At 41.3% G+C, this 72,089-nt stretch overlaps 2 pseudogenes; both read left to right on the plus strand.

The window, feature by feature from the left end:
• The first annotated feature begins 17,617 nt into the window (after window positions 1-17,617).
• LOC123860229 (E3 ubiquitin-protein ligase TRIM32-like) lies at window positions 17,618-35,170 on the plus strand (annotated as a pseudogene).
• Window positions 35,171-45,923: 10,753 nt separating this feature from the next.
• On the plus strand, window positions 45,924-46,159 carry LOC123858217 (transmembrane protein 258-like; annotated as a pseudogene).
• The last annotated feature ends 25,930 nt before the right edge of the window (window positions 46,160-72,089 follow it).

Here is a 72,089-nt window from a genome sequence, read left to right on the forward strand (position 1 = left end):
GTGGACCCACACAGTTCAAACCCATGTTGTTCAAGGGTCAACTGTACTTAGCTTATGAAATTAAAAATCCAAGATACCATATCATTTCAGCCCATTTCTAACTACTATTTTCCTGCCTGAACAAAGAAAAGATTAGGACACCATGTGACATCTCTTTAGAAACCTTATATTATTGGAGAATAAAAATGTTGACTTAACAATACCATACTTGCTGTTCCCTCTGCCGGGAGCTCTCTTGTCCCCTCCATTCATAAACTTCTATCCCTCGTTTCATTCAGATGTTTGCTCAAAGAGCAACCTTATCACTCTCCAATTGCTCACTCTTTCGCTTTTTACACAGTTGTCATTACCATCTATCTAGTTGTTTCTTGTGTGTTTTCCTCACTGAGTGTTGGCTACACAGAGCACACCTTTGGTTTGTTCATTGTCAGATCCCCAACACCGAGAAGAGGACCTAGCACAGAGCAGCTACTCGATAAATACATGTTGGTCAACTGCACTGATTTAACAGCCCTATTCACTGGTAAAAATCTTCTTTGTTCTACCATCATCAAGTTAGGTATTGTTAGAATTCTGCCTACCGACTGTGTATTGTCTTCCTCATCTTACACCTTCTACACAGTAGGTGCTCGGCAAATATTTTGTTTGTTTGTTTGTTGTTTTTTCTTAAGTAGGCTCCATGCCCAGCATAGAGCCTAACACGGGGCTTGAACTCAAGACTTTGAGATCAAGACCCGAGCTGAGATCAAGAGTTGGATGCTTAACAGACCGAGCCACTCAGGCGCTACTCAGAAAATGGGGTTTTTTTTAATATATTTTTTAAGATTTTATTTATTTATCAGAGAGAGAGAGACAGAGGCAGGCAGAGGGAGAAGCAGGCTCCTTGCTGAGCAAGGAGCCCGATGTGGGACTCCATCCCAGGACCCTGAGATCATGACCTGAGCCGAAGACAGACGCCTAACCTACTGAGCCACCCAGGCATCCCTGGAAAATGTTTTATTAATGCATGTTTCTTCATCAAAAAGTACTCCTTCAGTTAAATATTATATAAAAAAGTAAGACATAATGATATGTGTCTATTTGATTACAAGACTATTAAATGCGCTTTTGAAAAAGACTATAAGGAAGCCAAACAAAATGATAACAGGATTATAGATAACTGGGTGTTATTGTTTCTCTTTTTCCATATTGTTCTATTAGGTGTCATTACATTTTGGGGGAGAGGTGAGTAGGAAGCGTCCGCTCTTATCCTTTCTTTTCCCAAAACATAACACACAACTTTATGAGAAAGCGGTACTTTTACTTACTACTAAAGATTATGAAACAAAATGAGAAAAAATAACTCTAAAAACTCTTGATTCATATAGGCAAAGTGCTCTCAACAACATTGACAAGGTGTTTCATATAGATTTTATTTTAATTTTCAAATGTATACCAGATATATGTGTATATATATGTATATGTGCCCATATACACACACACACACACAATTACACTCAGTATGATGTACAGCATTGAGTTTTATTTGCATTTCTTTGATTGTTGGTGAGTGGACATCTGTACAATATTCTTCTTTGTGAATTTCATTTGTGTGTGTGTCTTCTTTATTGATGCTTTTATTCAATTTTACTTTTGGAGGGCAGAAACATGTTTACATATTTTGATACAGTAAATCCATGCTAAGGAATGTGTTCTAAGAATGTGCTATTACTCTTAAAATTATATATATATATATATATATACACCAAAAAGTAAATTCACTGAGTTTTATAATATAACCAGTACATTAAAGAAGTAATGGGGAATATGCTATGATTTAACCATTGCCTCTGTCCTCAAAATGAGTGCAGTTTGCTTTGAGGAGAAAGGCAGAAAACACCAGGGAGAATAAGACAATATTCCATGACACCATAAAATGGAAATCTCCACTTTGGCCAGGTCATATATATGACAGGAGTTTTAATGACCAGGGAGGAATGTGAGGTGTAGCATTTAGACAAAGCTCTATGGAAGACGGAGCCCTTGAGCTGGGACTTTAGGAACTGGGGCAGTTTATAGCCACTGGATTATACTCTGGGGAGTCAGATTCCAGGAGATGGGACAGTGACAAATGACCTCACTGAAGCACAGAAACTGGTGGGGAGGAGCAGGCGAAGTGTGGTTTCCTAGGCCGGGAACCGGGAGAGTCTTTAAAACAGCGGAGACTCTTCTACTCGCTGAGCTGGGTGCTGGCAACGCCACGGGAACTTTTACTCAAGAGGAGCAGGACGACGAAAGCACTTCTCTATAAAGGTTGACCTGACAGTAATAATTGGTCCGAATCTTACAAACTTGGAGAACAGAAAGAAAACTTTAAAAGTGAGCTTCCTATATGTACAAACTCAGCATTTTTTTAAATGGGAACAGTTTTCTTTGAATTTACACTGATAGTCTGAATTTCATTTTTAAAATAACCTCTTTCCTCTGGTGTCCTTTTCTTAATTTATAAGTAAAGCTTTTAAGAAAGCTTTCTATTCAAATTTTTAACCTACATCAGCCTGTGTGGCCCACCTGAAAATCTATGTATACCCTCTAGGGGCTCGTGGCTGGTCAGTCCATAGAGCATGCGGCTCTTGATCTCAGGGTGGTGAATCCAAGCCCTATGTTGGGCATGGAGCCCACTTAAAAAGAAAAGAATTTGAGTAAATGGTAACATATCCTCGTTAAAGTAAATGGTATATTAAAAAAAAATTCTAGTACACCTCCTTCCATGTTTCTCTCCTCGCTCATGTAACTATGGGGGCAAATCTATGCATATGTAGGCAAAGTGTTATTATTTCACACAAATGGCAATACATTTTATGTATACACATATCTCTGCTTTCTTTTCTCTTTCCACGATACTGTAATAAATCAGTATGTCTCTATTTGTTATTTTTTTCCTAATTCATTCTTTATTAGTGCTGTATATTATTCCATCACATGCTGTAATTTATTTAACCATTATCCTACTAATCTTTTTAACTGCAAGCAATGCTACGATAACAAATGTTACACAAATGTAAATCATACATTTTTTTATTTTAATGGGTATTGCTAGTTTGTTTTCCAAAAAGGCTATAATACTCTATGTTTGGACAGACCCCTTTCTCTCCATTCCCACCAGTAATGACTATTATTGCTCACTTGAACTTGTCAGCATAGTTCATGGACATTGATTTTCCTGGCTACTCACGAATTTGAGCCTGCTTTCATATGTTTTTGGCCATTTGGAGCTCCTTTTCTATAGATTTTCTACTTACACCTTTTGCTCATTACTATTTATATCCTTTGCTCATCATGTCCTTTTTGTAATGCAGTCTACTGGCTTTTTAAAGTGTTTGTAAATCTCTTTTATTGCAAAATATAACACAAGCATCTAAAATATAAATGTACAACTTAATCATTTTATAAAATGAAAACTCTGTAACAGCCATCCAGGTCAGGAAACAAAACACTGCACCCCACATCCAAAGCTCTTTGTCTGTCTTCCTCTTCCCAATCACAAACTCCTCCTTCCTGCACCCCCCCACCACCAAATAACCAATATTTTGACTTACTCGTCATTACTGCCCAGCTTTTCCTTATAATTTTAGCAGCCAAATATTCAACCTAAATATTATAGTTTAGTTATGACTGTTTTGAAACTTTATATAAATGAAACCATACAATACATGTTCTTTTGTCTCTGATCTCTTCCACTCAACATTACATTTGCAGGACTCCAAGTTGTTGCACGTGGCCCTATTCATTTCCATTACTATAACATATTCCCTTTTATGAATATACCACAATTTACTGATCCATTCTACTGTTGAAGGAATTCCAGTTTAAAGCTATTATACAAGTAAAGGTGCCATGAAAATATACATATCAACTGGGGAAATGTGCATTCAATTCTTTTGATTACATGTCTAACGGTGGAATTGCTGGGTCATAGAGAAAGTATATCCTTAAGTGTAATAATTCCTGCCAAGGAGTCTTCCAAAGAGGTTCTCAGCAGGGCACATCCTCAGCTTGTGTTCATTCATCCCCACCCAAACTCAGTGTTGCCAGACTCCCATCTCCCATCTCCCCACCTCTTGTGGGTGTGTAGAAACAATCTCATCACTGTGGTTTTAATTCACAAGTACCTTTCCACAAAGGACCACTGGATTCTCTCTTTTGTGAAATGCTTTTTTAACTGCTCTTGCCCATTTTGATGCTAGGTTGTCTTCCTGATTTTGTTGATTTGTTTATCCTTATACATTCTAGACATGAGTGCTTCATCAACTGAAAAGTTCACTTTAAAATCAGCTTTTTTTAAAATAAAAGGCATCCAAATTGGCAAAGAAGAAGTCAAACTCTCACTCTTTGCAGATGCTATGATACTTTATGTAGAAAACCCAAAAGACTCCACCCCAAAACCACTAGAACTCATGCAGGAATTCAGTAAAGTGGCCGGATATAAAATCAATGCACAGAAATCAGTTGCATTTCTATACACCAACAACAAGACAGAAGAAAGAGAAATTAAGGAGTCAATCCCATTTACAATTGCACCCAAAACCATAAGATACCTAGGAATAAATCTAACCAAAGAGGCAAAGAATCTGTACTCAGAAAACTATAGAATACTCATGAAAGAAATTGAGGAAGACACAAAGAAATGGAAAAATGTTCCATGCCCATGGATTGGAAGAACAAATATTGTGAAGATGTCAATGCTACCTAGAGCAATCTACACATTCAATGCAATCCCCAACAACATACCATCAACTTTTTTCAAAGAAATGGAACAAATAATCCTAAAATTTGTATGGAACCAGAAAAAGACCCCGCATAGCCAGAGGAATGTTGAAAAAGAAAAGCAAAGCTGGTGGCATCACAATTCCGGACTTCCAGCTCTATTACAAAGCTGTCCTCATCAAGACAGTATGGTACTGGCACAAAAACAGACACATAGATCAATGGAACAGAATAGAGAGCCCAGAAATGGACCCTCAACTCTATGGTCAACTAATCTTCGACAAGGCAGGAGAGAATGTCTGGTGGAAAAAAGACAGTCTCTTCAACAAATGGTGTTGGGAAAATTGGACAGCCACATGCAGAAGAATGAAACTGGACCATTTCCTTACACCACACACAAAAATAGACTCAAAATGGATGAAAGACCTCAATGTGAGACAGGAATCCATCAAAATCCTTGAGGAGAACACAGGCAGCAACCTCTTTGACCTCAGCCATACCAACTTATTCCTAGACACATCGCCAAAGGCAAGGGAAGCAAGGGCAAAAATGAACTATTGGGACTTCATCAAGATAAAAAGCTTTTGCACACAAAGGAAACAGTCAACAAAACCAAAAGACAACTGACAGAATGGGAGAAGATATTTGCAAATGACATATCAGATAAAGGGCTAGTATCCAAAATCTGTAAAGAACTTATCAAACTCAACACCAAAAGGACAAATAATCCAATCAAGAAATGGGCAGAAGACATGAACAGACATTTCTGCAAAGAAGACATCCACATGGCCAACAGACACATGAAAAAGTGCTCAACATCACTCGGTGTCAGGGAAATACAAATCAAAACCTCAATGAAATACCAGCCAGAATGGCTAAAATTAACAAGTCAGGAATTGACAGATGTTGGCGAGGATGTGGAGAAAGGGGAACCCTCCTACACTGTTGGTGGGAATGCAAGCTGGTGCAGCCACTCTGGAAAACCGTATGGAAGTTCCTCAAAAAATTGAAAATAGAGCTACCCTACGACCCAGCAACTGCACTACTGGGTATTTACCCCAAAGATACAGATGTAGTGATCCGAAGGGGTACATTCACCCCAATGTTTACAGCAGCAGATATATAAAATATATTTATAGCCACAATAGCCAAACTATGGGAAGAGCCTAGATGTCCATTGACAGATGAATGGATAAAGAAGATGTGATATATATATACAATGGAATATTATGCAGCCATCAAAAAAGTGAAATCTTGCCATTTGCAACGACGTGGATGGAACTAGAGGGTATTAAGCTAAGCAAAATAAGTCAATCGGAGAAAAACATGTATCATATGATCTCACTGATATGAGGAATTTGAGAAACAAGACAGGATCATGGGGGAAGGGAGGGAAAAATGAAACAAGACGAAACCAGAGGGGGAGACAAACCATAAGAGACTCTTAATCTCAGGTAACAAACTGAGGGTTGCTGGAGGGGAGGGGAGTGGAAGGGATGGGGTGGCTGGGTGATGGACATTGGGGAGAGTATGTGCTATGGTGAGCGCTGTGAATTGTGTAAGACTGATGAATCACAGACTTGTACCCCTGAAACAAATAATATATTATATGTTAATTTAAAAAATCAGCTTTCTTTAGAAAGCAATATAGTATGATTTTAATTGGAAATTAAATTTTGTCAGTCCAAGCACCAAAATAAATAACTAAAGGGATAGGAAATCAAAATGTAGAAATAAAGCAATTCAAATACTAAGAGAAAATTAGGTAGGTTCCTTTTTAATGTGGATATAGGGACAACCTTTCAATGATTCAGAATCCAAAAGCAGCAATAAGAACGATTCATAAATTTCATTTCATAAAAAAATTTTAAACTTTTCTGTAATGACAATAACAACAACAAAACCTCATGAGGAAATTCAAAAGACAGATGACAATCTGGGACAGAGTATTTGTAGGTTCCATCACAGATCAAGAGCTCATGTCTCTGATTTACAAAGCACTTTAAGTATTAAAGAGGAAAAAAATTAACAAAAACTTTTTTGAAACAAAGACATAAAATAGCAGTTTACAGAAAAAAATAAGGAAATGGTAGTTAAAAGTAATAAAAGATGCTCAATTTAAGTAAAATGTACCCTGAGACACCATGTCTAACCTGTCAGATGGTTAAAAATTTTAAAAATTGACAGCATACTCTCTTGGTGAGCCTATGGGAAAATAGACCTGCTATTAAATTGAGGGCAGGGGTGCAAAATGATACAAACCCTATGAAAGGGAATTTTGCAATATCTGGCAAAACTATATACTCTTCAGTCAGCAATTCTGCTTCTATAAATTCACCCTGAAAGATAACATCCCAAATATAAAACAAGAAATGTCCGAGGTCACCCATCATATTATTTTTAGTGCACAGTATTAGGAAAAAACTAAATGACCATCCTTAGAAGAGTGGATGAAAATTATAGTGCAGTCACACGATGAAATTCTACACAGCCTGCAAAGGAATGCAGAAGATTTCTATGAACAAATATGGAGCAATTTAGGACATAATTTCAAATGAAGAAGGCAAGGTATAAAAAAATGCATATAATAGGATACATTTTTATGAGAAAGAAAGGGAAATAAGACTACATATAAGCATAAGCTTATTTTCTTTCTTTTTTTTTTTTTATTTTTTTTTTTATTTGACAGAGAGAGACACAGCGAAAGAGGGAACATAAGCAGGGGGAGTGGGAGAGAGAAGCAGGCTTCCCGCGGAGCAGGGAGCCCAATGCTGGGCTTGATCCCAGGACCCTAGGATCATGACCTGAGCTGAAGGCAGACGCTTAATGACTGAGCCACCCAGGCGCCCCAAGCTTATTTTCTTTAAAAAAAAACACAGGAAAGATAAAGCAAAAATAAGAATAATTTTCTATAGTAGGCAGGTAAGAGAGGAACAAAGGCAACATGGATAGAAGTAAGACTCCTCCGAAGACATGTTTTTATATTTAAACAAAATTTAAATTAGAAAAAAAATGGATTAAAACAAAACCCTAGAATTAAATACAAATGGAAACACATCGATCACATTGTATATCAAATTGATCACATAATCACACAGATAAAAGAATTAATTCAAATAACTTTTGATCACAGTACTCTGACTATATACTCTTCTTTTTGTTTTAAGATTTTATTTATTTGACAGAGAGAGACACGGTGAGAGAGGGAACACAAGCAGGGGGAGCGGGAGAGGGAGAAGCAGGCCTCCTGCCGAGCAGGGAGCCTGATCTGCCTGATCTGACTATATACTCTTAATGAAATATTTATATTCAGGACAAAAATTTGCAAAAACAATATTGAACCTAACCTAGTAGTTTTGTCATTAGCAGGGGAATAAGTGTTGTAATTCTGAAAGTATTTTCTACATATCAAAGGACAGAGCAAATGAATAAATACCTGCTATTATTGGGAATGGGGAATTTCACTGTGGGAGAGGAGAGATACCAGTATTTAATGGGAGAAAACTCTGTGATATTAGAGAAAACCACTATATGGTGTATGTGTATATGTGTGTGTGTGTGTGTGTGCACATATATGGAATATTTCCCAGCTCTATCCATTGAAACAGCCTAGAAACAATGATGCCTCTTTAGCAATAAGTATACCCAGTGTCCAGATCTTTCTTTTTTTTCAAGGTTTGTTTATTTATTTATTTATTTATTTATTTGTCAGAGAGAGAGAGAGCAAGAGAGAGAGAATACAAGCAGGGGGAGTGGGAGAGGGAGAAGCAGGCTTCCCGCTGAGCAGAGAGCCCCACGTGGGGCTTGATCCCAGGACCCTGGGATCATGACCTGAGCCGAAGGCAGACACTTAACCGACTGAGCCATCCAGGAATCCCCAGGTCTTTGTTTCTATATACACATCCACTCTAAAAGAAACCAGGGCAGGGGCACCTGGGTGGCTCAGTCATTAAGTGTCTGCCTTAGGCACAGGTCATGGTTCCAGGGTCCTGGGATCGAGCCCCACATCGGGCTCCCTGCTCGGCGGGAAGCCTGCTTCTCCCTCTCCCACTCCCCTTGCTGTGTTCCCTGTCTCGCAGTGTCTCTCTCTCTGTCAAATAAATAAATAAAATCTTAAAAAAAGAAAGAAACCAAGGCTCCTTGAAGAAATGGCTGGTTCCAGATCTGGGCAGAGAAAGCATGTGAGCCTGGAGCATCAGGCTGCGTCAGACAACAAAGAAAGACTCAAATATGACAAGGGCATTTCAATAGACAGAGGATCCAGCTCAAAGGGGTTCTCACTGCACAAACTTGGGAGTACTTGAACATCAGAAAATAATGATCGTGATGGACTATAACACATTGAATTTAAGCAGAAAAATCCATAGATTATAATAATCATAGAAATACTCCCAAAGAAATGAAGGGGAAAGAGAGAGAGCTCTTCTGTGCAGAAGAATTCTATTAACAAATGTAAAAGTAATGACAATTAGAAAAGCCCCATTTGCACCCCCTGTCATAATCACTGATTCAGGCAATAATCATTAATGGATGAAAAAACCACTAGGTTAATATCATAGGGGTATAGGTTATTCCAAAGTCTAAAAAGCCCCTACAGATTATCTTTATGATGGGGGATTGGCAGTGACAACATTAAGGGAACAAACTCAGCCTTAGCAGGAGAGCATGACACTGGATGCTTCCTGGTGTGGTACACCTGTCAAGAATTCTTGCCAGAAATGTTTAACCCTGAATTTAGTCATGAAGAAGCAACGAAACAAATAAAAAAATCCAGAATATGGGATGTTCTACAGGACAACTAGGACAACTAGTCTAGACTCTTCAAAAAAATTCAATGTAATGAAAAACCACAGGAGAGTAAATTGTTCTAATTAAAAGATACTGGTCATGTGTGTATTTCACATTATTTGAGAATGTTAGAATCTGTTACAGAGATGAGAAAGCAAATAAGGTGGGTAAAGAAATTAAGCGTAGAAGCAAGTGGTTTGAGACATGGGCAGAATTCCTAAGATGTTCTAAGGATAGCCCAACTAGATAAAATACAACCTAAATGTGCCAAATGTAGAAAGAAAGAAATGGGAAAATCCAGAAGGTACTAGATATTCATTCTCTATAAAACATACAGAAGGAATATATTGGGCATTCCATATTCATGATGTCTTAAAATCAACTATTCACTGATGATATTCATCTTGTAGCCCCTCATCAGGCAAATTGGGCAGCCTTAGCTCTGGCACCCTGTGCCTTTCCCACTGAACAAGTGTGTGTCTAGGCCCCCAAAATCTCCCACTGCTGGGCCCATTGGCTCAGACCCCATCCCTGGCCCATAGAACCACAACATCAGCCAGGAAGGCAAAGCCACAGAGAGACAGGACATATGCGCGGTCTGTGTCCCTTGCTGCTTACTATATGTTTTTGGTTTTGTTTTAAGATTTTATTTATTTAGTTAGTTAGTTAGCTAGTTATTTGTCAGAGAGAGAGAGTGTGCACGCACAAGCAGGAGGACCAAGCAGTGGAACCGTCATGTAGAGGGAGAAGCAGACTCCCTGCTGAGCAAGGAGCCTGATGCAGGGATCGATCGCAGGACCCCGGGATCATGACCTGAGCCTAAGGCAGACTCTTAACCGACTAAGCCACCCAGGCACCCCCTGCTATATGTTTTAATTGATTAAACCATATGACTCAAGTATCTCAATTTGGCTGTGAGCATTTACGTTGTGTGAGCAGGGAGAGCTTGGCTGGTGGTGTAAGTGGACGACCCTATCACACTGAGTAAATTTCCCACACACCCGTGACTCAAGGGCAAGTACAGCCAACTGTAACATGGAAATTGGAAAAATAACAGCTTTAAAAGACATATCGGGGGCACCTGGCTGGCTTAGTCCAGAGAACATGTGACTCTTCATCTCAGAGTCGTGAGTTTGAGCCCTATGTTGGGCATAGAGATTACTTAAATAAAGACATTTTGAAGACAAGCAGAGCATTTGAAATATGGACCATATATCAGATTGTATTACTGAATGAATGTTTCTTGGGTGCAATAATGATATCGGGATTTGTAGGCCTTATCCCTGGCAGATGAATGCTCATGTATTTAGGAGCATGGAAGACAGGGAGGGAAAGCAAATGTGGCAGAATCTTAACTGGTGAATCTGGATAAAGGGTGTACTGGTGCTTGTCTTTTCATAAAACTCTTGTGTAATTTACAATTTTCAAAATTAATTTTTAAAAACTGTCATGAATTAAGCTCAAGGTCTATTCATGTACTTCCAGCATTCTACCCATTGGTTCGGTCCAGTTAGGTGGACAGCACACATTTCTCTCCCTTCCTCCTTTCTTGTCCTTCATAGAAAGTGAAAGTAAGGCAATGTCTATGTTGTTGAGATTATTCTAAATATAATCTTTATGTAAAAATTCATAGCTTTGTTTTCTTACTAACTCTTCATCAGAAATTTCCCATGGTTTGGAATATCAATTTATTTCTTTGCCAAAGTTAAGCCTTATTATTTTGATGTTACTTGGTCATCATCATGTCTGTCGAAGTGATTGTTTTCTTTACAAAAGCATCAAATCTTGAAGTCCTTCACTGAATATGGCTAGCTGACTTTTAGTTAGTAAACGTAAAGTGAAAAATGTGTCCACAGACTACTTGAAGTGTTCATGCAAGAGGCCTAGAGACTAGAGTACTGTCCAAATTCTTTTATTTTATTGCAATATTGTGGCATTAACTACAGTATCAGTAAATGAAAATATTTAAAAATTAGGAACTTAGTATTTAGTCCCGAGACTGGGTTGGTATAGTGGTAGTTACACTGAGGGAACACCTGATAAGCGTCCTACTGTAAGAGTGACCATACACTTTCACGCAAGCCAAGCCAAAGGTTGTTAAACCCTAGCAGGAGGACATTGTATGAAAATGCAATGCTAACAGCTCAGGGCACATCCTTTGTTCCACCCCAGCTGTATCTCAGCTGAGAAACCTACAGAGGAATCAGATAGCCATGGAAATGAGATCAAGTGCACAATAGCTGTGAAGATAAGAAAAGTTCAGAGGAGGCAGACATCAGAGAGAAGGAGTGATGATTCTTCTGGCATTTTCTAGCTTTGGAGAGATGGGAGAGATGACTATAGGGGAGGCTGTTTATAGGTTCAAACAGAAATTCACTATAGGAAGACAGTCTTTAGTAACCTCAAGTGATTCAGGAGATGCTAACAATGGGAGAGTTTTCAAGTTTTCATCTGGTTTAAATTTAATGACTTTATTTTTTTAAAAGGTGCTTACTTGCAAGGGCACCTGGGTGGCTCAGTCCGTTAAGTGTCCAACTCTTGATTTCGGCTCAGGTCATGATCTCAGGGTCGTGGGATTGAGCCTCAGGGTCATGGGATTGAGGCCCGTGTAGGGCTTTGCTCTGCACTCAGTGCAGTCTCACTGAGATTCTCTTTCCTTCTCCCTCTGTCCCTCCCCTCACTCGTCTGTGCACGTGCATGCACTCTCTCTAATAAATAGAACAAAAGTCAAACGGAAGAGCAAGATAAGCTGTGAAAAGTCCGTTTCTTTTCTTCTTCCACCTGCCCAACTACACAGTACTTCCCAGAGGAATGCCTGCATCTAAGAGGTGGAAAGATAAAAGTATGTATACATTTTTGTGAGTCCTTATCAAAGTTGAAGAAATTGTCCATATAAATCCTGTCCCTCTTCTTCTCCCTAAGACTCCCTCTCCCTCCCTAGGACTCTCTCCTGAAGGCCACTTCTTCCTCCCCTTCCCCACTCCCAACACCTACTCTAGACAGTGTATCTTACCCAAAGAGAAGTGCTCCCGGCTCTCTAGTGTACTAGAGCCAAGAATAATATTGACGTGGGGCACCTGGGTGGCTCAGTCAATTAAACATCTGCCTTCTGCCTTCTGCCTTCAGCTCAGGTCATGAAGCCAGGGTCCTGGGATTGAGCACCACATTGGGCTCCTGCTCAGCAGGGAGTCTGCTTCTCCCTCTGCCTTGGTTCATGTGCTCTCTCTCCCAAATAAATAAATATTTTTTTAAAAATGTTGAGGTCCACTGAGTTAAATTCACCAAGGTGCCATTGTTTGTTGAAGTAAGAAAGGGGTCATGAATAATGTACACAACACATAATGACATACAAAATTACTCATTTCTTCATCTGGGCCCAAATCAACTTGTTCATGTAAAGAGAATAAGACTGAAAACTGTAAACCCTATAAAAAGGCCTGGAAGAGCTGAGAACAGTTACTCTCTTGTTAAGAGCCTCCCGAACCTTTGGGCCATCAAAAAGCAAGTATTCGTGATATTTTCCCCATTCCTTGTTCTGTATGCATCTGCTGTTGCCATTCACAAATGTTAGTTAGATGTTGCTAATCCATATCTATGTTTTAAAATTGCAACCCGATCGGGTCGAGGCTCAGCAGCATGGGTGATTAAAGAATTCACCCGAGGCAGAACAAAAGAGATAGAAGTTTATTGAATATCTTGCAAAGGAGCTGCGGGAAGGACAGCAAACGAGAGATTGTCTGCCATGAGCAGTGGGGGGGGGCTGCAGTTAAGGGGCAAGGTGAGGAGGTATGAGAACCTATGGCATTTTCCTTTTTTGGTAGCTGTGCCTGGCTGTAGGTAACCCATTGGCCAGCTACAGTTTATGGCTGTTTTGACCTGGGTCGCCTAAGGGGTCTATGTGCATTCCGCCCAGGGTCACTGGGGCCTTCCACCTTACTCAGGTGTCCATTGCTCAAGCTGGTGGCCTTAAAGGAACCTCTATGTTAACAAGCAAACCTCTTGTTATTGGAACATCTTTGGTACAAATAGATAATCAAAATTGTCCAGCTCTTTCTGTACCACCATACAGTGCACATAAATGTCCTGGCTGATGCTCTCAGGAGCACCAAAAATGCCAGAAAGGTTCGTATTAGGTCGTGCTCCAACGTCACCGTCCAGATTTCAGCTGTGATCATGAAGCATGGTTCCATGGGCGAATTTAAAATCACTGATGATCACAGAGCTGGGAAAATTGCTGTGAACATCACAGGCAGGCTAAACAAGTGTGGAAGGATCAGCCCCAGGTTGGATGTGCAATCGAAAATTCTAGAAAAATGGCAGGATAACCTGTTCCTGTCCCATTACTTTGGTTTCATGTACCGAGCATCTCAGCTAATATCATGGACTGTGAAGAATACAAAAATACGCAGGAGGGAAAATCCTGGGATTCTTTTTCTAGGGATGTGAAAATACATATGTGAAAATAAAATGCTTCCATGGAAAAGAAGCAAAATTGTTCAGTATAAACAACACCTCCCACCCTGATCACCACACTTGCTCACAGCACATCTTTTACAAAAATGCCTGTGCAAAGAGAAGTCAACCAAGCTGCCATATTCCAGGCACTTGGGCAAAATGTTTTGAGGAATATAGAAAATAATATTTTCCCAGGCTCATACTCCCCTTGACATTAAAAACTTTCAATATTTCAAGGAAATTATATCTCATCTCTTCCTCATCTATTTTCCCCCTGAAATCCATTGTCTTATTAAACTGCAATGCCCAGTGGATCTTCATTAGTGTTCTAAGGCTGCATGGTCCACTAAGATAGACACTAGCTTATCTTATACATGGCTATTTAAATGTAAACTAAAGTTATTTATTTATTATTTGTTAAATAATAAATAGTTAAAATAATAAATAATTAAAATCAATTACGTGGCTATTTAAATTTAAATTAATTAAAATTTCAGAATATTTAAAATTCCGTTCCTCCATCATGCTGGGCAGATTAAAAGTGCAGAAGCCATATGTGTCCAGTGGCTGCATATTCCACAACACAGATGTCCATCATCGCGGAAGGCACTATGAAACAGCACTACTCAAAAGGCACTCTTTATTTTTCCTTCTTCTTTTAATCAGGAAGTTACAGCTTGGCCTAAACTAAGTGAATTTTCAAAAAAGCTAGAGGTTACCAGCTAGTTTAAACTGCATATTCAGTCCCAAAATCTAAAGGAACATAATTCCAAACATCAGTTACCAAAGCAAATGAAAAAAATAAACCAACACATGACTTATCCATCCTTTTCTGCTGGTTGAACACCAAGTCATTTTTTTTTAAGATTCAGATGTCCTAGGGGCACCTGGCTGGCTCAGTCAGTAAAGCATGCAACTCTTGATCTCAGGGCTGTGAGTTCAAGCCCCACCTTGGGTGTAGAAATGACTTAAAAATAAAACCTTAAAAAAAAAAAATTCATCTGCCCTAGAAAGCCTTTCCTGACTCAGTTCAATCCCCCGGGATCTTCAAGGAAATGACCACTATCTCTCTCACTGATTCCTATATATGGGTCCAGCAAGGATCCCAAATTTAAAAAAGAAAAATTTATTCTACGTAACTGTCTCTACCTTTGTTTCTAAGATCTTTAAAAACAGGCACCTGATCCCATTGGTCATTATAACCCCAGCCCACATTACCCAGTAGGGGCATAATAAAAAAAGTAAACCAAAAACTGACTACATTGGTGCCTGGGTGGCACAGCTGGTTAACCGTCTGTCTGACTCTTGGTGTCAGCTCAGGTCATGATCTCAGGGTCATGAGATTGAGCCCCACATGGGGCTCTGCAATCAGCATGGAATCTGCTTCAGATTCTCTTTCCCTCTCCCTCTGCCCCTCCTGCTCTTGCTCTCTTTCTCTCTCCACAGTAAATAAATATTTTTTAAAAAAATAAATAATGAATAAATAAATAAAATTTATAAACTGACTACATCAGTTACTGAGCACCTGTGTGTGCCAGATTCCAGAGCCCTGCCTCGTTACAGTAATCCAGTCCCACCCTCCACAAGCTCATTATCGGGCATTGATTTCCTTAATCTGATTTAAAGTGTTATATGAACCCATTTAGTCAGACTCTGCTCTGCCAGAGGAAGAAAGAGCATTCCAAAAATTAAAGTTGTTAAAATTAATAAGTCCAAAAATAACCAAAGTCTGACAAACTGTCACGGCCATGAGGAGCCTTAGAGACATGACAACTAAGTATAACGTGGAATCCTGGAACAGAATAACAGAATAAGGATGTCAAATAAAAAATAAGGAAATCTGAATGAAGTACTGAATTTAGTGAATGATAATGTATCGATACCAACTCACTCACTGTGACAAATGGACACTAATGGTAAGATGTTGACATGGGGGAAGTTGGTTATGGGGTATATATGAACCCTCTGTGCTATGTTCACAACACTGCTGTAAACCTAAATACCATTTCATTCTCACAAGGAAATATTCTGACACAGATTGAGGTTAATCCATAAAATTCATAGAGTTGGACGTTACCTCTAACAAGCTCTTGTGCTGGGGCGCCTGGGAGGCTCAGTCGTTAAGCGTCTGCCTTCAGCTCAGGTCATGAGCCCAGGGTGCTGGGATCGCACCCCGCATTGGGCTCCCTGCTCAGCGGGCACCCTGCTTCTTTCTCCCTCTCCCTCTCCCTCTGTGTGGTCTCTCTTTTTTTTTTTCTCTCTCTCTCTCTCTCTCTCCCCCCGCCCCGCCCCTCAAATAAATAAATCAATCTAAAAAAAATTTTTTTTAAATGGTCTTTGTTCTCTGAAAGGAAATTATTTTCTTGGTTTTCTTTTTTAACATTTTCTCTTTTTCAACAATTTACAAGAGGTACGGAAAATTCAATATATGAAAATATGAGGAGTGTTGAAGTAAGTAACGAATGGACAGAATTACAGTAAAGTTGGTGGAGTTGGTGAGGTCTTGGCATCATCTGGGTCATGCTTCTTACACTTGAAGGTGTGAGCAAGTCCCCTGAGAAGCTTGGGAAAAGTCCACTGTGATCCAGTGGGGCCGGGGTGGAGCCTGAGAGTCTAACAAGCTGCCTGGTAATGCTGCTGCCGCTGGTTCTCAGACCACGGATCAAGGCAAAGAGGAATTTTCAAGCCAGACTCCCACCTTCATCCGCAGGCTGGGACTTGCTTTCTCGACACACTGTCCACTGTCTGCCCCTGGGAACCCATGCCAGCTTATTGGTTGGTTCCCCCTCCCCCAGGGTACAAAGCTGAACACGCCTTGCCACACATTTGCGTGCACGCACACACATGCAGACACGCACACACATTTTCCTTTCGCTGTTTTCTTGCCTGGTGCGCCCTCAACATGAATCTGTGTTAGGTACCAGTGCTGGAATGACAACCGTCAAAGAGACCTTCCACAAAAAGCCCACCATCTAGCGAGAGATCCGTTGTTTAAATGTCCAGTTGCAATACAGTCTGCTAAGTAATGCAATCGATAAGCAGCGGTGCTAGAAGAAAATGTAAAAAAAAAAAAAATATGGCCCTTACATTTAGGAGACAGACTGCTCATCTATGTCGGACATCACTGGCACTATTCATGGTGCCGATAGTTGGGTAGCGAGCACATCTAGAATTACCTTGCATTGCCCAAGTCACGTGTGTATAGTGAATGTTACACAGTATACCATGCTGGTCTACTTTAATTGAATTCAGTAAAGATATGAATACTTTGTTTGGCTGGCATATATTAAATTATTATACAAACGGGGGATAATGTCCCTTCTCAAGGGACATTTGTGGGTCAGAGAGGTCCCCAAAGAAGTTGGCATCAAAGCTGAGACTCCATTAGCGGACGCCTGGGTGGCTCAGTCAATTAAGACACTGCCTTAAGCCTGAGTCATGATCCCTGGGTCCTGGGATCGAGTCCCACATCGGGCTCCTTGCTCAGCAGGGAGTCTGCTTCTCCCTCTCCTCCCCACTCGTGCTCTCTCTCACACACAAATAAATAAATAAAATATTTTTTTTTTAAAAAGCTGAGACTCCATTAGTTGAGAAGCCCTCTGACCTTGGCCACTGGAGGAAGAGCACTATGAAGAAAAGGATCGGCTACTGTAACGTCTGGAGTCAGACATGGGGCGACCTGCAGGAACACGTGCATTTCAGTGCTGCTGGGACATATAGTCTGACGGGAGGGTGAGTCAGTGGCCAGGCCTCGAAGCAGAGAGGACAAAACCCCAGGTCTTATCCCATCTGTCCCACATTTTTACTGATCAGCTCAGTTTATAGTTATTTCTTCTTCTACTAAATTCTATCACATCAATGAACTTTACTGCTCATCATATGTTACCTTGATTCAGGGACTTGTGCAAATGTCTCCTTTAGATGAAAACCCCTTAGAAAAAAGGACAACTGGATCTTTCTTTGTAACATTGTCACACTGTCTTTCATGGATGTGGTGCTCAGTTAATATTTCTTGGACGAATCAGTAAGACAATTAGAGAGGCAATATTTTCACAATTAAACCAGGCCATGCTCACAATATTCACCTGTTGCTCTGAGCATCTGAAATCAGACTAAGTTGATCTTGTCTTTTATTCTTTAAAACATCTCACACTTATTTCCAATGCTCAGCACAGCCTGAACATGTATTGACTGATTTTCTCAAATCCTTTCTGTGTTTTCAATAACACTGCTTTAAGGGGCACCTGGGTGGCTCAGTCGTTCAGCGTCTGCCTTCAGCTGAGGTCATGGTCCCAGGGTCCTGGGATCGAGCCCCACATCGGGCTCCCTGCTCAGCGGGAAGCCTGCTTCTCCCTCTCCCACTGCCCCTGCTGTGTTTCCTCTCTCACTGTGTCTCTCTCTGTCGAATAAATAAAATCTTTAAAAAAAAATTTTTTTTTTCAAATAATAAAAAAACAATACTGCTTTAAGCAGTAGGTCTTTCAAGTGCATAGTTACTTCCTGTTCCGCCACGTGATCTCTTGATGAGTTCTACCAGAGCATTCCGGGCAGGTTCCTAACCTTCCAGGTTGCAATGTTGTCTAAATTGCATCTTCCAGCCTGGGCCTCACCCAGCAGGGTAAGAGCACCTGGTGGGCCCAGAGAAGGTTACACGTTCCCATTGCTCCCCTTCCCTCTCCTGCAGGCTTGCCCCAGCCTCTCTCCTTCATACCTGCTCCATGAAAGGGCAGCAGAATTTATTTGCCCACCTTCCTCTTCCTGCTCCCCACAACCTTTGAAAGCTCTACACTGTGACCCCAGATGATCTGTCTCTGGGTCAGCCAAATCCCAGCTCCTAGTAGAACCAGCTTCCAGTGGAACTATGTAAAGGAATCTCAAAACCCTGCACCAGGGTCCTATTGTTCACAACTGTTCTATTAACAGGATATTTTGAAACCAAATGTGTCGCGCTGTTTTTGTAAGTGGTGCTAACTATGTACCATATGCTGTTTTAAGCACTTCTGAAATGGAACTAATTAATCTTCCCTAAAGAACTTACTCTTTGGGGTGCCTGGGTGGCTCAGTCGGTTAAGCATCCAGCTCTTGATTTCTGCTCAGGTCATGATCTCAGGGTTGTGGAATCAAGCCCCACTTTGGGCTCCGTGCTCAGCAGGGAGTCTGCTTGAGATTCTGACTCTCCCTCTCCCTCTGCTCCTCCCCACCCTGTGCACTCTCTCACACTCTCACGTGTGCTCTCTTTCTCTACAAAATAAATAAATATATCTTTAAAAAAAAAAAAGAAGAATATGCTGTTCTTACACTCTCCTTTTTACAGGGAAGGAAATAAAATCACAGAGCTGGATCTAGTTTTGAACCACCGACTATACTACCTCTTGCTTTTGCTTACAAAGTTTTTTGTTTCAAAAAATGGCTTTTATAAACATTCATCTCCTCTCTTTCCTAAAATCCCGCCAAAATGACAGTAGAGGAATTATAAAATTATAAAAAGAAGGAAGAGGAGACAACAGCAGTTAAGAAATGTCAGCCAATTGTGCAGATACAATGAGGAGAAGGTGTGGTAACTGACTTAGCAGGCCAGTTCATCCTGGGGAACTCCTCATGGAAGGCAAGGAGAAGATGCCATTCAAAACAGGAAACTGTATGAAATTCTGGATGCAGAACACCCAGACCCTAGGTCTGCCTCACATCATCCCACAGCAGGTAGCTCCTTCCCACTCTCCCCTCCAAAACCAGAGCCAGGGGAGGGCAGGACTAGGCTGTACCCACATGGCGTGCCTGGTGCAGGTCCACATGTGGGCCTTTGGGTTCTAGCCTTTTGCTCTGCTCACAGATACCAGCAGCCATGCTTATGGCCACCTCTCCCTCCACCCCCTCATCAAGTAGAGATTAGAGTATAATAATTATTCTCCAGTGAAATTCCAAGAGAACATATGTCCAGATAGTGACATTTGGGAGTACACAAATGAAAGGATTGCCCCCTATTTCTTAGCAGTGTAGCTCATGAGGCTACAAGCCCTTACAATATAGCAGGGCTTCCCACCAGCTCTTAGCTATGAAGGGACAGCTGAAGATCACCATACATTTGAAGAAATCCTTGTACATGGAAATGACAACAGCAGTTAGAAATCTGAAAGAAGGCCCACCTGGGTGGCTCAGTCGGTTAAGCATCTGCCTTCGGTTCAGGTCATGATCCCAGGGTCCTAGGATTGAGCCCCGCATCAGGCTCTCTGTTCAGCAGGGAACCTGCTTCTCCCTCTCCCTCTGCCTGCTCCTCTACCTACTTGTGATCTCTCTCTGTGTCAAATAAATAAATAAATAAAATCTTTTTTAAAAATCTGAAATAAAACAGGTGGCACACCCAAATCTGGAAATTTAAGGATAATTTAATGGAGGGACAGCTGACAAAAATAAGCAGTGCTCAGGGTGGATAAATATGAAGGATGGGCTGCCCAAATCTGGAGAATGTAGTTGTACAGAGAGTCTATTCGCCCAGAACTGTGGCCTTTGGTAGGAGAATCTTGGAGGGTTTGGGGAGTGGTTGCTTGGGGGAGCCAATACTCCAAATTCATTCTCTTCTGTCCAGCTTTCCCATAGGCCAAGCCCATACAGAATCTAAAGGGCACAGGAGCCTGTTGATACAGCCTCTACGGCAAAAAGCAGAGGGATGGATTTGAGTGACCTTGAGTATAGCTTGGTGGGGCCAAGGGAAAATATTTGTCACCAAGATGGAAACAAAGAGAAGAGAGAGAGGTGAATAGGAAAGAAGCAAAGACAATGCAGAGAATAGAAGTCATAATATCCTCAAAGGAAGAAAAGAATATATATATACACACACATATATTTAAGATTTATTTCTTTATTTCAGAGAAAGAGAGAGCACAAGGAGGGGGAAAGGCAGAGGGAGAGAGGAAGCAGACTCCCTGCTGATCAGGGAGCCTGATGGATGTGGGGCTCAATCCCACAACTCTAAGGTCATAACCCGGAACTGAAACCAAGAGTTGAACACAACAGACTGAGCCAACCAGTGTCCCAAGATTATATATTAAGAAGAGAATATATATCTTAAAAGATTAAAGAAGAAAGAGACCATGGATAGCACAATATTAGAACTAAAATTTAAAAAATCCAATGGAATGTTGGAAGTTAAAATCAAATAAATATCCAGAAAGTAGAATAAGAATGAGAACATATAGAAAGTAGGAAATAAATAAGATAATTAGTGGATCGGGGCACCTGGGTGGCACAGCTGGCTAAGTAACCGATTTTGGCTCAGGTGATGATCTCAGGGTCCTGGGATTGAACCCCATGTCAGGCTCCCTGACCAATGGGGATTCTGCTTCAGGATTCTCTCCCTCTCCCATCTCCCTTCAGCTTGCTCACACTCTTTCTCTCTCTCTAAAATAAATAAATAAATCTTTTAAAAAAAAAAGAATTAATGGATCAATCCAGATGTTATAACTTAAAATCTGATAAGTTGTACTCCAGAAAAAAAAACATAAACAGAGAAAAAGGGGTAATCAAAAAAATAATGCCAGAAGAATTTCTTTAATGAGTTAGTAGCTTGAAAGGGCCCACCACATACCCACCACAATTAATTTTTTAAATTCATGCAAAGGCATATCATTGAAAATTTTGTTCCTTAAATGTAAAGGGAAGACAGAGAGGTAAACCCAGTAACAATTCAAGGAAAAGGAATGTGAATGTCATCAGATTCTCAACAACAAAGCTGTGTGTTACACAACGTCAAAATTCCAATAGGTTTCACCTGGGTGGTTCAGATGGTTAAGCGTCTGCCTTCAGCTCAGGTCATGATCCTAGGGTCCTGGGATTGAGCCCCGCATCGGGCTTCCTGCTCAGTGCAGAGCCTGCTTCTCCCTCTCCCTCTGCCATTCCCTCCACTTGTACTCTCTGGCTCTATCTGTCTGTCAGATATATAAAATAAAAATCTTTTTAAAAAAAATTCCATTAGAACTCTATAATCAGCCAAATTATAAATCAAATGTGAAGATAGAATAAAAACCTTTGCAGACATGCAAAGACCACAGAAATAGAGCTCTCAGAAAACCTAGATGACCTTGAGTCTGGTGATGACTCTTCAGATACAAGACCAAAGGCACAATCCATGAAAGAAATAATGGATAAGCTGGGCTTCATTAAAATTCTAAACATCTGCTATGCCAAAGGCAATGTCAATAGATGAAGAGACAACTCAAAGACTAGTAGAAAGTAATTGCAAAAGACAAATATGATAAAGAACTACTACTCAAAACACACAAGAAACTCCTAAACTCAACAATAAAAAACAATTTGATTTAAAAAATGGGCCAAATAATCCTTATATCAGACAAATTAGATTTTAAACCAAAGACTATAATAAGAGATGAGGAAGGACACTATATCATAATTAAAGGGTCTATCCAACAAGAAGATCTAACAATTGTGAAGATCTAACAATTGTAAATATCTATGCCCCTAACATGAGAGCAGCCAATTACATAAGCCAATTAATAACAAAATCAAAGAAACACATCGACAATAATACAATAATAGTAGGGGACTTTAACAACCCCTCACTGAAATGGACAGATCATCTAAGCAAAAAATCAACAAGGAAATAAAGGCTTTAAATGACACACTGGACCAGATGGACTTCACAGATATATTCAGAACATTCCATCCAAAAGCAACAGAATACATGTTCTTCTCTAGTGCCCATGGAACATTCTCCAGAATAGATCACATCCTGGGTCATAAATCAGGTCTCAACTGGTACCAAAAGATTGGGATCATTCCGTGCATATTTTTGGACCACAGTGCTTTGAAACTAGAACTCAATCACAAGAGGAAAGGTGGAAAGAACTCAAATACATGGAGGCTAAAGAGCATCCAGTAAAGAATGAATGGGTCAACCAGGAAATTAAAGAAGAATTTAAAAAGTGCATGGAAACAAATGAAAATGAAAACACAACAGTTCAAAATCTTAGGGATGCAGCAAAGGCAGTCCTAAGAGGAAAGTACAGAGCAATACAAGCCTTTCTCAAGAAACAAGAAAGGTGTCAAATACAGAACATAACCCTACACCTAAAGGAGCTGGAGAAAGAACAGCAAATAAAGCCTAAACCCAGCAGAAGAAGAGAAATAATAAAGATCAGAGCAGAAATCAATGAAATAGAAACCAAAAGAACAGTAGAACAGGTCAATGAAAGTAGGAGCTGGTTCTTTGAAAGAATTAATAAGATTGATAACCCCCTGGCCAGATTTATCCAAAAGAAAAGAGAAATGCCCAAATAAATAAAATCATGAATGAAAGAGGAGAGATCACAACCAACACCAAAGAAATACAAACAATTATAAGAACATATTATGAGCAACTATATGCCAGCAAATTAGACAATCTGAAAGAAATGGATGCATTCGTAGAGACGTATAAAGTACCAAAACTGAACCAGGAAGAAACAGAAAGCCTGAACAGACTCATAACCACTAAGGAAATTGAGCAGTAATCAAAAATCTCCCAAAACCAAGAGCCAGGGCCAGATGGCTTTAAAGATGGCTTTAAAGAAGAATTAATACCTATTCTTCTGAAGCTGTTTCAAAGAATAGAAATGGAAGGAAAACTTCCAAACTCATTTTATGAGGCCAGCATTACCTTGATCCCAAAACCAGACAAAGACCCCATTAAAAAGGAGAACTACAGACCAATATCCCTGATGAACATGGATGCAAAAATTCTCACCAAAATCCTAGCCAATAGGATCCAACAGTACATTAAAAGGATTATTCACCACAACCAGTGGGATTTATTCCTGGGCTGCAAGGTTGGTTCAACTTCCGCAAATCAATCAATGTGATACAATACATTAATAAAAGAAAGAACAAGAACCATATGATCCTCTCAATAGATGCAGAAAAAAGCATTTGACAAAGTACAGCATCCTTCTTGATTAAAATGTTTCAGAGTGTAGGGATAGAGGGTACATACCTCAATATCATAAAAGCCATCTATGAAAAACCCACAGCAAATATCATAGTCAATGGGGAAAAACTGAGAGCTTTTCCCCTAAGGTCAGGAACATGACAGGCATGTCCACTCTCACCATTGCTGCTCAACATAGTACTAGAAGTCCTAGCCTCAGCAATAAGACAACAAAAAGAAATAAAATGCATCCGAATCAGCAAAGAAGAAGTTAAACTCTCAGTTTTTGCCAATGATATGATATTTTATGTGGAAAACCTAAAAGACTCCACCCCAAAACTGCTAGAACTCATGCAGGAATTCAGTAAAGTGGCCGGATATAAAATCAATGCACAGAAATCAGTTGCATTTCTATACACCAACAACAAGACAGAAGAAAGAGAAATTAAGAAGTCGATCCCATTTACAATTGCACCCAAAACTATAAGATACCTAGGAATAAATCTAACCAAAGAGGCAAAGAATCTGTACTCAGAAAACTATAGAATACTCATGAAAGAAATTGAGGAAGACACAAAAAAATGGAAAAACGTTCCATGCCCATGGATTGGAAGAACAAATATTGTGAAAATGTCAATGCTACCTAGAGCAATCTACACATTTAATGCAATCCTTATCAAAATACTATCAACTTTTTTCAAAGAAATGGAACAAATAATCCTAAAGTTTGTATAGAACCAGAAAAAGACCCCGAATAGCCAGAGGAATGTTGAAAAAGAAAAGCAAAGCCGGTGGCATCCCAATTCCGGACTTCAAGCTCTATTACAAAGCTGTCATCATGAAGACAGTATGGTCCTGGCACAAAAACAGACACATAGATCAATGGAACAGACTAGAGAGCCCAGAAATGGACCCTCAACTCTACGGTCTTCGACAAAGCAAGAAAGACTGTCCAATGGAAAAAAGACAGTCTCTTCAACAAATAGTGTTGGGAAAATTGGACAGCCACATGCAGAAGAATGGAACTGGACCATTTCCTTACACCACACACAAAAATAGACTCAAAATGGTTGAAAGATCTAAATGTGAGACAGGAATCCATCAAAATCCTTGAGGAGAACCTAGGCAGCAACCTCTTTGACCTTAGCCGTACTAACTTCTTCCTAGACACATCACCAAAGGCAAGGGAAGCAAGGGCAAAAATGAAGTTTTGGGACTTCATCAAGATAAAAAGCTTTTGCACACAAAGGAAACAGTCAACAAAACCAAAAGACAACTGACAGAATGGGAGAAGATATTTGCAAATGACATATCAGATAAAGGGCTAGTATCCAAAATTTATAAAGAACTTATCAAACTCAACACCCAAAGAACAAATAATCCAATCAAGAAATGGGCAGAAGACATGAACAGACATTTCTGCAAAGAAGACATCCACATGGCCAACAGACACATGAAAAAGTGCTCAACATCACTCGGTGTCAGGGAAATACAAATCAAAACCACAATGAGATACCATCTCACACCAGTCAGAATGGCTAAAATTAACAAGTCAGGAAACGACAGATGTTGGCGGGGATGCGGAGAAAGGGGAACCCTCCTACACTGTTGGTGGGAATGCAAGCTGGTGCAGCCACTCTGGAAAACCGTATGGAAGTTCCTCAAAAAATTGAAAATAGAGCTACCCTACGACCCAGCAATTGCACTACTGGGTATTTACCCCAAATATACAAATGTAGTGATCCGAAGGGGCACCTGCACCCCAATGTTTATAGCAGCAATGTCCACAATAGCCAAACTACGGAAAGAGCCTAGATGTCCATTGACAGAAGAATGGATAAAGATGTGGTATACATAAAAAGTGGAATTTTTTATGTATGAGCCATCAAAAAAATGAAAAATAAGTCAATCAGAGAAAGACAATTATCATATGATCTCACTGATAGGAATTTCAGAAACAAGACAGAGGATCATAGGGGAAGGGAGGGAAAAATGAAACAAGACAAAACCAGAGGGAGAGACAAATCATAAGAGACTTTTAATCTCAGGAAACAAACTGAGGGTCACTGGAGGGGAGGGGGGTGGGAGGAATGGGGTGGCTGGGTGATGGACATTGGGGAGGGTATGTGCTATGGTGAGCACTGTGATTGTGTAAGACTGATGAATCACAGACCTGTACAAATAATACATTATATGTTAATAAAAAAAATTTTTTTTAAATGGGCCAAAGATTCGATTAGACACCTCACCAAAGAAGATGGCAAATAAGCATAGAAAAGTTGCTCCACATCATATGTCATCAGGGAAATGCAGGCTAAACGAGATGCCACAACACAACCTATCAGAATGACTAAAATTCAGAACACTGATGAGGATGTGGAGCAATGGGAATTCTCATCCATTGTTGGTGGGAATGCAAAATAGTACAGTCACTTTGGAAGATTTCTCACAAAAATCTGGCAGTTTGACAATTTCTTACTAAACTAAACATACTGTTTGCCTATTATCCAGCAATCGTGCTCCTTGATACTTACCCAAAGGAGTTGAAAACATCTGTCCATGAACGTGGATATTTGTAGCAGCTGTATTCATAATTGCCAAAACTTGGCAGCAACCAAGATGTCCTTCAGTAGGTGAATGGATAAACAAATGGTGGTACATCCAGACAGTGGAATATTATTCAGAACTAAAAAGAAATGAGCTATCAAGCCATGAAAAGACATAGAAGAAGCTTAAGTGCAAATTACTAAGTGAAATAAACCTATCTGAAAAGATTACATACTGTATGATTCCAACTATATGACATCTTTAAAAAGGCAAAAGTATGAGGACAGTAAAAGGATCACCGTTGCTAGAGGTTTGAGGTGGATGGCAAGGGATGAATAGGTAGAGCACAGAGAATTTTTAGGACAGTGAAAGTGCTCCATATGATATTATTTTTTTAAAAGATTTTATTTATTTATTTATTTGAGAGAGAGAGAGAGAGAGAGCACATGAGAGGGGGGAGGGTTAGAGGGAGAAGCAGACTCCCTGCATAGCAGGATGCAGGACTCGATCCTGGGACTCCAGGATCATGACCTGAGCCAAAGGCAGTCACTTAACCAAATGAGCCACCCAGGTGCCCACTCCAAATGATATTATAATGACACATACATGTCATAATATGTTATTCCCAACCCATAGAATGCATAACACCAAGAGTAAACCCTAATATAACCTATGGACTTTGGGTAATTATAATGGGCCAATGTGGGTTCATCAGCTGCAACAAATTTACCACTTTGGTGATAGAGATGGATAATGGAGAGGCTATGCATGTGTGGGGGTGGGGAAATACAAGAAATCTCAGTCCTTTCTCCTCAGTTTTGCTATAAACTTAAAACTGCTCTAAAAAATAGTCTTAATACAAAAGAGAGAGAGTTCTCATATATACCTTCTTAGGTTGCTACTGGATGGTGTGCCTCAGTAAACAAGAGAATGAACAAGAAAAAAAGGAACATGGGATCCTACCGTAATAGAAACTTATGCAGAAAACGGATTCATCAAAAAATAACATAAAAGCACGTTATTTAGAAATTTGGAGTTTCTAATTAAAAAAAAATATATCTGGAAGAGTTGAAAGAAGTGGTCTCTGAGGAGTGGAACTGGGACCACAATTTTTCAATATAACCCTCCAGGCACCATTTTAAAGCCTACTGTAGATATTTACTTTCATAAAAATTAAAATCAATAGATGATGTTTTCTTTACCACCTTGCCTATTTCTTCTATATTACCCCACTCAGAATGCCTCAGGAACACTTCCCATCCCTCCCAGAGGATTGCCATCCGGTCATTTGTTCATCAAGCTATTTCCAAATATTTTCTATCTGCCATATACTGTATTTGGGCAAAAGTATATATAAGGATGTTAGAAAATTCTCACCCATGAAGAATTTCCCATATGATTAAGAGATGAGAAATGAATGATTAAATCATAATAAGAGAGACATACTCAGTTAGATGGCACAAATTATAACTGTTACAGCAGGTAAGATATAAATCTGTGAACCGAGGCAATAAAGAAAAGCTTCAGGATAAACTGGGATCTGCAGTGGGTATTGGCATGTGGTTATGATTTGGTGAGAGAAAAACGAGTAAATATTCAAGACTAAGCTAATAGCCAAGCAAAGACAAAATCAAGAATGACTCAAAGAATTGTGAGCAAATGATGATGGAGATAAATAAATCATAAGAAGTGAGTTTAGAGGGGCACCTGGGTGGCTCAGTAGGTTAAGCGTCTGCCTTCGGCTCAGGTCATGATCTCAGGGTAGTGGGATCGAGCCCCATGTTGGGCTCCCTGCTCAACAGAGAGCCTGCTTCTCCTTCCTCCTCTGCCTGCTCATCCTATCTCTCTCATACTCTCTCAAATAAATAAATAAAATCTTAAAAAAAGAAGAAGAAGAAGAAGAAGTGAGTTTAGAAAGATGAGCCAGAACTAAACAGACAGGAGTCAGTGAACACAGGACTTCTCTTAGTGGGTAACAAGGACCCCCACCCTCAAAGGATTTTGACCCTGGTAAAATTACAGCAGTGTTTTGGGCAGACTGATCCAGGAGCTAAGCTCAAAATGGTCAGAGGGAGCAGAAAATCTTGAGGCATGCTCTCTTGAAATCACTGAAGCATAAAGTTCTAAGCGTCTGGACCAGGTGAGTTACTGGACCTCACCTTCAATGTGCTCATTCATTCTCACAACAAACATTTATGGGGCTCAGCGTGTCAGGTGGTGCACTAGCTATCGGTGCCCTGTAGACGAGTCACTGAATGTGGAGTGTAGCCTTGGGTAAGGGAGCTCCTCCCAACAGCAGGCAAATCCCAGAAAGGGACACCCAGCTGAGTGCTGTCCTCTGTCAGCGCTCCAGGAAGACAGACTTGAAGGGAAAATCTGGGCAGCACCTACCTCATCCACTACAAATGTCACCAGTTGTGAGATGGTTTCTGATATCAGACATGCTAGGATAGGAAAAAGTGTACCTCTTCAAGTCAGTTAAACACAGTATATGTGTAATCGATTCCTTTTCTGCTTACATCATTTTGAGTCAGTTTGGTGACTTGCAACAAAGAATCCTCATGGTACAGCGGAGAAAGAGGTCACAAGAAAAATGATACACCTAGTTGTGGGGTTTTTTTTTTACATTTTAATTAGTTTAAGTGTACAGTTCAGTAGTGCTAAGTATGTTCCCTTGTTGTGCAACCATCACCACCATCCATCACCAGAACATTCTCATCTTGCAAAACTGAAACTCTGTACCATTAAACAATAACTTCCCATTTCCCCCTTCCTTCAGCCCCTGGCAGCCACCATTCTACTTGCTTTCTCTATGGATTCGACTACTCTAAGTTCCTCATATAAGTAGAATCATGCTGAACTTGTCTTTTTACAACCAGCTTATTTCACTTAGCATAATGTTCTCAAGTTTCATCCATGTTGGAGCATGTGACAGGATTTCCTTCCTTGTTAAGGTTGAATAATATTCCATTGTATGGATGTATCACATTTTGTTTATCCATTCATCCACCAAAGGATATTTGGGTTGCTTCCACCTCTCAGTTATTGTGAATAGTGTTGCTATGAACATTGGTGTGCAAATATCTCTTTGAGACCATACTTTGTATTCTTTCGGATATACACCCAGAAATAAGATTGCTAAATCAAATGGTAGCTCTTTTTTTTTTTTTAAGATTTTATTTATTTATTTAAGACAGAGAGAATGAGAAAGAGAGAGCACATGAGAGGGGGGAGGGTCAGAGGCAGAAGCAGGCTCCCTGCCGAGCAGGAAGCCTGATGCGGGACTCGATCCAGGGACTCCAGGATCATGACCTGAGCCAAAGGCAGTCGCTTAACCAACTGAGCCACCCAGGCGCCCTGGTAGCTCTTTTTTAATCTTTCGAGGAACTGCCACCCTGTTTTCCATAGTGGTGGCACCATTTTACAATCTCACCAACAGTGCATAAATGTTCCAATTTATCCACATCCTCTCCAATGCTTGTTATTTTCTGTGTGTTTTTTTTTTAATATAAGTCATCCTAATTAGTATGGGGTGATATCTCATCATAGTTTTTATTTGCATTTCTCTAATGATTAATGATGTTGAGTATCATTTTATATGTTTGCTGGCCATTTGTATATTCTTTGAAAAAATATCTATTCAAGTTCTTTGCCCATTTTTTGATGGGCTATTTGATTTTTTGGTTGCTGGGTTGTAAGAGTTCTTTATATGTTCTCAATATTAACCCCTTATCAGATATATGATTTCCAAATTGTATTGTAAATTTTTCAACTTCATACTTTCTTGCTGCCTCAATGTGATAAGGCTGGTCCCTGCCACAAGTTACTTTCTTGTCCTCCCCTGTGACCTAATGATCTTAAATGCACCAGTGAAATCCCCTCATGCCTTTTGTTTGTGTACTCCATCTTGACCCCCAGTAAAGGCACTTAGCGTCCCTCAGCCCCCCACCTACTAGGTGGAACTGGCTCCCTTAACACTCCCCCCATGCGGCCTTGCATGGCATGCCTCCTGTTTCTAGGACCTGTGAATATATAAATTTTATTTTCCTGCACCTCTCCTGTGACCCTTTTAGTGGTTGAACCTGGATGACCATCTCATGAAAGAATACAAAACACATTACTTCCTTCCGTTCCACAGGCAGTCTTTCACTCTGCTAATAGTGTTCTTTGACACCCAAAAGTAAGTTTGGCATAGTTCTATTTGTCTAGTTTTGCTTTTGTTGCCTGTATTTTCATTGTCATAGCTAAGAAGTCATTGCCAAATGTAATGTCATGAAGACTTTCCCCTATGTTTTCTTCTAGGAGTTTTGTATTTTGGGGTCTTACATTTAGGTTTTTAATCTATTTTTGAGATAACTTTTTCATATAATGTAAGAAAAGGATCCAACTGCATTTTTTCACAAGTGGATATCCAGTTTTCCCAACACTATTTATTGAAGAAACTGCCCATTGAATGATCTTGGCACCCTTGTCAAAGATCATTTGAGCATATATGCAAATGTTTATTTCTGGGTTGTCTATTCTATTCCATTGGTCTATGTGTCTTTATGCCATACTGTACCATACTGTGCTTTGATTTTATACTGTGTTTTGAAATCAGAAAGTGTTAGTCTCCCAACTTTGATCTTCTTTTTCAAAATTGTTTTGGGTGTTCAGGGTCCCCTGAGATTCCATATGAATTTTAGAATTTTTTTTTCTATTTCTGCAAAAAAAAAAAAAAATGTCATTGGGATTTCAATACTATACCTACTTTTGAGCACATTGTGCTTGTGGTTTCTGTGAGGTGTCCACGTCCAGTAGGCAATTGATTTAGGACTCAGAAGGCACTAAGGATGGAATCAGTCATCTTACGTAGCATCCCTACTTTTCCAAGAAGCTTTAAATGATTGTCGCCTTCCAAAATAACAGCAGGAAAAATAAATCCCAAAGGAAAAGAAACATCTGTATTGTTGACATTTTTCTTGCATTTCTCTTCATCCATAGAGTCTATACTCAGCATTTTAAAAGTAAGATCACTTGGCTTGATTCTCCTCAAAGAGAAAAGATAAGGTTTTTCCTAAATTTGAGGGAAATCACATTCTATGAGAAAGAGAGGAGGCAGCTAACAATCATCCTTCTCCTTCTCTCTCACCTGAGTGCAGCAACCCAGCACCCACATAGAGTTTGGTGAGGTGGCTCAGGGCCCAGCAGCCAGCTTGCAGAGGCATTTCCTCAGTCCTACCTGAGCAGCACCATAGCCCTGCCACCAAAGCTCCTGCCCCGCCATTTTCAGGCGAGATAACAAAGACTCCGAACTAACCAGTGAAGTTCTCCACACTAGATACATTCAGGCTAGGATGCAAAATCCTAGGGCACACATCATAGACTTGTTCCCAACATATTCCGGGCAGGATTTTTTTATAGGACATATTTCCCAGTATTTCTAAACCATACACCAAGCACTACAAAGAAATCATTATGCCAGGTCTCTGTTCTTTTCTTTCCAAACTGTATGTCTCTCTAGAATACTAGATGGAGTAAAAAGATTTCAAGAGCTTTTTTTTTCAGGGCAGTATATTCATAAAGCTTACTTGCCATTGGTGATTAATTAATCCTTATTTTTACTCCATTTTCTATCAGCTTCCAGAGGGTGGTTAAGGGTTGGCTAAAATGTCTGCATCTCTACTCTTGCACTGGAATCAGCAAGAGTGCTTACTTAAATTCTTGGGGACCACTTCATACCTACTGAGGTCTCAGGATATGGACCAGGAATCTGTGCTATAAACAAACTCCCCAGGAGATTCTTATGCATGTGAACATTTGAGAAACACTGAACTATAGCAAATAAAAGTTTTACCCAAAGGAATTCAACTAAGAAAGTAATTATGATAATGATAGGATAATAATGATTCTTGCATAGTTTCCAGCATACAATCAGATATCCATTCACACAGTTGGGCATTTTACAAGTTTAGGGTATGCTGATTCTCCATTAGACTCTTATATCCTATTCCTGTTTAAATCTCTAAAAACATGAGGCTTATTTTTTAAGAAATGCAATCATAAAGTAAGCCTTGAGTTGTGTTACTTACTTTCTCTTTAAGACTGAATAAAATTCCCAACCCTATTTTATATCATGATTCTCACACTTGGGAAATCCTTTACACTAGCTGTTAAAATCATTAAGCCAATGTCCTCGATTTAATCTTTAAGGTTGACCAGCCAGCATTGAGTCACTGTAATCTTCTAGGTCAGACAGGAAAAGAATTGACGTCGTTACCAAATACCACTGCGTAAGCGTCTTTGAGAAAATGGCAGCCAAGTGTACACAGTTGGGTAATGAGATGTGATGGGCAACAGTCCCTGAGCAGGTGAGCTGGAAGGCCTGGCATCTGGCATTCCATCCCTAATGATGCCCTTGTGTGAGCTGTCAAGGATCCATGACACACTTTCTCTGACATAACATATCTCAGGGAGTTATCAAGATGTTTCCTCTCTCCAGAAGATCAACCAGCCTATCAGGAATGATAATTTGGCACATGCTATGCTCAAGGGACAGATGCAATAAGGGATGTTTCATACAAAGGGGCTTCCACCGTGAGCCAGCAATGTTGATCTGCAGCTAAAAACAGAGATGCATAAAAATAAACCTTCAACCTCTCACCCTGAACAATGAAGATGTTTTCCAGAAAACTGCACAGAATCTAAACAGCCTCAGAGGTCACCAGTTCCTTTCTCCAGCTTTTACTTTTTAAAAAAGGAAAAATTAAAAAGAGGATCAGCTGACCTAGTTGGTTTATCTCACTAATCTGTAACACTGACTGCCCAAGAGACAAGTATAATACAAACATGGCCAAACAGTCTTGTTGGCTTATTTCTAGCTTTCAGAAACAAACAAAAAAGTTATAATTAGCTATAATTTAATATCCTAAATTATTATGAATACTTCCGTGTCAGAGGTTAATGTTAGTATTCAACTCCATTTTAAAGAGAGATGCCAAGATAACTCAGTTCCAACCACATATTCATTCTCTCTCTCCCTCTCTCTGTCTCTCCCAGCTGTCCCCAATTCAAGTCAAAGGGAGGGAAAACTGAGATGATTATCTGGGAATGAAGAGGGAGATGCTCACATTAGTCTAAATGACCCAGGGCCTGTGCCCATGAATGCAAGCAAACCCAGGAACCAAGTGTAGCCAGAAGGGTCAAACATTGAAGACAAGGCACATTTCAGTTAATTCATGTCAAAATTAATTTTTTTTTAAATATTTTCCTCTTTTTTTAAGATTTTATTTATTTATTTGGGGTCGGGGGGACATAGAGGGAGAATGAGAGGGAGAAGCAGACTCCCAGTTGAGCAGAGAGCCTCACGTGGGGCTCGATCCCAGGACCCTGAGATCATGACCCCAGCCATAGGCAGATGCTTAACCAACTGAGCCACCCAGGTGCCCCCAAAATATTTCCCTCTTATCCCAAGGTTTTTGATCAGTAAGACAGAAAGATATGAACCGATGCTTATGCAGTGAATTATTTTACAAGGAGGGCTAAAGTTAAAGACAGAGTGTACTGCCCCCCCCGCCCCAACCTGTAAGTCCCCAGTCAGGGAAGGAAGGGCAGGAGGTCAGGCATGGAAAATCCAGAGCAATGGGGCCATTTGCTGATCCATGTTTGTATATAATGTCCCCATCACTACCATTTTCCTATCACTGTCCCCAGACCAAACCATTCTAATAAATGTCCCCAGTCCCTTCCAACTTCTAACATCCTTATTTAAATGTCTATGGTAGGAGGCAGCGGTGGATGCCTCAGAGCCGTGGGTGGTCAGCAGGATTTGACCCTCTGGAGCAAGATCACCAAGCTATTTGGTTCTGGGCTGCGTTAGCAGACCTGTCAAGGGAAGTGCGACGGCCACTGCAATAGCAGCAGCTTCTCACCTGAACCTGGACGCCCTCCGGGAAGTGCTGGAATGCCCCATCTGCGTGGAGTCCTTCACAGACGAGCGGCTGCAGCCCAAGCTCCAGCACGGTGACCATACCATCTGCCCAATGCCTGAAGAAGCTCCTGGCCAGCAGCATCAGTGGTCACTGCTGTCCCTTTTGCAGCAAGATTACCCGCACAACCTGCCTCACCCAGCTGACAGGCAACCTGACGGTGCTGAAGATCATTGACACGGGCGGGCTCCGTGAGGCTGGGGGGCTGCTCCTGTGCCGGTCCTGTGGGCGGCGGCTGCCCAGGCAATCCTGCAGGAGCTGCGCCGTGATGTCATGTGAGCCCTGCCCAGAGGCAGACCCCCAGCCCCTTGGCCACTCCGTGTCCAAGACGCAGCTGAAGAGTGGCATCAGGACACGGAGAGAAGTCGGCCAGTCTGCAGGAGCTTACGGGGGGAGCTGCAGCAGCACAAGGTGGCCTTGGAAGGGGTCTCCAAGGTCCTTCAGGCGAGGCATAAAGCAGTTCTCCAGGAGTACGCCTGAGGAACGCAGGGGCCAGGAAGAGCTGTCTTGCTCTCGCAAGTTCTTCACCGGCTCTTTGGCTGAGGTTGAGAAGTCCAACAGTCAAGTGGTAGAGGAGCAGAGTTACCTGCTTACCATGGCAGAGGTGCAGGCTGTGTCTCACTGTGACTACTTCCTGGCCAAGATCAAGCAGGCTGATGTAGCGCTACTGGAGGAGACCGCTGATGAGGAGGAGCCCGAGCTCATGGCCAGCCTGCCCTGGGAGCTTACCCCACAGGCCAGTTTGCCGTAACTGACATGGAAGGTGGAAAGCTCTGGTGCTTCACTGTTAACCGAGGAGCAGGGGTGGTCAAATACAGCTACCTGTGTCTTGCCATGAGGCCCAAGTTTGTCACCTGTGATGCTGAGGGCTCTGTCGACTTCACCCAGGGCTTGGGCCTCAGTCTGGAGAATCGGCAGAATGAGCACCACCTGGAGCGTGGCTTCTCCATTAGCTCTGTGGGCACCGATGGGCAGCTGGGTCACTTTGATAACCCTGGTCCCATATTTCCCTCTTATTATAATGTGCCTCGTATGTGACACTTCCTCTTCTTTAACCTGGAAATTGCTTGCCTTTTACAGGAATATAGAGATTGGAATTATGTCAAAGCACAGAAAGATGGGAACAAGCAAACACAAATGCTAATGTAGTCAGTACACACTCTCGAATATTTAGTCTCTAGAACTCATCATTTTTCATCTGCCTCTCTCCACTGACTTACATTAAGATTTGTTTGCAAAACTGTACAACACAGACCAGGGTCAACAAAGTGGAGAGATGGACACATCTCGTTTTCATTAGATAAAACTGTTGGGTCTTTATTCTGTATTTTCCTCAAGTGACTGCACAATATTTGGTTTTGAGATTTATTTCCATTCCTCTATCAATAATTTAAAATTTGATAACTGTTTCTTTAAATAAATAAATAAATAAATAAATAAATAACATCTTTGGTAGAGGCTACATTCTACTTGGGTCTTTTTTTTTTTTTTAAACAACAGTCAATCCAGGCAAATAAATTCAACATTGTAGTCGAGGGGATGTGGAAATGAGGCTTGCCAGGGCTCTGCCTCTAGGAGGTGTGTGACTGGCCACTTTGGCCCACCTCTGCATGCCACTTAGTCTTCCTGGCCTCAGTCTCTCCATCTTCCCAGTGGGAGTGCCCATCTGGGTGGTTTTTAAGGCCTCTTCCAGCCACTGGTTTCCTAGGGTGGAAATCAAGGTGGTTCCTATTTCTGACCCCCATCCCTAAATCCACACTCCCATACTCCCCCACAGTGTGAAAACACACACCCTGTTCTTCCACCCCTCTGACGAGATTTGGGAGAAGGGAATGAGAGAAAGAGAAACCAGTCAGCCCCATCTTAAATTCCACCAGAGCGCAAATCCTGGCAATTGCTCAGTGGCATATCTGTGCAGGAGAACATGGGAAGTCTCCCACATTTTTTTTTTTAAGAATTTATTTATTTATTTATTTGAGAGAGAGAATGAGAGAGAGAGAGAGAGCACATGAGAAGGAGGAAGGTCAGAGGGAGAAGCAGACTCCCTGCCGAGCAGGGAGCCCGATGCAGGACTCGATCCAGGGACTCCAGGATCATGACCTGAGCCGAAGGCAATCGCTTAACCAACTGAGCCACCCAGGTGCCCGTCTCCCACATTTTTAATCAGGATGTACTCCATCGCCCTGCACCAGGCAGCTCTAGTGGAAATCTGAACATGCCCAGGTCAAGGAAGCTGGGGTGGGAAGGAAAGACGTGCAGGGACGCAACATGTGAAGACTAGAAAAGCAGGACTTCAGGACACCCTTGACAATGTCCAGTTCAAAACAACTGTTCTTATCAATGTTGGAGGAATTATTAAAACAACCATGTTCCTGAAAGAGAACCACAAAACGGAAGTGTCAGATTCCTAAGAATATGACCAATGAAAGCCAAAGTCTAAAAGACAATTTCTCTACTCTTGCCTTCAGAGTAGATTCATTCATTCTTTTCCTTATTTTCTGCCCAGGAAATATTTACTGAGCACCTGCTAAGCCTCCAAAACCATGCTTCATGCTGGTTGTAGTGATTTACTTTAAATTGCTTCAGTATTATCAGTGTGCAAGGGTGTGAGTCCCAGCTGGTTTCAGTTTGAATCCAGCCATGTCTTATCAAGAATATACACTTCAGGGGCCCCTGGGTGGCTCATTTGGTTAAGCGACTGCCTTCGGCTCAGGTCATGATCCTGGAGTCCCAGGATCGAGTCCCACATCGAGTCTGCTTCTCCCTCTGACCCTCCCCCCCTTCATGTGCTCTCTCTCTCATTCTCTCTCTCTAAAATAAATATAAAATCTTAAAAAAAAAAAAAGAATACATGCTCTGGGTGCAATTGGTTAGCTGCACATCCTGGACACTGCAAAGAGGCAACTTCATCAGCCACACAGATCCCAGTTGACACAGAGGATTTGCTCTTTAGCAGGCTAACTATCAAAAATGGATATTCCTTGCTGACACTAGTGACTCACTCATGAATTATCATGATGAATGAGAGAAATGGGCTCTTGACTGCTGAAAACTTCAAGACAGGAGACATGGTAAAATGTTTAGACATTCAGTTTGAGATGATGAAAATGTTCTGGAGATGGACTGTTTGCCCAGAAATGTGAATGTATTTAATGCTACTGAACTTAAAAATGGTTAAAATGGTGGGGGCGGGGGGGGGCCTGGGTGGCTCAGTCAGTTGAGCGTCCAACTCTTGGTTTTGGCTCAGGTCATGATCTCAGGGTCATGGGATCGAGCCCCGTGTCAGGCTCTGCGCTCAGCACAGAGTCTGCTCCAGATTCTCTCTTCCTCTCCCTCTGCCCCTCCCCCCCGCTCATGCTCTCTCTGTCTCTAAAAATAAATAAAATCTTTAAGAAAATGGTTAAAATGGTAAATTTTATGTTATGTATATGTTATTCCAATTTTTAAATATTTTAAGGTGGTGTGCCTGGCTGGCTCAGTCAGTAGAGCATGTGACTCTTAATCTCAGGGTCGTGAGTTCAAGCTCCACGTTGAGCGTGGAGCCTATTCACTTAAAAAATAATAATAATAAAATAATAAAAAATTTATGAAAATGTTTAAGGTGTAGACACTGCCCATCCCATGCATGAGCAGGGCCAAACAACAGTGACACTGGTCACCAAAATGGCCCCTGAGGCCTGGTCCCTGCTGGAGCTGTGCCTCACCATTGCTTTAGGAGGATTTCTGATTGCTCAGTGCCAACTAGAGGGTTCCAGATTAGGCCTCTAGAGCACAGGTCTGCAAACCCTTACAGTCAAGGGCCAGAGAAGTAAATATCCTAGGCTTTGTGGGCCACACACTGTCTGTTGAAACTGCTTCCCTGCGCCATCTACCAGGAAAGTAGTCATAGGCCATACCTACCTGAATGAGCCTGTTTCCCAATAAAATTTCATTTACAAAAAATCTGACCTAGAGCTTAGTGTGCCGACGCATGCTCTCCATCAGTGGAATATTGTGTCTCCCTTGAGTGGGCTTTTCATGCAAGGTGAGGTGAGAGCACTTCTACTTGCTTTGCCAAGCCACATGTATTCCCCATCTGTGGGGAGACCTGCAAGGTAAGGCCTCCTTCCCTCCTGGCCCGAAAGTGCGGTGGGGCTGGTCTGTCAGGCCCCACACCTCAGACATCCTGGGCAGTCTTGTCACCCGCCTCAGAGAGCCCTGGAGTTGTACGGAGCACACCGGCTAGCACTGGTTCACAAACAAACAAAGACTCCGCCTGGAGCGTGGGGTACAATAGAGAATATAAACAAAAGATTTAAAAAATTGCTAAAAGCATTATAAAATAAGAACTCTGACAGGGCAACAGAGGAAAGCCATTTGAGGCTGGAAAACAAAAAATACCTTGCAGATTAGCCCCTCAGTGCAGAAAGGAGGTGTCTGGCCCATTCAACCAGCACTAAGAGCAGTGGGCAAGCTCCCAAAGTGGGCGAGCCTTTGGGGAGGAACCAGATTGACTTCAGCTACAAAACCGCAGGTTCCCCGAGGGACATCTGGACTGCATCATTCATTCGTTTTACCAGCCTTGCAGAAGACTGACTAAATCTGCAGGACAGTTCAATTAACTTCTGCCAGTGATTATCACAGGCCCATGGGCAGAGGGAGGAGAACTCAGGGTTGTTACAGGCGGTGCTTCTACTGAGCCCCTGCCATACTCAAACCACATTTCAAACTCTATTCTTCCTTCCCTGAGCGTCCTTCTCTCCTCTTGGCTGGATCTGCTTACAACCAAATCAACACGCACCCTGAATGACTGTATGGTGTGTAGGGACAAGATCAAGTTTAACAGTCAGATGGAACAATCTTCAAACACGAACTGCACAGTTGACTCGATTTACTTAAGTATAAAAACTCTCTTGGGGAGGGGCTTGGGGGGATGCGGTAACGGGGTGATGGACACAAAGGAGGGCATGTGATGTAATGAGCACCAGGTGTTATATAAGATTGATGAACTCTACCTGGGAAACTAAGAATACACTATATGTTAATTAATTGAATTTAAATTTTAAAAAAGTTCTTCCTTACAAGGTTACCATAAGAAGTAAATAACTTATTTGTTAAATAACACGGTTTTTTTCCTGTCATTTTCTTGAGCTCTTACTACATGAAAGACTCTATAAAGAGTTGTTGCTGTTTCTAATTAATTGATTTATTTTTCATTGAAGTCCAGTTGTCATACAATACTATATTAGTTTTAGGTGTACAGCATAGTGATTCAACAATTCTATACATTATGCAATGCTCACCATGGTAAGTGTAGTCACCATCAATATTACTGACTATAGTCCCTATGCTGTACTTTTCCTCCTATGACTTATTTCATAACTGGACGTTTCTACCTCTTATTGTTTTAATGTATTTGCTCTTTAAAGTCGCAATGCTACATGGTGGGCTTATCTCCATATTACAGACAAGAAAACTGAAGCTTAAGAGAGTTTTATTGAAATAAAATTGTAAAGCATTTGGCACATAGTGGGCATTTAATAAATGTCAACTACTACTGCTTCCAGAAAAAGCCTAATTTCAAATACGTTGTGTTCTTCCCTCACAAAGAGATGATATGCTGAGGGTGATGGAAGGTACTGCTTCAGACCAGATACATGTCATGGTGTTTCTCTCCACGTATTTAAATCTTTTCCTTCTGTTATGGAACCTGGACTCGATCACCCAACGGAAGAACAAAGCGCACTCGAAGATCTTGGAGGATAGGAGGCTTATTTAACACTGGTGGGCTCAGAGGAGAGTGGTCTCCAGAGGTCTGAGCCCAAAGCGGGCAATTTATACACTTCTACTTCCACCTACTTGGCACTTTCGGCGCATGCGCGAGGCGGGGCAGGGAGAAGGACCCAGATTGGTGCGCGAGGTAAGCAGAGCAGGGAGAAGAACCCAGAAGAGCCCCGGGGCAAGGACTGGGACTCCCTCGCTGGCTCGGTGGGCCATCTTAGGACACAGATTTCCCTTATCATTTCCACTAGAAAAGTTGTATTAATTTTTCACACAAACTGAGGCACCTGTTAGCTTTATTCTGAGCTCTTTGATGAGTTTGCGGCCATTATTTTTTTTTTAAGGTTTTATTTATTTATTTATTTGAGAGAGAGAGAGAGAGAGAGAGAGGTAGCACAAGGGGAAGGTAGGGAGCAGAGGGAGAAGCAGGCTCCTGGCTAAGCAGGGAGCCTGATGAAGGGCTCAATCCCAGGACCCTGGGATCATGACCTGAGCTGAAAGCAGACACTCAACCGGCTAAACCACCCAGGGACCCCAAGTTTGCAGCTATTATTAATGGAAATTTTCTCTCTCTCTTTTTTAAGATTTTCTTTATTTATTTGACAGAGAGAAAGAGACAGCGAGAGAGGGAACACAAGCAGGGGGAGCTGGAGAGGGAGAAGCAGGCTTCCCGCTGAGTAGGGAGCCTGATTCGGGGCTCGATCCCAGGACGCTGGGACCATGACCTGAGCCGAAGGCAGACGCTTAACGACTGCACCACACAGGCGCCCCATTGATGGGACTTTTCAGTGATGCTTTCTAACTGGTCACTGCTGCTATAGAGCACAGATATAATATGGATCTGGAGTCCACCTGTCTTACGGAACTCTTACTAGTTCTATTGGTCTCACAAACAGCTGTTTGCTGGTTTGTTTCCACCAGGACTGCATGTTGAATTTTATCAAATGCTTTTTCAGCACCTGTTGACAGGATCAGGACTTTTTTCTTTAAACCCAATGACTAGATTCCTTTGCTTTGCCTCAGCGTTGTGCATTTGGCTTGGCCATAGCTTATTACTTTATTAACCCATTGCTTGGTTGGATTTATTGGTATTTTTTTTTTAGAAATTTACTAATTACGTGTATAAATAAGGTATTCCTACTGGCTTATTTTTGTGTACCCCCCTTCTCTGTCTTTATTAGCAGGGTGTGTTAACCTTCGAGAAATATTTTATAAGCATCCCATTTTCTCTGTCACTGAAATATGCATGTAACATGGGGATTATCTACTTTTCTGCAGATTAGGTAGATTCCTTTAATAAAACTGTACAGTCTCCAACTTTTTTGGTGGACTGATTGTGGATTGTAATTTCAAGGGGTTTTTTTTTTCCCCCTTTTTATGAGCCACTTTTAGCCATTTACATTTCCCACGTGATCACCCACATCATCCAGGATTTCAAATGTATTGACATAAAATTTCACATAGTATGTTTACTAGGACTGGCATAATAAACTACCACAAACCCGGTGGCTTAAACAACAGAAATGTATTCTCTCACAATTCTGGAGACTAGAGTCCGAAATCAAGGTGTTCCTTGGAACCCCTTAGAACTCCTCCAAGGAGTTCCCTCCCACCCCTTCCGAATTCCCCTGAGATCTGGCCCAAGATTTCTGTAGATCTGGCCTTGGGGAGGTGGCTGCCTTATTTAGGGTCAGGATAAACACAAACTGCCCCTTGTGTTTCCCCGCAGGACCCCCCCCCCCCCCCCCGGCTGCAGAAGAGCCCTGAGGAAAGTCTGAGGGAGAATATGTTCTATTTCTCAATCTGGCCCACAGTGCTTGCAGGCAATCCTTTTTATTCCTTGGCTTGTAGACGTGTCACTCCCAACTCCTTGTCCATCTTTACATGGTGGTGTTGGGGAGGGGCGTGGGGGAGAGGCCAAGTTTCTCTCTTCTTTTAAAGACATCTCTGAGAGCTGCTTAGTGTGGATTTTAATATGTAAAGCAATTGTCCATTTGCAAAGGGAAGGAGAATCTCCAGTAGACTCCTGCTGAGCAAGGAGCCTGACAAGGGCTTGAGATCAGGACTCAAGTGGAAATCAAGAGTTGGGCGCCCAACCACCCACCCAGGTGCCCCTTACTTGCAAAGTTTTTTAATTGCAATTTTGATTTCTTCTTTAACCCAGGAGTAATTTTTTAAACTTATCTTATATTTAATTTTATTTGTTAAGTTTCCCAGCACCTGGGTTTTTCTTTCTTTCTCCTCATTTGCTTTTATTGTGCATTTCTAACTTTACTGCACTCTGTTTATTGATTGTGGCCTGCATGATTTCTACTTCGGGGGCAAAAAGTGTTCCATGTGTGTCTGTCAGACCAAGCACATTAAATATGATAGTCTAGTCCTCTGTAGTCTTGCTTGTTTGACTAATTTACCTGTTAAGAAATATGTCAGGGATGGAGCTAGAGTAGCTAAATGAGATAAGTCAGAAAAAGACAAATACCATATGATTTCACTCATATGTGGAATTTTAAAAACAAAACAAATGAACAAAGGAAAAAAAACAGAGACAAACAAAAACATGGACTCTTAACCATAGAGAACAGATGGTTATCAAAGGGGAGTGGGGAGTGGAGAAATAGGTGAAGGCGATTGAGAGTACACTTACGATGAGCACTGAGAATTGTATAGGATTGTTGAATCAGTATAACCTGAAATTAATATGACACTGTATGTTAACTAACTGGAATTAAGATAGAAAGAAAGAAGAGGAAAGAAAGAAAGAAAGAAAGAAAGAAAGAAAGAAAGAAAGAAAGAAAGAAAGAAAGAAAGAAAGAAAGAAAGAAAGAAGAAAGAAAGAAAGAAAGAAAGAAAGAAAGAAAGAAAGAAAGAAAGAAAGAAAGAGAAAGAAAGAAAGAAAGGGAAAGAAAGAAAGAAAAGAAAGAAGAGCAGTTGAATACAGTAACAATAACCACTAAAAAAATATAAAAGAACACAAGATTGCCTTCAGAATAACATCAAGGGGCACCTGGGTGGCTCAGATGGTTAAGCATCTGCCTTCAGCTCAGGTCATGATCCCAGGGTCCTGGGATTGAGCCCCACATCAGGTTCCTGGCTCAGTGGGGAGCCTACTTCTCCCTCTTCCTCTGCCTCTCTCCCTGCTCATGCTCTCTCTCTCTCTTTCTCTGTATTTCTGTGTCTCAAGTGAATAAATAAAATATATTTTTTTAATGTTCTAAAAAATATAGCATCAAAACCTGTAGATGTTAAGATTCTACTTAACAAAATATGGATGAAGAGACTCAAGTATATGAAGTTTCAATTTCCCCCAAATTCACCTATAAATTCAATGTGATTACAGCCAAAACTCTAACACATTTTAAAGGGATTCGACACAGTTCTAAAATTTACTTGGAAAATTAAAAGGCCAGGCATAGCTAGGACAATTCTGAAGATGAGCATCAAACAGAGACTTGTCCTATCAGATAAAACTTCCTACATAAAAAAGAAAAGAAAGAAAAGGAAGGAAGGAAAGAAAGAAAAGAAAGAAAGAAAGAAAGAAGAAAGAAAGAAAGAAAGAAAGAAAGAAAGAAAGAAAGAAAGAAAGAAAGAAAGAAAGAAAGAAAGAAAGAAAGAAAAAGAAATATGTTGGTCTCTCACAATAATTAGGGTTTTGTCCATTTTCTTTGTATTCTTAGTTATTTTAGCTTTTTATTTCCAAATTTATGTGACTAGGCACATATAGATCCATGACATTATATTCCTGATCAGCTGTGCCTTTCATCAGCATTATAGGAGGCCTGATGGACAGAAGCACTAACTGTAAACAGGTGTGTGGGTCCATGTACAGCTCTGTCACCAACACTGTGCGGGGGCCATTTCTTCACCTCTCTGGGCATCAGTACCTCATTTATGAAATGGAGATCGTGGGCATTATCATTCCCTTTGGTGGTTGGGCAGCTAGCTTCTGGCTTGTGGTGAGTTCCTAAAGAACCATTTTCTAATATGATGACTGACAATGATGACCCACAAGCTAAGAAAGGTCCTTACATTTTCTAATGGTTGAAAAAAAATAGAGTAATATTTTGTGATGCATGAAAATTCTATGAAATCAAAATTTCAGTGTCCATAAACAAAGTTGTACCTGAACAGCCAGCCACTCCTTCCCTTACACATTGCCTATGGCCACTTTCACACTACCGTGCAGAATGGAGTAGGTACGAGAGAGAGTACTTGACCCCCAAAGCCTAAAATATTTATTGTCTGGTCTTTTATGGAAGAAGCTTGCCAATCTCTGCTTCAGGCCATTTGCCCTACCCCACAAACCTTCCAGTATTTATGATCATATTACTCTTCTGCTTACTAGTGAAGAAGTATCCACTTCTTAGCCTGCTAAATCGTCCTTCATGATCTTGCTCCATGCTACTACTTTGCCCTCTTCTTTCCCCTTTCTTTTCAGTTCTATAAGTCATGTGATATAACAACACAAAAGTGCTCATCATGACCAGAAAAAAAAGTGTCAATCATATTTATCATCTTTGTTCAATAATAGTCCCTTCCACCTAGAATTCTCTTCCCCTCTTCTGAATATGAAAATCTCTACTCATCTCAAAAATCCAATTTACTTTTATTTTACATACAATAAAATGAACAGATTTAACTATACAGTTTGATGAGTTTTGCAAATATACACACTGTGTAACCAACATCCAAATCAAGACACGGATCATTTCTCATCAATACAGAAAGTTCCCTCTGCAACCACTACTCTGATTGCAATCTCTTTTGATTAGTTTGTTATCTCTTCCTGAACTTTCCATAAAGGAAATCAGACAATATGCACTATTTTTTTTATCTGGCTTCTTTAGCTCAGGATAGTATTAATGAGATTCACCCATGTTGTGTTTATCACTTTGCACTACTGTCTAATATTCCACTGTATGAGTAAACAACTATTTGTTTATTCCTGTTCTTGATGATTGCCAACTGTGTTGTTTCTAGTTTGAAGCTATTATGAATGAAGCTTCTATGAACATTTTTTCTACAAGTCTTTTTGTGGATATAGGTCTTCATAGTTCTTAGGAATGGCTGGGTCATCAGCTATATGTTATGTTTAACCTTGTAAAGAACTGTCAAGTAGCGCACCATCTTAGACCCCCACCAGCAATGTATGAGAGGTCTGGTTGCTCTACATCCTTGTCAACATTTGGTATTTTCACTCCTAATGAGTGTAAGATGTACTTCATTGTGGTTTTTATTTGCATTTCCCTGATAACTAGTGATATTCCCTGATAACTAACTTTTCCTGAGCCTGTTGGCTATGTGTATATCTTTTTTTGTGACATACTCGTTTGAGTCTTTTGCCCATTTTTCAATTGGGTCGTTCTTCATATTGTTGACCTACAAGATTACATATTCTAAATCAAGTCCTACAAATATTTTCCCTGCAAACATTTTTCTCAGATTGTGGTTTCTCTTCACATGTTCTTAGCAGTGTCATTTGATGAGCAGATTTTAGAAGTTTTTATTCTTTTCCATTGATCTATTTGTTCTATTTACACCCATGCCATACTGTCTTAATTACTATAGCTTTACATTTTTTGTTCTTTTTTTTCAAGATTATTGTGACTATTAAAGTCATTTGCATTTTCATAAACATTTTTACAATCATCTTATCAATTTCTAAAAGAAATAAATAAAATTAAAAGAAGCTCCTGCCAGCGTGTTATTCTGATGGCAGAGTGGAGTATTACTCTGTGCCCCACAAAATGGAGCTTGAGGCTGTGAGCAGATACACTGGCCCAGGAAAGCCAGCTGTCTTCCACATCTGACCATGGGGCTGTTGGCCACTGGCATGTGCTTCACCACCTGGTTCTTCGTTTATGAGGTTACCTCCACCAGGTACACTTGGGATATCTACAAAGACCCCCTGATCTTGGTGACCTTGTTCTACATTGGCTTTGGAGTCCTCTTCCTGTTGCTCTGGATTGATATTTATATATGAGGCCCCAGCAGTTCCAAATGGATGGCTTCACCAAATCCCTGCCTTTTCAAATTAATTTTTTTTTAAGATTTCATTTATTTATTTGAGAGAGAGACAGAGAGAGAAAGAGAGTGCAAACAGGGGGAGGGGCAGAAAGAGAGGGAGAAGCAGACTCCCTGCTGAGCAAGGAGCTTGACGTGGGGCTCAATCTAGAGACCCCGAAATCACGACCTGAGTCGAAGGCAGACACTTAACCAACAGAGCCACCCAGGCGCACCTTAAATTAATTTTTTAACTGTTATTGGAGGTGTCCCACCTGCTGCTCACAATAAAGGCAAATATGTGACTATCAAAAAATAAAAACTAACAATAAAAAATAATAAAACTGAAGATCCTGGTGGATTTTGATTAGTATTGCACTGAATTGATAAATCAATTTGGAGATAATTGGGGCACCTGGGTGGTTCAGTCGGTTAAACGGCTGCCTTCAGCTCAAGTCATGATCCCAGGGTCCTGGGATGGAGCCACACGTCGGGCTCCCTGCTCAACGGGAATCTGTTTCTCCCTCTCCCTCTGCCTGCCTGTCTGCCTACTTATGCTCTCTCTCTATCTCTCTGTCAAATAAATAAATAAAATCTTTAAAAAAAATCAATTTGGAGATAATTGATATCTTTTTTAATAAAATTGAAACTTCCAATCAAAAATATGGTTATCTTTCCACTCATCTATGTCCTCATTAATGTCTCTCTGCAAGGCTGTTTTAGTTCTTAGTATAGAGTAAAGAGTATAATTTAATTTCATTGTTTTATTTTTGTTGTCAGTATATAGAAATACATTTTTCAGGGCCACCGGGGTGGCTCATTCCGTTAAGCATCTGCCTTCAGCTCAGAGCATGATCCCAGGGTCCTGTAATAGAGCCTGACGTCGGGCTCCCTGCTCAGCCAGGAATCTGCTTGTCCCTCTGCCCCTCCCCCTCACTTGTGCTCTCTTGCTCTCTCTCAAATAAATAAATAAAATCTTTAAAAAAAATTTAAAAAGAATACATTTTCATATTGACTTTATACCCTAAACTTTAAACTTACTTCTTAGTTCTAACAGTTATTTTGTAGAGTCTTTTGGATCTTCTGTACAATTATGTCAAAGTTTTAACATCACCTTTTTTTGAACCTTCTTATGACTTTCCCAGACAGAATTTGTTGCCCCCCATGAAATCCCACAATGTTATGTTGGTATCCATAGCTCCATTGTGGCCATTATTATCTATGTTGTAATCAACTGTTTACCTACTGTGCTTTCAGTAAGAAAATGTGTCATTTTTTCATTTCATGTTTCCACTCCCTGGCGTATTTGTGGAATGAATGAATGAATGAATGAATGAATGAATGAATGAATGAATATTTTGAGTTTTCTGGATTCCAAATAAATACTTGAAATATTCTGTTTGTTCCAAATACTCTGTTTCTTGCCCTGTACGTATGCATTCTACATGTCTCATTTTAAAATCAAACGGTGGAGAGTGCCTGGGTGGCTCAGTCAGTTAAGCGTCTGCCTCTAACTCAGATCATGATCCCAGGACCCTGGGATGAGTCCTGCATCAGGCTCCCTGCTCAGCGGGAAGTCTGCTTCTCCCTCTGCCCCTACCCGCCCCCCACTCATGCACACAAGGGCGCTCTCTCGCGCGCAAAAATAAATAAATAAAATCTATACTAAAAAAAAATCAGTGAACCACAGAGTTGGAAGTTCTGCCCAGTAACAGCACAGAAGTAAAGATGATTGATTCTACGTGGAAGGTAGGAGCTTGGAAAGCTTCATACTGTGTAATATTGTTAACTTAATGCTGTTACAAGGATGTGTCTCCTACTCAAATTTCACACCTTTCCTTTCCTTCCTTTCTCAAAAATCACTAGAACAATGTAACCATATATTCTAAACAGAAGCTGGGTCTCAGCGTGTGACAATGTGTTCTTAGGGGGATAAAGTGCAGAATCAGGAGAGGAAGAAAATCCAGGGAGTATAGACAGCATTGGTAAAGAGAAAAAAAAACCAGTTTTCCCACTACAGGACCTTGGAGAGCTTACTCCCTGAACTTGGGCTTCCTCATATCTACCACACATCTGGGACCAGGTGATCTTAAGGACCTTCCAGCTCTGAAATTCTCCTTATGCTTATGGCTTAGGTAGAAAAGCCTTCCACATTTCTAACCAGTGTTGATCATGCAGTACCCTTTGCACTCCTATCTGCATGGTCAACAAATCAACTTACCGCTTAACAAATGTTTCGTGTAGTCCTACAACGTAAGACTCCTTCCTTAGTGAGCACATACTCCCTAGTGACAAGGCAAATGAGAGTCTACCTGTACCCTTGTGGGATGTAAAAGTGCTAGTTCCTGTAGTGAAGCCTTCTCATTTCCATCCAAGGAGAAGGTTTCCACTTCCTTCCTTGCAGGAGGCTAAGAGAGGTGAGTGTGCAGCTAACATCAAGTGTGGGCTCATGTTTTCACATGTTCTCCTTCCTTCTCCATTTCCCTGAACAGAGGGTTGTACCTACCAACAGCAGAAAGCTCCGCCAGGATCCTCACACCCTATATTTAACAAGCTCAAAGGCCAACTGTTAATTCATCAAGTATTTGATAGAGAGAAAACAGGAAGGAAAAAAGGAAATATCCTCTGCCCTGAAAAAGCTTCTCAGCCAGCCTTTCCAAGTTTTCAAGCCTGATTGGGAAGATGTTTGTTGGGGCAGAACATCGCAGAGTTGAATTCATCTTGAGCCAGGAGATTATGACAGTGCAGAGGATATTCTAGAGATGCATGTTTGAGGGCACAGTTCCAGAACTCTCTGGGAGAAGCTGAGGTTAGGATTCCTACCCAGAGTTTTCCAATCTGTGGTCCTGCAGTCAATTTAGAATTCTTTTAATCAGACATATATTGGAGTGGATAAGAAGATAAATTATGTTTCATGAAACTTTCTTGCAGTTGAGTGTGTTGGCTCATATATAAAATCTATTCCAACTGTGGGTCTCAGGCAAAAGGTTCTTTTCATGTAAGAGTAAAACAGAGCATTAAAGACGTAAGATCTACCTGAGGATGGAAGTGAGGGAATTGGTTTTTCCCAGGGAAGAGATGGGGGAAGGGTAACCTTGCATTTCTAGTAGTTACTGAGAGAGCTGGGGGGTAGGTAAGCTTCAGTCACAAGGAAAGCCACAATTAGCTTATCTCCCTGATAAGTCAGGCACTTCCTCAGAGAATCCACCCTTTAACACCTTCTTTGTGAACCAGAGTTAAAAAAATAAATAAATAAAATAAGGACATCTTTTTTTTTTTCCTTTTTTTTCTTTATGTTTCTTGACTGTATCTTTCTCTTCTGGTTTGCCTTAGATCCAAGAAGAGCAGAAAATTTATTTTGCGGGTATGTTCTTTAGCACCGATGGTATTCCAAATCTCGGCTCTGCCGCTTACAAACTGTATAATCCAGCACAAGTGGCTAACTTCTCTCTGCCTCGGTTCCCACTGTAAATGGAGATAGCTCTGTTGCAGAGATCAAATAAGAGTATATGAAATATATTTAAATATGTGAAAAGAAGTACGAAAAGCACCCTTGATTATGACCCATCCTGGCACCGCCCGAGCATGAAATATTCCTCTCTGGTCTAATGGAGTTGTGTTCCATTTGGGAAGGTGTGCTCTTAGCAAACATATTTTGGGCAGCATTGTGATATAAGGGGAAGAATATGGCCTCTGGAGCCTAAACTGGGGCTCGAACTCTTAGCCTATTTATTTCCTCACCAAGTGACCTTGAGTAATTTCATTAACATCTGACCCCGTCTCTCTAAAATGAGTATCTAATACTCACTGGGTGGGAGATAATGGACTGACTTGTTAATTTGCTCCTTTACCCTTTATAACAACTTCACAGGAAAACTAATAGTAGTCCTAATTCCCGGGCCCCTCACTGTGCTTTCCAGAAGTTCTTGGTGATTACTTCCAAGTCAACTTGCAATAGCAAAGCAAAGGATGCCTGTACAATAAACTATATTCCAGATCCGAAGAATAAATTATCATTCCCACAGGAACTGCCCTATTCTCGTGGAATCTTTTTCTTAATAAAATGATTTAAAAGGTTAAAAATAAAGATTTTTAAAGAGTCATAATCCTCTTTAAGAAACAAAGCAAATGAGCAAGGGGGAAAAAAAGAGAGAGAGAAACCAAGAAACAGACTCTTAACTAGAGAGAATAAGCTGATGGTTACTGGGGTGGGGGGATGGGTGACATTGGTGAAGGGGATTAAGTAGGGCCCTAGTCGTGAGCACCAGGTGTTGTATGGAAGTATAGAATCACTATATTGTACACCTGAGACTAATATAACACTGTATGTTAACTAACTGGAATTTAAATAAAAATTTTAAAAAAGGGTCAGAATTCCCCTTCTTACTACAACTATTTTTGTTCTTAGCTATTACCTTGCAGTCTTTGTCCACATGCAGGTATGGTTTCCCCTAGTTTCTGTCATGGAATAAACTATTCACACTCTACTTTCCTCTGTGACATTATTCATTTACCAGCAGAGTTCTCACATTATCCCATAAAGTAGCTCCAGAACTGACCACCTTATAAAAGTTTTATAACATTGGATAAGAATAGTATATTCAAGCTTATGCTACAACAAGCCTCTTTATAAGTACAGTTTTATTCTTTCATTTTTCTCTTCGTAGATTATAGTCTTTGGAAAAATTATGAAGGCTTGGATGTTTTATATTTGTAATGCATTCCCCCTTAAAAATGAGAATGACCCTTTGTTAATAAATGGTAGATTCTTCATCTAATGCAACCAAGAATTTGATCTGGGGGCTGATTTCATACTTGGAGAAATTGGGGTATAAGCACATTCAGACAGACCAGCCCTTAGAATCCACTCATGCAAGGCACCCATCTCATTTAAATGACCAGAGAAAGCAATGCTGTGTGTTCCAGTTGTTGATTTCTCATGAAAAATCACCCAGCATTTCAAGACACAAAAAGCACCCTGGACTTACTGGAAGTCTAGAAGGAAAGACACGGGGGAGGGAGAACAGGAAGAGAGTTAGAATAAATAATCTGTTACACATACATTGTGTGCAGCAAGAGCAAATTGAAAGGGAGCTCAGCGTGCTTGAAGAGGTAGGATGTAAACCTGTCCTAAATGGGTATTATGTCCTATCGAAGTCTATTGTTTCATGGAGCCCAGGCCTAACAATGTCCCATTGTGGCAAATGCAAAGACAAGCTGGTTAAATCCCAGTTTTCCCTTCATTTTCAGTCTCCAGGACTGTACCCCTGAGGATGGTTCTGCTTTCACTGCCCGGGCTGCCACCCTGCTGGAGTGTAAGTAAGGATGGGTTACAGGCTCCTCGATCTGAGTTGAGGACGCTAAAAATCTTTCAACCTTGCTCTGATTTTTATTAAGTGTAAAGACTATAGCACATATTTCCGGAGAGATGACGTGGGAAAAACTATGCCTGGAATTACCAACCTAGGGCCCATGGCTTATCTGCAAAGCCACCTTTGGAATTATTAAGAATGTTTCACACAGACGGAAGATGCTTTGACGAGTTTTATGCAAATATTTTCATTTTAAAAGGAATTTAAAGACCAACTTCAATTGCAAGAAATCGCTTTGCTTTAAAGAAGCAGGGGAATGGGTGTTAATGCTAAGTGGATTTTTAAATCCCAGGACTAAAACAACCGTATGGCTACTAAGTGTTCTCACTGTGCACAAATTTTTGGGTCATGTGACATCTTTGTATTGCCACCGACTGCACAAGGACAGGAGAACCAGCCACCTGGGAATAGTTAGTCAGGCGCTGGGATCATGGAAAGTTGCCTGGAAATCATCTACTTCATATCTCACCTCTTAGGTGGAGAGGATGCTGCCTTCTTACGGGCAGGGAGGTTTTACATTGCTTGTTGATGGTTTCCACAGAGAAGCGGGAAATGTCATTGCCAATGTGTTCTGTGGTTGTGCCCTCTGCTCTTTCCTCCCTATCTGAGTCAGAGGACTTGGTACAAAACCCAAGACAAGAATGCCTGCTGGACTTGGGGGTTCACAGAAAGGAGACGGTGGGTCTTGGGGTCTCCTGCGCTGATTCCTTTGAAAAGGGATGAGTTGCAGAAATGATTTCTATTCCTGGTCAGGGAGCCTGTGAAGTGTAATTGGAAGAAAAGCATCCCAGCCTTGACACTCCCCTTTCTTGGGTGACCATGGACTGATTGCTTAACCTCTCTGTTTACCCCTTCCTCCATCTATAAAATGAGGTGATAGCTGTCCTATCATCCTCACTAGGATATTGTTGAGGAGCAAAGAGACATAGTACAGATAGAAGTGCTATATACAAGTAAGTTATTTGTATTTTGTGTTGATAACAAACAGTTAGAGATAGTCCTTGACCTTGGTCCTTGAGCTTGCACTCATGGCACACTTCTTCCAGGATCTGTTAGTAACAGGTGGACCTCTTCTTAACAACCCCTCCTTTTATACACTGACTAGTTGAGAGTTGAGAACTGCTTTCCACATTTGCTGAAGTTGTATTCCTTCCTTTCCTCTGTGGGTGTTGGGGTGATGGGAGACCTACTGATAACACCTACTCAGATCTAGTGGGGGCCCATTAGGACTCAGCTCTGTGGAAAAGGTGGAAATAGGCAAAGGGAGATGAAGTAAAAACTGTAATACATATTTCTCCTACTAGGACCATTTGAGCAAATCTAAGTTTATTTTTTGGTGAAAAAACCTGCTTTCCCTCCATCAGGCCTGATCAGGCTGTTGACCTTGGCCACCTCAATGTCATAGAGCTTTTTCACAGCCTATTTGATCTGGTGCTTGTTGGCCTTGACATCCACAGTGAACACAAGTGTGTTGTTGTCTTCTATTTTCTTTATGGCTAACTCAGTGGTCAGGGGGAACTTGATGATGGCATAGTGTCAAGCTTGTTTCTCCTGGGGGCGTGCTTTCAAGGATATTTAGGCTAGCTTTGGAGACACAGTGCTTCGGCTGTCAGAAGGTAGGTGACGTGTGGATCTTCTCTTTTCTGTGACTGTGGATACATTTCAGCACAGCTTTCTTGGCCTTCAAAGCCTATGCTTTGGCTTCGGCGTTGGGAGGGGTACAGCCTTCCTCTTCACCTTCAGTGCCATCTTTGTGAAAGGGATTTCTGATCAAACCTAATTTGGATGAACACAACTTGGGTGACATTTTCTAAATTGTATTATGATCTTCTTAACTTAAAATGTCTCCTTTTTATGCATCTAACACAATATTTATTTTTAAGATCCTCTGGGACTCAATTCTTTAGATCTATAGCCAATCCCCTGATTCATTAAAGTGCTATCCTTTTTCCTCTCTGATTGTAAACAAATAGAAATATGTATGCTATGTAGGTAAGCACTGCATTTCCTCCACCAGCCTCGGTGAATACTTAGGTGGTATGGGTGACTGAATGTCCCATGGAAGCTTCGTCATGATATAGTAAAAAAATAAGTTAAGTTATAATCCTTCCATATGACTCGTTTGAGCTCTGTTTCCCCATCTGTGAAATGAGGTCTTTGGATTAGATGATTCCATCCAGTTCAAAAATGGAGTAAACAATATCCTTTCTCTAGGGGATTTTCTCTCCTCCTTCTGCCCCCACCCACCTTGTCCTCCTCCTCCCCCCAGAGCTTAGGAAATAGTCAACCCATTCATAGGGGTAGTGGGGTGGGGGGGGGGAGGGAGAGGGAGAAGTCCTCATGGATTCCCTGGGTCCACTTAACCCTTGCCCACCTCTCCAATATTCACCAATGGGAAAATCCAAGATTTTTCTGAGCAGGTTTGAATCAGGTCAGCAGTCATATGGGAATTGACTCATAAAACAAAATCTGTGCTAGGTTCTGGGAATACAAAATAAGTGAGTGCCTGTCTTTCAAGGGTCTTTCCATCTCCATGGGGAAGGAAGTCAGAGGAACAGAACTGTAACATAATGAAGTCAGGGCTCTGCAAACATGTGCTCAGGTAGGGAGGAGCACAGAGGCGCACCCATGAACCTGTAGCCAGTCTAGAGGGTCTCACATACGCAGACAGATCTCACAGTAATGTGGGTTCAGATTTGTGTGATTCCATGGCTAGCTTATGCCAAATGGAGTAAACTGTAAAGTGTTAGAACTCTAAGGACTGTTGAGCTACTTTCTCAACCTACTAATATAATCAGATTTCTTTCTATTGGAGGTGAGAGACCAGTGGCTGGAGATCCAGGTCTCCATTAACCTTCACACAATAGGGCTGATAAAGCCCCCTCTTCAAACAATGTCTTGGCAATCACTTTATCAGATGTAATTACATTTTCTAATCTTACAGTGACTTCCTTGCAGGTACTGAGGGATTCAGGTTAAGGATCTTCCCAAAGGTTATCTGTTTAGGTTCTGTCCAGTTTAAGGCTGCAGTTCTAAGCTTTATTAAGCATTGTCCTGCTCTACAGGTGGTGTCCCAGCAGAGCAATCCTCTAAACCTGGACAGATTGACCCCCAGTGCTAGGGGCCATCTAATCAACATCTATCTCTGAACAATGTCATCTGTGCGCCACCCATGCCACTCCCTTCTGCTTGTGGAGCCTGTGACTGATTCACCTCAAAGGCATTTGGTGAAATTCGGACTGAGGAGGTACTTGGTTTGTTTAGTGTGATCACCTGAGCCATTTTCACCTCACAGGTGAGGTCTGGATTATAAACGAGGCTCATGGCTACTAGACCCAAATATTTCACGTACTAGGAAGCTGTCAGTGTGGATGATGTGATTAGAGACAAGTGGCATTAAAACCTACCCTGGTGTGAGTTTGTGTTAAAAAAAAAACAAAAAACAAAACATGTAGATGAGTGGCCCGGTTTAGTTTTATGCTTGATCACCATCCAGCACTTCCTATTTGTGAGTTGATTAAAGAGAAAAGCTCAGGCTGAGAGGCAGAAGAGGAAAAAACATTAAATATCTTAAAGTTACTCAATTCTTCCTTTTGATGAATTCCTTTCTTTTTGTGGAAATATTTTTCCTAGTAGTTTTGATGTTATCCAGCTCTGCCCATGCTGCTTGCTTAGTACTGATTTCATTACAAGCCCCCTTACCCTCTCTGTAAACAATAAAGAGACAGCGCTATCCACCACATGTAAACCCACAAGGTGAAAAAACTCACTCTTTCTCTTTTCAAGTAGGAATTTAGGATATCTGTTTGGTTCAATCCTACAAACTTACAGGTCCATTCTTTGGAAATAACTGCAATACCTTCATCCCTAACACATTGATTCCTCTCCTTATACTATCAGTCCTCATGCTTTACCTCTGCAAGTTATACCCAAGTTCAGAGGCAACTGTTAAGATACAGAACAGCAAAGGTGTCCTGATGAAAACATTCTCCTGTATTTTTGTTGCAAACTTGTCCTTTCAGAAGTGATGCATGTTTCTGACATCCAGTTAAGTACTTTAAAGACAGAAATGGCAAGATGGAATAAATTAGCACCTGCTCTGATGTGATCAGGGAAGTCATGCCTGATGCAGTTTGGAAGGCTGGTGTCCTGTGAAAACCTGAAAAGTTCATTACAACTCTGCTGCTAAGCCAGCTCTGAAAATCTGAGTCACTGGACCACTCTGTAGCTTGAAATTTACCTCTTTTTTTTGAGAGAGAGAGAGAGAGAGAGAAAGAGAGAAAGAGCATGAGGTAGGGAGGGGGCAGGGGGAGTGGGGTGTGGGCACAGGAAGAAGGAGAAGCAGACTCCCTGCCAAGCAGGGAGCCCGCCTTGGGGCTCAATCCCAGGACCCTGGGATCATGACCTGAGCCAAAGGCAGACGCTTAACTGACTGAGCCACCCAGGAGCCCCTGAAATTTATCTTTTTATGAGAGAATGGGACCTGTGATGTCACTTCTAGTTCTAAAATGCTAAAATGTTCTGAAGGTTGTATTGGTCAAACACAGATAGTCTGTAGTTACACGGGGACCTAAACTTGGACAGGACACCTTTTTTTCTTGCTCCATCTTTAACTTACGGGAACTGTTTAGTCTAACCTATTTAAAGAGAGTGGTGCCATTAATGCCAAGATGAAGACTGTCAGCAAAAAAATTGCTTGTCTCCACTCTTCCTACCCCCAATAGCACCTCAGACCTGGAGGCCTGAGCGCTCTGTCTCTCTGTAATACATGGGGTGGGTGGGCGACATTGAGTGTAAGCACACAAGCTGTGGAAAGAATTCATAGAGGACACAGAAGTTCAAGAATGGAATGGCCTCCAGGCTGTCCAAAGTATCTCCTTTCCAACCTTACTTTGTATTAAAGAACATGGTCTAGAATCACAGCCAGCCAGAACTAAAGGACAAAGGCCATTTTCCATGAGGGAGGGCCCTTCTCCACCTAACATCTTTCCTCTCATATTCTTACAAGATGATAACTTGCTAGCGCTCTAAGTGTGGACTCTCCCTTGAATTTCCCATTGGCTGGCTTGCGCCATAACTAACACTGAACTCTCTGATAGCCTCCTCTTGTGAGTAAGCTGTGGACAGATTTCCAAAAGAAGTGGGTGGGAGAGGACATTCAGGCCAGGGAGCAAAGGCCAGGAGAGGAGCCAACATGCAAGTGGCTGACAAACACTGAGCAGAGGTTCTCCAAATCGGCTACCCATCAGAATCACCTGGGGAGCTTAAGGAGGATTCGATGCTCTCGTTGCACTCCAGATTAATGAATAGGACCTCTAGGGTAAGGACACAGACATCTGTGATCTTGTGTGCAGCCACATTTGAGAACCAGTATCCTGGACTGCAAAGAGTGAGCCCAAAGAAAGGCCAAGGGTGAGCCTGAGGGCTGGCACTGGAAAGTAAGTAGAGGAGGTACTGAGGCCTTTCATGAATTTTCTGTTTTTTGATGATGAGAGGAACATGACCAGATGCTGCTGGTGGTGAATAAGGAATGGCAAGACAACGTGAAGCAGGAGAGACAGTGAAAAGGCTGCTGCCATAATGGCTGGCCAGGCCTAATTCCAGACACAGTAAGGCTCCAGAGCACGGAGAAGGTGGGGTTGAGATAGTAGAAGAAGTGATATGGGAAGAGTCAGGGAGTAGAGTCAGCTACATAACCAAAGGGGATGAAGAATGAAGAGTGGCTCATGACTATCCAAAGCAGCCTCATCAGCTCCCGCTACTGTTTTTAGGATGTGCCAGCTGGGTACATGCTTAGACAAGAGCAGCTTTTGGGCCCCTGCACTGTGCTGTCATGCCGACCACAGGAGTCATTCACTCCCCACAGGTGAGTAGATAGAATCAGAAGAGCAGGAGTTACCATCTCCAGGCCAGCAGTGACCCACATCTACAGCTTAGGGCCCTGAACAGGTTCCATCAGCCTCATGGAAGAATCTATCAAGTGACCATTTTTCCCAAACCAAAAATTGGAACACATGAGCTGCCCATGAATTTGTATAACACTTCAAGTATAATCTCTGAGACATGATTTGGATACCAAAATATTGAAATTTCTAGGTCCTTCTTACTTTTTATATGAATATAAAGATAAGGTATTTAAAACAGGAGTATCCCAGAAAATCCTGGAGGTATAATCTCTGTAATCATATATATATAATACATACTTGGTAGAAAATCTTGAAAATGTTCACCAAAATGAGAATATTAGCACAGAAAGAGTAATAGACTTTCTTATTCTTACAAATAAAATCAGAAGTAATACTCAATGTGAAGCCACCCAACTTAATTCAGTTCTTCTCTGTGCTACCTCTGCCATGTTATTTTTAGTTACTGATTCAACTTTACAAAGTGAAAATGAACATGTCTTCTAAAGTCTTTCATAACTCAAACCTATACAAAGTTGTTTTGAGAGAGGAAGGAGGAACCAAGAAACAGAGTTTCCAGAAATGACAAAATAAAAAGAAAATCCTTTTATTATTATGTCTACAGAAAAATAGTAATTTGAATTATGAAATAAAGTTATGAGCAAGAGACCCAGCCCTACGATTGCAAATTTAAGTAGGTATTTAGCATTCAGTCCATTCGTAGATTTATTTCATGGTACCAATAAGTTATAGTGTCAAATAAAGACTGCTGAATGGAGCACTTGGTCCCAGCCTGGTAATGCCCCGCACCTTCTAGGAGACCCCAGCAGGCCCTCTTTTCTGGCCCTCAGAAGCCACTTCTGTTTAATGAGTGAGTCACTATAATAAATAAATGGTTTTTCCACCCTGACTGCCCATTGGAACCACCTACAGAGATTTTTAAACATATCAATGCCCCTAGAAATTTCCAAAACTGTTAAATTGGACTCTGGTAAATGGGTCCTTGGCACCAATAGCTTTAAAAGCTCCCCAACTGATTCTAATGCATTGCCAGAGTTGAGAATTAATGGATGAGTGACATGATTTCTATGTTCTCTGTCAAAAACTAGGTTTCTGGGGCACCTGGGTGGCTCAGTCGGTTGGGCGTCCAACTCTTGATTTTCACTCAAGTCGTGATCTCAGAGGCTCCACATCACATCAGGCTCTACACTCAGTGAGTAGTCCACTTGTCCCTCTCTCTCTGCTCCTCCCCCTGCTTACTCTCTCTTTCTCAAATAAATAAATACAATCTTTAGGAAAAAAAAACTAGGTTTCTATTTCATGGGGCACTTCTCCCTCAGACTCTCATTCCAAAAAGAAAATCCAGAAAAGCACAAGCTTCCTTTTGTTTTCAGCTGTGAGATATGCACATGCAAAGACACCGCACATAGAGGTCAAAACCGGTATTTTAAAAGGGGAAATGCTTTCAGACTTTAAGTATGACCCTTAACATCACGATGGCTTGGTTTGTTTTAAGGAGAAATTCTAAATTACTTCTAAAAGGTATCTGGTGTTTTCAGGTGTACTGTAAGGTCTTCAGGTGCGCAAAAAGAAAATGAAAAGTGGACGGAGCCTCTGGCCAGGGACAAGCACTGTGCTGTGAGGCCAGCACTCACGTGGGAAACTGGCTCTCCGCGGTGGTGGCCGTCTTGCTACTAACCTTTATGCCAGTGGAGTGAGCAGTTTCTCTAAATACAATAGAACCTCTGCCACTTTGAAGATAAGCTCACACAGGCTGCTTAAAACAATAATTCTGTACTTTCTTTCCTGTTTCTAGATTTATTTTAAGTATTAGTATAAAATGTCAGAGCAGCTGATAGCAGCCAGATCAGTTTGTATAAAACTCGACTGCCTGTTTGTAGTATATTACAGCTATATTTGACACAGGAAAGCACTTAATCATGCATGCTATCAGCACACCACACCCAGCTTTGTGAGGACCCTTGGAGGCTATGAGATTTATCACTGTGAACTTGAACTGGATGGACAGGCCCTAATGGATAATGCAGGCTGCTTCTGAGAAGTTAGGGCTAAAAGTGTACCATCCACAACCCAACTGCCAAGAGAAAGGTCAGGAATGTAAAGCCACCTCCCAGGAATGGCCTGAGTGCGTCCCACCTATGCCCTGACTTTTATCTCAAGTTGTTGAAATTTTGTGAGTTTAAATCTGATGACGTTGTAAGAACCTCCCCATGCCCCATTTTGCCTTCAAAATTGCTTTTTGTGAGGGCCCCTAGCCACATTTTTCTCTTCATGCCAACTGATAAGTGACACTGCTTAAATGGAAGAGGCTAGCCCTTGCGGGGCATTTGCCACCCTGGTAGGGGCTGGGCGGCGGTCATTTCCTCCATTTTCCATATTGAGCTGACCAAGGGGAGACTGTGCATGGGGAACCCCAATCCAGAAGTCCTGGCCCTATATCCTTCTTTCTAAATGTGAAGTGTTTGGGCCATGTGAGCTGCTGTTTGCATTTCACTAGAAGTCAAGAAATCTGGGTTCCACTCAGTTTCCACATTCTGTAGTGAATATGTGACCTTACCCAAATCATCTCTGACTTTTGTTTCCACCGCTGTAATGGGGATGACTAGGGATGTACCCAATGAGGACGAACCCAGATGGGGATGCACATCTCAGAGGATTAGAATAGATTGAATAGGAAAGTATCATCATTTTTCATTAAATATTAATATTATTACATACCTGTTGGAATTACACTCTGTAACCAGACTGACTGGTCACAGCTCCGCTCTTCCAAGGCACTTACTAAATTTCTCCTAGCCTCTCTTACTTCAATTGTAAAATAGCAATAGTAGGATCCATAGATTTTTTTTTTTCTTTTTGTTATGGACATTTTCAAACATTTTTTAAATTTTTAAAAAATGTATTTGTTTATTTGAGAGAGAGTGCATGTGCACACAATGGGGGAGAGGCAGCGGGAGAGAGAAAATCCTCAAGGAGACTCCCCACTGAGCACCAAGTTCCCGCTGAGGACCCGGAGATCATGACCTGAGTCGAAATCAAGAGTCAGATGCTTAACCAACTGAGCCACCCAGGCACCCCTCAAATATATTTTTAAAAAGTAGAGGGAATAGTAGAATGAACCATCATGTGTACATCACCTGTCCCAAGCATTTTTTCCTAAATTCTTTTACACCAAATCCCAGGCATCATGCCATTTTCACCCATCTTTGACTAATTAGGATATACACTTTCTAATATCTCCACCATGCCATTGTCACACCTAGCAAAATTAACAATAATTCTTTGTCCTCTGATAGCTAGTCCATAGTCAATTTCCCTGATTTTCTCAAAAATATATTTTTACAGCTGGTTTATTCACTTAGAAGGCCAAGAAAGTCCAAATGTTGAATGTAGTTACTATGTACTTGAGCCACTTGTATTCTTTTTTTTTAAGATTTTATTTATTTTAGGGGCACCTGGGTGGCTCAATCGGTTAAATGTCTGCCTTGCACTCAGGTCATAATCTCAGGGTCCTGGGATGGAGCGTCGGGCTCCCTCACTTCTCCCTATCCTTCTGCCACCGCCCCACCTTGTGCTCGCTCTCTCTCTATTTGTGGGAGCATATGTGCACAGGGGCAGGGGCAGAGGAAGAGGGAGAAGGAGAGAAGCAGACTCCCCACTGAGCACAGAGATGGGGGCATGGTCTCATGACAAGACTCTGAGATCATGGGGCGCCTGGGTGGCTCAGTTGGTTAAGCAACTGCCTTCAGCTCAGGTCATGATCCTGGAGTCCCTGGATCGAGTCCCACATCAGGCTCCCTGCTTGGCAGGGAGTCTGCTTCTCCCTCTGACCCTCCCCCCTCTCTATGTGCTCTCTCTCATTCTCTCTCTCTCTCAAATAAATAAACAAAATCTTTAAAAAAAAAAAAAAAAAAGACTGAGATCGTGACCTGAGCCCAAATCAGGAGTTGGTCGCTCAACCCACTGAGCCACCCAGGTGCCCCTTAAGCCACTTGGATTCTATAATAACCATTCCCTCTCTCTCTTTAAATCACAACATTGTTTTGTTGGAGTAGCCATATCATTTATCCTGTGGAATGCTCCACATTCTGGATTAGGTGGACTGCTTCCTTCTAGTGGTACTTAACTTTTCTTCCTTCCATTTTCCATATCTTGTAGGTTTAATGGTAAGGATTACATGAGTTAATATTTGTAAAACATTCAGCACATGTATTAGCTTGCTAGGGCTGCTATAACAAAGTCTCACAAACTGGGTAGATTAAACAAGAGAAATTTATCCTATCATATCACAGTTCTGGAGGCCAGAAGTCCATAATCAAGGTGTGGGCAGGGTTGGTTCCTTCTGAGGGCCAGGAGAGGACATGCTCCAGTCCGCTACTCCCTGTCTTGTAGATGGTCATCCTCTCCCATATCTTCACATCACTTTCCCTATATTTGTGTCTGCTTCTGTGTCCAAATTTTCCCCTTCTGTAAAGACATCAGTCATACTGGATTAGAATCTAACCTAATGACTTCATCTTAACTAATCACATCAGCAATGACCCTATTTCCAAATAAGGTCACATTCTGAGATGTTGAGGGTTTAAACTTCAACATGTAAATTTTGTGAGGACACAATTCAACCCATAATAGCACAAAACCTGGCACATTGTAAAATTTCTATAAATGTTAGCTAAGTTGTCAATAATTCCATTATTATTATTATATTATTACTTAAGGATTGAATTAATACATGTAAAATATTGAACACAATACTTAGCACAGAGTAAAATTTCTATAAACATTAGCTATGAAACTGTAACATGTTACCTTATTAAATATTTAGCAATTTTTTAAAAATATTTTATTTATTTATTTGACACAGAGAGACACAGTGAGAGAGGGAACACAGCAGGGTGATTGGGAGAGGGAGAAGCAGACTCCCCACTGAGCAAGGAGCCCGATGCGGGGCTCGATCCCAGGACCCTGGGATCATGACCTGAGCTGAAGGCAGACACTTAAGGACTGAGCCACTCAGGCACCCCAATATTTAGCAATTTTTAAATACTAATTGATATACATGTTAGAATGTTACTTATTTAATAGCTTATTCATACCAATTTAAATTCATAAGACTCAATCAGAATGAGCCACAGGCCAAATAAATTTTAATAGGTAGGGGGACAGGAACGGGGAGGCCTAGAAGAAAAGAGGCCTCAGTGGGCACCTGACCAGCTCCGAGGCCAGCTCAAGGAAGGTCAAGTGGCTTTCCTACATTATCAGCACACAACTCTGGGAAAGTCCCTTCCTCAGACTAAGTTTTCCTTTTCTCTAAAATGAAAAAACATGAGATATTCTCCAAACCCCCTTTCACAAAATTCTAGGTTTAGGGTACCTGGGAGGACCAGTCAGTTAAGCAACTGACTCTTGGTTTCGACTCAGGTTGTGATCTCAGGATCGTGCCTGAGTTGGGCTCCACGTTCAGTGTGGAGTCTGCTTAAGATTCTCTTTCCCTCTCCCTCTGCCCCTCCACCTTCTTTAAAATAAATTTTAAAATCTTAAAAAAAATAAAATTCTAGGTTCTATAAGGAAAAGGATGATGAAAAGCATAGCAGGCAACTGCCATTTATAATTGCAAGGAAGCTATGTTACAATATTAGTAGTATCAGAAAATTTTACTAATTATAAGGCAGTAAATCATTCTTAAAATGCACTAGAAAAAAATTATTTTAGCAAAAGTAGTCAAGTTGACATGTGTCAATCTTCTTTTATACCTCTATTTTTTTTCACTTTGGTTTTTCCCTAGTTGTTTGTTGTGTTTTGTGGTTTGTTTGTTTTTTTTCCCTATTTCACGGACCATTTGTATTTGAAATTTTTTGGTTAATGGTGTTGTTTGTGGTTATTTCTTTCCTGGTTTTTAAGCCTCTAACCAGTAATTTTCTTTGTCTCTCGTTACCCCTGGTTTAATCAGAAAGCTCTCTTTCCTGACTTTTCTATTCCCCTCCCTTGTACATTTTTTCCCTCCTACTCATTTCTTTCTTCTCTCATCTGGATGAAAGAGCCAAAGTTCTTTTGGTATAAAGATGGAATCACTTACAGCATCCCAATGAGATTTCATGCTGAAAAATCTCTGCTTACCTTTGTCAGATGAAAGCGGTAACACAGAGAGTTGCACGGCTGGGGAGGAAGACACAAGAGCTCAGCGTAGAACCAGAGCTTTTTAGAACTTTACATTTGCCCAAATTTTCTGCCTCCCATCCAACAGAAAATCTTTCATCCCCTGCTGCAACATTTCTCCTCTGGGGGCAACTCTACTAGGAAGCTCAGCTAACAGGTGTATTAACTGCCCAGTAGCCCATTGGGAAGACTGGTAGATGGGTGTGATGAATCAGGAGCAGATCCTGCTGTGGGGCCAGGAGAAAACACAGCCTTTCATGATGTTGAGCATTTTCAGAAGAATGATAATACCCTTTCAGGTCATCAGAAATGCTTACTAATTGAGAAGAAAGCCTCAAGTCTACTGAGGGTTCTTAACATCTTTGCATTGTCATTGCCATAGTGAGAAGGGCTGAAGGGCAGCTGCAGGGGGATGTGGAGAGAGCGGGGACAGTGAGTTTCCAGCAGTGGGCAGAGCGGGGCCACCCAGACCAGGAGACCCATGTAGGGCACTGGAGATATTGGGCCATTGCTGTGGCACCTTTTTCTCCTGTTCCCATCCATCCCCCAGGAAGACTTTTGACCTTGTTAGCTTCCCTAGTAGACTTCCTTCCTGAAAAGACAGATCCCATTAGAAAAAATTACATGGCCTTTCTGTCTCAGACCAATTTCATTTGCTTGGACAGTATAAGGCAGTGTTTCCCTAAAACCTGATTACCCTGGGTAAACTGAAAAGCCAAGATGATATAACCAGAGCTTGGCAACTCTCTAGATATGGGGGGTAAATGATGAGGAAAGAGTCAAAGACAGTATCAAATTTCTAATTCAGAGCTCCTAGAAGGAAGATATACCACATAAAGAATAGGAAAAAGTAGAATCTATCAAAGTATTAATAATCTCAGGCCTTCCCTCACCACCAACCCTCTATTTTAATTTTTTGTGGTGGAAGGTCTATTGGAAGTGGCCCATAATTGCAGGGGCCATATTTCATTTCCATGTTCCTTTAGAAATATGGAAAGAACAGAGTCCAGCATTTCCATTTGTTTTTCTTTCATTTTTAAGGACATTAAAATATTTTTTGTCTCTGCCCCCCACACTTTCCTCTATGTCTCACTTGTCAGAATTATGTCACCTGAACTTTCTTATATCTGTCACTAACAATACAAATAATATTAACCTGATAGCTTAGACCAATCAAGATTCAACACTCTGGGGATGCCTGGGTGTTTGGTTAAGCCGACTCTTGATTTTGGCTCAGGTCATGATCTCAGGATCATGAGATCAAGCCCCACAATGGGCTCTCCGCTCAGCTGGGAGTCTGCTTCTCTCCTCGTCCTCTCCCTTTGCCCCTTCCCCTGCTCTCTCTCCCTCTCTCTCTTTTCTCTCTCTTTCTCTCAAAATAAATAAAGAAAATCTTAAAAAAAAAAAAAAGATTCAACACTCTATACCTGGGGGAGGAACCCTGGATGCCAGACACAGAAACAAAATCTAGATTCTGTTATCAAAGGGGAAAGAGGGGGAGAAGGGTGGCTGTTAGGTGGACAATCAACAGGATTTACTGCAACATGAATATTGTTGCTGGCACTTTTACTTGAAGCAGTTTAGACCCATCCCACAGATGTTTAGACAGATCTAGATCTGGACAATGAAATATGTGAGAGTCTTCCATTGCTTTGCAAAAGAAAAAAAAAGCACCATTTCCCCCAGAACTGAGGACCGCTCTTGGGTCAATATGTCTACTACTCATCATAGCATCTATTATGTGTCAAGTACTATGTACCAGGCACTTTGCTAAGCATTCTAAGCCTATTAGCTCATTTAGCTCTGCAAAGTGAATGCCTTATCCCTATTTACACAAATTAAAGAAAACAAAAACAAAAACTTTGCTTCAAGGAAGGTAACATACTTGCCAAAGTCACACAGTCAAGTGACAGAGGTGAGAGCCAGCCCAGTCTTAGGGTCAAAGCCCCTACTCTTCCAGTATACATCTCTACCACATAATTTCCAAGACAAGCTCATGGAAACAGAGGCGGGTAGGGTCTCTTCGTGACAGTGGGCTGGGAGGAGGATAGTTTTATGCCCTCCCACAGGTACTGTGCTGCTTCAGAATATGAGGCTAAGGGTAGAGGTACCGAGAAGTCCTAGAGCTTGTGCAGGGGGAGCTGCTGGCTGTTTGAGGACCATCTGGGAAACCAAGAGTTAGAGTGCACAGGGCTTCTGTCTCTTTCTGCCCAGGAAAGGTGAATGCTGAGCATTGCTGATTGTAATGGGAGAAACAGGGCTGACTTGTAAAACTCTCAGACACATATGCTAGGGAGTCAGATTATTTCGTAAAACTTTGCTTTAGGAAATCTGGAATCCACTCTGTAGCCATCCAAATTACAAGTCAAGGCTAATGACACAGTTTGTGTTGCACTCCACAACGAACAAAGTGTTTCCACGTGCAGTATCTCGTCTGTTATCCCCTCTCAGATGATGAAACTTAGGCTGTAAACCAGCACTGTCCCAGGGAACTTTCCATGACAATGGAAATGGACCTGTCTGCCCAATACAGTACCTACAAGCCACATGTAGCTACTGAGCACATGAAATGTGACTAGTGGGACTGAGGAGGTGAGTTTTTTAGTTTAAACTAATTGTAGTTTAAGTTTAAAGATCCACGTATGGCTAGTGGCTACTGAAGTGAGCAGGGCAGTGGTGGGTGTTGAGTGACTTACGCAAGTTTAGTGCTTTAGTAAGCTCGACAACTCTATTTGTGGTAACACATTGCAAAAGGAATTCTTCCTGGGTTCCTTGAGTTAATTATCAACCTGATTTAAGTATTGGAAACTAAATTCTGTTGTGAAAACTTCTCAAGTATGAATTCGATAAGAGGAAGGAAACAAAAATAGTTGAACTGAACTTTCCCTTATGTCAGTTAGGTCTGAATTTGTTGGGCAATGGGAGCATAATATATATTGCATCACCTGAGTGAAGTTTTCCAGTCAGGTTGTGGGTAGAAGAATGAGCTTCTGAACCTAATAGCATAGGCAGTTGCATAAGATAGCCTATTCACCGAGAGGCACAGCCATAACTGTCCTTCACCTTCTAAGAGAAAAAATAGAATCAAAGTCCCTCTTGTGATTCACCCTGATAACCATAAATTCCGGAAGGTTCTAGGCACCAAACAGAAATCATTATCTGACACTACTCCTGCTTATCAACACTGGTTAGGCCCATTGAGGAGATGTAGAGAGAGCAGGAGGAATACAGAAAGTGATGGGCTTTCATCTGTGAAATCTCATGCTTCAACAAAAAAAGGGGAGCGGAAGGGGTGCCTGGGTGGGTCAAGCAGGTAAGCATCCAACTCTTGGTTTCAGCTCAGGTCATGATCTCAGGGTGGTGGTTTCAAGCCCCGAGTCAGGCTCTGTGCTCAGCAGGGAGTCTGCTTGAGATTCTCCCTCTCTCTCCCTCTTTCTCTTTTCTCCTCTGCTCTTCCCTCCCACCTATGCCCCCCCCACTCCACTCATGCTCTGTCTCATGCTCTCTCTCTAAAAATAAATAAATAAATAAAATCTCTTATAAAGGGGAGTGAGAGAGGAACAAATAATTAGAGCAAGTCTCCCCGGGAAAATATTTCATCCATTTTGATGGTGTAAGTATAGTCCTCTATTAATTTAAACAAATACTTCATCCTGCAATATGACAACGACCATCATCCCACTCTTTGTAAGGCCTTAGATACTGTGTCTTTATCTGGACTCTTTGCCTACTAAGGGATTTTGGAAATGGTTGAGAAAATCCGCCAATGACAACATCCACACCTCCCCCTCAACCATGACCTTTAGGAGGCTCTGGTTGCCCTGTTGCGTGAAGTTGAGGGTTCTCAGAATGTACATTCCTATCTTAACAGCGTGCCTTCAGATAGGTCCCTTCCTTCCTGAACAGATAGAAGTGTAGTTTAGCTGGGCAGGTGACCCTTACCTCCACCCCAGATTTAGTCAGAAACTTCATTTCATCACCATTATTAATAGCTGGGTGTGCTAATGTTTCCTAAACATGATAAGAACTACACAGACTCAGAAGGAAACAAATCCATGACTCGGCACTTTTCCCTCCTATTCGGTTGCATTAGAAAGGTTCCTACTGGACCTACAGATAGCTGTGGGGCCCTGGACTCTTGGCCAATGCCTGCTTGAAGATCTAACATTGTGTGATAAGGATGTGCAGCCACTAAAATTGAGAAAAATAGTAGATAGTCTCTGTGTAATACTACTCTCTCCCCCTCTGGCTACCTAAAGGTGATGAGCAGAACTGCTTAACTTAATTACAGTGCCAGTTTCTGTTTCCTGAATTCCAACTGGTTTGCCAAAGGGATGGAACCTAATGTTTATACTGTGAATTGTGTACAAGGTGTGTGTGTGTGTGTGTGTGTGTATCTCAGATTAGCCTCTTTCTCCCTGTGAGATAAGAAATATTCCCCTATTTTAAAGATGGGGAGGCTGTGTTTCAGAGAGGTAAATAATTAGCCCAAGATCACACAGCTAATTAGAGAGAGCCAAAATTCAAACCCTGATCCATCCGTCTTCTAGTGCCAAACTGCCACCCAGGCAATATGTGTGCCTGGAAGCAGGGCACCCACTGTTATGGACTGAGTTGTGTCCTCCAAGACGTATATGTTGAAGCTCTAACCCCTAAAGTGAGTGTATTTGGAGATGTGGCCTTTAGAGAGGTAGTTAAGGTTAAATGAGGTCATAAGGGTGGGGCTCTAACCAGATAGGACTGATGTTCTTTTAGGAAGAGAAAGAGACATTGAAGATCCCTCTCTTTCCAAGCACACAGAGAAGAAGCCATGAAAACAGAGAAGAGAGTTGTCTACGAGCCCCTATCCAACCCTGTGGGCACCTGATCTCAGACCTCCAGCCTCCAGAACTGTGAGAAAATAAATGGCTGTTGTTCAAGCCCCCTGGGCTGTGGTTCTTTATTATGGCCATCCTAGCAGACTAACAAGCCCAGCTTGGGGCCTCCAAGACTTTCTCTTCAAAACTCCTCATGTAACACTCAGAAAGATATCATACCCTAAACCCACATCCCACAACGCCTTCCTTATCACCTACCTGCCCTCCAGCGGGGTCAGAGCTAAGGTGAGGAGGGTGATGCACTTTCCCCAGGCACAAAAAAAACCCCAATAATTTCCGAGAGACACCAAAAAACTCAGTAATTAAGACAAATAACATGTTTTAAATCAGTTAGTGCAAAAAATCCATGATGCTTTTGTTACTTTGCACATTTGCTCACAGCTAGCCATGGTTGAGAGATATTTGTCCCTGGCTTTTCAATATAAGTGGTACCCCTGTGAGTGAATCCCAAACTCCATTTTGAGATAAAGGAACTACCCTTTTTTTCCATGACAGATTTTTTTAAATTATTTTTTTAAGTTTTTTTTATTTGAGAGAAAGAATGAAAGAGCACAAGCGGGGAAGGGGCAGAGGGAGAGGGAAAAGAAGACTCCCTGCTGAGTGAGCCCCACACGAGGCTCCATCCCAGGACCCTGAGATCATGACTTGAGCTGAAGTCAGATGCTTAACCGACTGAGCCGCCCAGGCGCCCCATGACAGATGATTATTAAGCTGTCAATAATAGTCAAGTTTGGGCTCATTGTTGACTATGTTGCAGACTTTGTCCTGGGTGCAGTGTGTTCAATAATGAGCAAGGGAGATGAAGCCAGTTCATAGGGAGGGCAGTCGGCAGGGGCACAGAAACAAGTAAGGGACAGTATCAGTCTACAGTGCTTGGGCTGCAAGGAGGCATATGCAAAGGAGAGCGATGATGGAAACACATAGAAGACTCCAAAGCCTGACGGAGGGCATCAGGAAAGAATCATGGGGGAAAAAGACATCTCAGTTTGCCAAATGACAAGGGCAAGGAAACCTGGCTCCAGGCATAGGAGAAACATGTATAAATCCTCCGAGAGGCTGCTGTTGACAAGTGACAAGCATCATGGCATCGAAAGCTCATGACATTGTGTAAGGCGGGTGTGCTTCTTTCTTGCATACTAATCCATCAACAAATTCTGTGGGTTCCACGTCAGAACAGATAGTCCAACTACCTTTTTTTAAATTTTATTATGTTATGTTAATCACCATACATTACATCATTAGTTTTTGATGTAGTGTTCCATGATTCATTGGTCCAACTACCTTTGACAAGTCCATTCCTAACCCCCAGCCTGAGACTCCTGATAAATCTGATCATGCCACTTCTCTGGCCCAAACCTTCCACCTGCTTCTCATTCTTACTTGGAGTAAAGTCAAATAAGTCAAATAATCTGCCCTGGAAGGCCCCCTTCCCATTAGCTCTCTCACCTCATCTCTTGATAACAACTCTATAATTTATTGTTTATTGTTTGTAACCCTAATTGACTGCCCAAACAACCACCAGAAAAACTGGATGGTCAAGTCAAGTTTATTAGACTTAATGCAGTAAGGGAGCAGACCACCTTGACAGAATATAAGTAGTATTTAAAAATGAAAAGTTAAAGCAGGGTATTTATAACGGTTTCAGGCCTGAGCTAGGTGATGTCAAATATGATCTTGCAAGGTGGTAAATTGGCTAGAAGTGGGCAATTTATGACATTAGCCTAGACCAAATGGCTGAGGACCAGATGGCTTTACTGGGAAAAGCAAAGTGAGAGTCTCATAGGACTTGGTAAATGAACTATTAGTCTTGATAAATAAGCCACTATTTCCTAGTACTGTTTAACACATGAACTGAGAATTATTTCTGTTTCAGTTCTCACACCACAGAATGTAAGCTCCATGAGGGCATAGATTTATTTCTCTGTTTGTTCATTTCTATCCTATCTTCTATAAGAATGCCTGGCACTGAGTAGGTATCAATAAGTATTTATTGTATGAAAGGATGAATGTTATTATTCTGATTTTTAAAATAAGGAAACTGAGGAGTGCTTGGGTGGCTCAGTCGGTGAAGTGTTAGACTCTTAGTTTTAGCTCAGGTCATGATCTCAGGGTCATGAGATCAAGCCCCATATCAGGCAGAGCTGAAATATTATTCAGCCTTAAAAAGGAATGACATTCTGATACATACTACAACATAGATGAACCTTGAAAATGTATGCTACATGAGGCAAGCCACACACAAAAGGACAAATATTGTGTGAGTCCATTTATATGCAGTACCTAGAATAGTCAAATTCATAAAGACAGAAAGTAGAATAGTGGTTACCAGGGGCTGGAGGGAGAGGAGAATGGGAAATTATTGTTTCATGGGTACAGAGTCTCTGTTTGGGATGATGAAAAAGTTCTGGAAAGGGATAGTGGTAATGGTTGCACACATAATGAATGTACTTAATGTCAATGAACTGTACACTCTAAAGTGGTTGAAATGGTAAATTTTATGTTTTTTGTATATTTTACCCACAATAAAATAAAATAAACACCCTAAGTGCCGTAGTCTTTTATTAATGCTATCCTAGCCCCCAAATAAAATCTTGCAATCACCAATCACTATTGAGCCTGTTCATGGTGAGCCCAGATGGGCACCTGCACACACAGCAACTTGCATTACAATACAAAAGAGAATCCTGAGTTTAGGGAATCCTTTATACTGAGCAGTAGGCCTGCCTGCCCTTTGCTCCCCAGGGAGACATTATCTCTATCATCCAAGGATATCTGCTACATAACTATCCTTGAAAAGACAATCTGGAACATAGGGCAGTTAATACTTCTGCAGGCAAGATTTGCAGGAACTCGAGTTCCATGGAAAACTGTTTCCCCATAATATTCACTCCTCATTTCTGTACCATCTTGGTTTCTGGTAAGTTTTCCCGTAAATATGCCGCTCTGTCATCCTCTCCAATTTATCTGACCAACAGAGGCTGGGATAAAACCCATTCAATTTATCTCATGTGGCATTTCGTTAAAACTAATGCCTACAGGACTCTAAGCAGCAGGATGAAGCCAGTACTGACCTCAACCATGCCCCTTAGGGTCTTGGATCCAATGAGTCTGAACAAATCCCATATACCACCTGGGTCTTCCATCCAAGTGGCTTTCTCTTTAACTTACTATATTGATCTTTTAACTTGGCCCAAGGCATTAATCCAGGTAGAGAAGGAGGAAGTCTATGGTAATTCCGTCAATCATAACAATCTTGGCCAATGAGTTTAGACTGGCTTTCAAGGGTGAGGTCATATCATTATTCACTCCAGCTAAAATCAGGGGCAGATCCCATGCCACTTCTAATTGGATGTCTCCCATCATAGGAAAAACTGCTTGTGGGGTGCATATAAATAACAAGCAAATTATCCTCCAAGACACCCCCTTGAGAACCAAGTATGGCTGTTTTGGGAGAGATCTCCCCAATTGTTTGAGGGCTACATGACCCCCTGATGATATTTCCTTAAATACTGCAAAGTGTCTTATGACCACCCTTAGATGTGAAGTCCCCGTGTTTTCATGAGAAAGGCAAATTAACACCT

Source organism: Mirounga angustirostris, unplaced genomic scaffold (assembly GCF_029215605.1).
Source record: "Mirounga angustirostris isolate CCGP_5_RB_7025 unplaced genomic scaffold, mMirAng1.0.hap1 SCAF_4, whole genome shotgun sequence".
NCBI lineage: Eukaryota > Metazoa > Chordata > Mammalia > Carnivora > Phocidae > Mirounga > Mirounga angustirostris.